This window comes from Chanos chanos, chromosome 8, assembly GCF_902362185.1.
Source record: "Chanos chanos chromosome 8, fChaCha1.1, whole genome shotgun sequence".
NCBI classification, from domain to species: domain Eukaryota; kingdom Metazoa; phylum Chordata; class Actinopteri; order Gonorynchiformes; family Chanidae; genus Chanos; species Chanos chanos.
In genome coordinates, this window is record NC_044502.1 from 24,858,898 (window position 1) to 24,930,986 (window position 72,089).

The 72,089-nt window shown below is 41.0% G+C and overlaps 3 protein-coding genes across 5 annotated transcripts in view; 2 read left to right on the plus strand and 1 right to left on the minus strand.

Annotated features, from left to right (window-relative positions):
• Window positions 1-26,575: 26,575 nt before the first annotated feature.
• On the plus strand, window positions 26,576-49,284 carry jam3b (junctional adhesion molecule 3b). The gene is given in 9 exon segments (XM_030782683.1): window positions 26,576-26,670; window positions 45,539-45,597; window positions 45,748-45,861; window positions 46,046-46,198; window positions 47,094-47,296; window positions 48,323-48,422; window positions 48,545-48,674; window positions 49,033-49,087; window positions 49,190-49,284. Coding segments are annotated over 9 exon segments (945 nt in total). The 3' UTR covers window positions 49,226-49,284.
• Window positions 49,285-54,656: 5,372 nt separating this feature from the next.
• Window positions 54,657-59,714, plus strand: LOC115819226 (E3 ubiquitin-protein ligase rififylin). The gene is made up of 6 exons (XM_030782789.1): window positions 54,657-54,695; window positions 55,775-55,950; window positions 58,108-58,530; window positions 58,899-59,109; window positions 59,323-59,346; window positions 59,509-59,714. Exons 2-6 carry the CDS (start codon window positions 55,783-55,785, stop codon window positions 59,691-59,693), a joined length of 1,011 nt encoding a protein of 336 aa, XP_030638649.1. The 5' UTR covers window positions 54,657-54,695; window positions 55,775-55,782; the 3' UTR covers window positions 59,694-59,714.
• A 6,852-nt stretch (window positions 59,715-66,566) lies between these two features.
• lin37 (lin-37 DREAM MuvB core complex component) overlaps window positions 66,567-72,089 on the minus strand; it is an 8,069-nt gene continuing 2,546 nt past the window's right edge. For 2 of the 3 annotated variants that reach the window (XM_030781910.1, XM_030781909.1), the window contains exons 3-10: window positions 71,816-71,891; window positions 71,037-71,087; window positions 70,458-70,487; window positions 70,043-70,128; window positions 69,485-69,645; window positions 68,105-68,236; window positions 67,498-67,571; window positions 66,567-66,958 (exon numbers count right to left, since the gene is read on the minus strand). In XM_030781910.1, coding sequence (XP_030637770.1) covers window positions 66,880-66,958; window positions 67,498-67,571; window positions 68,105-68,236; window positions 69,485-69,645; window positions 70,043-70,128; window positions 70,458-70,487; window positions 71,037-71,087; window positions 71,816-71,891 — 689 coding nt within the window. In that variant the 3' untranslated portion in view covers window positions 66,567-66,879. Of the gene's footprint in view, window positions 66,999-67,497; window positions 67,572-68,104; window positions 68,237-69,484; window positions 69,646-70,042; window positions 70,129-70,457; window positions 70,488-71,036; window positions 71,088-71,815; window positions 71,892-72,089 lie in introns of all 3 variants that reach the window. The other variant, XM_030781911.1, reaches the window with a different exon arrangement.

A 72,089-nucleotide genomic window follows, 5' to 3' on the forward strand; every position in this document is an offset into this window, starting at 1 on the left:
CTTTAAAAGCCAATTATACCTTTAATAAAAAATTTTAAAAAATGAATGCATGATAGAAAAATAAGAAAATAAAATTCCACCATGTTACAGCCGTTTGAGTTTGACTTTAATAAAATTCACCATGTTACAGCTGTCTGAGTTTGACTTTCCATTCAGTTTCCACAGTGGCATCATTTTCCATCAGAGAACGCTGAGGAAGGCTAGTAATACAGACAAGCCATGATGGCAAATGGTTTTCACATTGAACTAAAAGGGGTTCTAATGTTACAGAGGACATAATGTGCATAGTTTCCCCTCTCATTGTCCACAGATTTTAGCCAGTGGTTGGACATTGTTGCTGTGTTAGATTTTTTGGGGGGTGGATTAATAGACATTTTTATTACACCCCATCAAATACACACACACAGCTACCTGCTTACCCCCATACACACACACAAGCACACACACACACGCTGCTGCAGTGAAGAATAGCCGAGAGTTGTCATAGCCTTGAGTCTTGAGATATTAAGATCTTAAATATTTTAAAGATTAATATATTAAAGAAATATTGAAATATTAAAGATTTAGGAGAAGGGAGAGAGATAGAAGCCTGTCTGTCTACCAATACAAATAATGATGTTTCCAACAAGCTGCACTGTCCCCATCATATAGTTACATAGTCGAATATAATTTGGCGTGTGAAGTTTCAGATTAATTTACACAAATACAGAGATATGTAACTATGCTCATTGTTGGGTTACCACAAAGCAATGAGCAAAGGCATCCAAACCTCTGACCAGTTATAACCTATTGGCACTCCACAGGGATATGTAGAGGACATGGATTCTGACTTTCCCTTTTTTTTTTTTTTATCTGAATATTCATATTGTGCTATATAGTTAAAATAGACTGATTATGGTCACATACATGGATTACAGCCCCATAGAGAGATTATGGTATTATAGAGTAATTGTGATGTCATAGAGTAATTGTGGTGCCATAGAGTAATTTTGATGTCTTAGAGCAATTGTGATGTCATACAGGGGATTATTACATCACAGAGGGATTATGGTAATCTCGCTGAACATTTGTAAACATTTGTGCATGATGTACAGATAAGCCCAAAGTTATTCATAACTATGCCAAATTTGGATTTATAGTAAATTTTTATTTTATAGTGAATATTTTATTTGATTTTTATTTGGTTTCATCTGGCTGGAAATGACACAAACAAGTCACAAAAGATGGTAAGACATTGTGTCAGAGATGTTAGTGATAAATTTTAACTATTTCTATGTTGTTGTTTTTTTGTTTTTTTTTACAGTTTTTACTAAAAATGTTGTGTCCAAATTTATTCATAATTCTTGAAATTGCCGTAGATTTTTGAGAAAATGCAAGCTTCTGTACCAATTATAATGGTCCTGGTCATTTTTACCATGTTCTAGAGCATTCTAATCAACTACAAATTGAGAACAGTTGATGCAGTTGTTCTCTAGTCAGTTACTAGTCAATTCTAATACACTAGGAGAGTCATGGCTGAAACCAAAGAGCTTAGTGAGGACCTGTGGTTGCACATTGTGGCTGCTCACAAGATGGGGAAAGACTATAAAGCCATATCCAAGTGTTTCAAGTGCCAGTGGCCTCAGTGCAAAGCATAATCTATAAGTACAAGGAGTTCCACACTGTGAAAAATCTCAAAGCATGGTGGTAGGAAGCCAAAAGTGACCCCTACGATGGCAAGAATGGCAATGGGAGAGGCCAAGAAGAATCCAAGAATCACCACCGAGGCCATTCTGCTGAATCTGAGCAATTCTGGTACCAACATCTCAAGGCAGACACTCCTGTGGACACTGCACAAGGCTGGTCTCCATGCACGCCGACCAAGGAGGACTCCACTTCTCTAAGACAGGCACACAAAAGCTCGCCTAGCCTTTGCAAAAGCTCACCTTGACAAAGAAGAAAGCTTTTGGTCATCCGACCACAGGATTGATTACCAAAAGCTTTCTTCTTTTCTGTCTTGAAGAAGTGGAGTCTTCCTGTTGTAACAAACCACTGAAAACTATTACACATGAACATGTAAACTAATGTATAGCACTATATATATATATATATATATATATATATATATATATATATTTTTTTTTTTTTTTTTTTTTTTTTTTAAATTTAAGAAAAGTTTGTTTTCTCCTTCACAGAGTGCCTGCCTTATCCTTAGTAAATATGTATTTATGTGTGTAGCTTTGAGGTCAGTGATAACCCTGATGATTATGTTGTTGTTAGAGAATGTACACTTATGCATCCTGGGAGGGGGTAGACATGACTCACCCTATGACTGTACAAATCTGTCCACACCATCCCACATGACCCATGACCCTCAGTGGGGGGTACACTCACGCACAATGACAATGCAGCATGTAGCACCAGCCCCCAACACACAGAGAGACACAAACACACAGACACACACACAGGCACGCACACACACAAACACACACACACGCGCGCGCACACACACACACACACACACACACACACACAAATACACACACTCTAACTTTTGGAAAACAATGTTTTAAAAAGACAAGATGAGTTTTGTTGCTTATCAACTAGCAGAGATTTTAAAAAGATTATTGAGTCTTTATTTTTTGACATAATTTTTGATATAGCTGGAATCTCTTGTAGGCTAACCTTCATCCTAATTCATTTTTTTTATTCTGGCCTTCAAATGATTACAGTGTGAGAAAAATCAAATACTGCTTTAAGACACCATCACAGCCATGTCATTTCTGTTCTAGCACAGTCTCATAAAGAATATCAACTCAGACCTACCTCATAGGATTCTACAGAAATTTCCTTTGTCACAAAGCTGTTGATGATTCAGAAAAACATCACCTAAAACTAACGTCAGTTTCTTTAAATAAGACATATATATACATCACTCATCATACATATTCAAAGAAATGTGTACCATGTTGTTTGTTAGTTTTTACATCACTGGAGACAACACACAGGGTAGCACTTCTCACAGTGGAGCATTACTCATCTTTAACGATAAATTTAGACAGCATATATGAGTGGTAACGTATTCTGGTCCAGAGTGTTTAGCATAATGCTGTTAACGGTTGTCTTTAGCATGCTATCCCCACAAACTGCAGCCATTTCACTCTCAGACAACACTCTCCCCATAACATCAGGGGAAAGAAAAATGGTTTAAAACTAAAAAAGAAAAACACTTTAACCGAGGGTGCACTGAAGCCTTTGTCAGATAATCCATCCACATTAGACTCCTCTCTCTCTTTTTCCCTCCATTTGAGTTTATTGTTACTCTTCTGTGCCTGGCCTCATTGTTCATTTTTCATGAGCGATTTCCACTCAAATTTCAAGGAGTCTTTGCTAAGAAAGCTTGCATTGATGTAAGAATGTCAAAACACACATGCTGTGTGTTCCTAATCTAACTAACAGTAATGCAACTGGATAAGTGGCAGAATTGGCATTAAATTTGTAGGTTTTTATGTTCAAATGTGAGGAAATACATTTAACAAACATTACATTTTATCTTACACTATAAAATTTAAAACATATATTAATTTGCCCATATTTGATGTGATTAATACCAAATAGAATCTGGGAGATTAGCGGTTTTCTCACCATGGTTAAAGTTTTTGGATGCTCAGGCGGAATGAGGTGAATTTTCTGGGCTAGTGAAAAGGCTTACAGGATACAGTTTGCCCTGTGTTGTGAAGGAGATCTGAACACGGTTAAAGGATGATATCAGAGCTGACCTTTTCAGTTTGACTGTATTGTCAGCGTTCAGAGGGAACAGTGTGCTCCTCACAATGTTGACAGCGTGTTATGTCTGTGCGTGTGAGCCTCCCACCTGCAGCCCACACCTGACGCCCCACGCAGATGGCTCATTCCCCAGAGCTCGCGCTCACAAACAGCACTCCTCCAGCCCAAACGGGCCGTCCTTGGCTCTTTCATAAATGAGTGCCACTTAACGTCTCTATGCATGAGTCATAGTGGACACGCCGCAGGGAACAACTCTTCTGTTATATGAGAATGAAGAATGATTAAGAAAGAGGAGTGTGTGTGTGTGTGTGTGTGTGTGTGTGTGTGTGTGTGTGTGTATGTGTGGGTGTGCATGTGCGAGTGTGCATTCTTGTTTGTGGGTGTGATGTGAGTGTGTGCGTGTGGGTGTGTGTGTAAGCCTATACCTCTCACAACCTTCACTCTCTCTCACTCTCTCTCTGTCTCTTTCTCTCTCTCTCCATGTCTAGTGTGAGTCATCACTACGAGACCCTCCCCCATGGTGCTCAGGAGGAGGTGTCAGAGTAGGAGAGCTTCATTCAGATCAGTGGTCGTGAATCATTCTGGTGAATCAGATGGCTTAAGCTTCACCAGCAGCGCAGTGGCGGTAAGACCATTGTTGCTGCACAGATAAACAACGCCGAATGCTTGTCCCCCGCCGTTACCTCACATCACAGCAGCATGTGTAAGCCGTAGGCTGACTGCATGCCCGCAAGGAGTAGTGAGGAGTAGGCAGGAGATCTGAGGGGGAATCCTTGGCCGAGAGTGGCCTTTTCAGCACAACCATAGCGAATAGATCTTGTTTTATTAGCGCTCAGTGAACAGAACATCTGAGGCAACAAAAGCTGGACATCAACATACAGACCTGAATGAATATCACTGTACATCGATATACAGACCTGACATCAATACACAGACCTGAATGAATATCACTGTACATCGATATACAGACCTGACATCAATACACAGACCTGAATGAATATTACTGTACATCGATATACAGACCTGACATCAATACAAAGACCTGAATGAATATCACTGTACATCAATATACAGACCTGACATCAATACAAAGACCTGGGGGCAATTTAGTGCCTCCAACTCACCTAAACTGCATGACTTTGGACTGTAGGAGGAAACCAGAGCTCCCGGAGGAAAGGACCCTGACACAGAAAGGACCCTGGCCCAGCTGGGAATTGAACCCAAGACTTTTTTGCCGTGAGGCGACAGCGCTACTCACCGCACCACCGTGCTACCCCTGAATGAATGTCACTGTACATCAATATACAGACCTGAATGAATATCACTGGCCATCAATATACAGACTTGAATGAATGTCACTGTACATCAATATACAGACCTGAATGAATATCACTGGCCATCAATATACAGACTTGAATGAATATCACTGCACATCAATGCACAGACCTGAATGAATATCACTGCACATCAGTACACAGACCTGAATGAATATCACTAGACATCAATATACAGACCTGAATGATTATCACTGGACATCAATACACAGACCTGAATGAATATCACTGGACATCAATATACAGACCTGAATGAATATCCTTGGACATCAATACACAGACCTGAATGAATATCACTGGACATCAATACACAGACCTGAATGATTATCACTTCACATCAATACACAGACCTGAATGATTATCACTGGACATCAATGCACAGACTTGAATGAATATCACTGGACATCAGTACATAGACCTGAATGAATATCACTTGGCCATCCATGAGTGGAAGATGAGTGGAGAGACATGAGTGGAATATGTCATACAGTCATGTTCATCAATATCATATTGTTTTTCTGAGAAAGTCCATTTCAGTTTTGTTGACACTTTCAATAACATCTCATACATCTCAAACCTTAATTACCAGCTGTGGGGAAAAATGCAGTATCTGACAAACACTCATCTGATGACACACACGTACCTGATGACAAACAAGTACCTGATGACAAACACGTACCTGATGACACACACGTACCAGATGACAAACACGTACCTGATGTATTTTGTGCTTATTGACAGTGACTGAGGAGAACTGAGCAGTGAAATGAGAAGGGTTCACTTACGTATTCTTTACATTTCCTCTCACTGCTATTTAACTTAAAGTGTCTTGAGCTGTTGCCTGTCTCAGTTCAGACAGTTATCAAAACTGAGAGCATGCTGTGGCAGCTTACTGAACGATTACTAGTAAGTGCTATGCTATCAAAATAATGTTGTTCAGTTTAAACTTATACAGCCACAATGACTGTTTGTCTTCTATGACTATTCATCTTCCGTGTGTTTATTAGCATGTTTCCTCAAACCAGGTCAGAGTTTACATGACATTTTGTACAAAAGATGTGATATTCATGACAGAGTTACTGTAAAGTGTTTCAGTCCAGTGCTCAGGTAACTGTACGGTCTATATGGTTCTTATTTATGATATGTACATACATACATACATACATACATACTTACGTACGTATGTGTGTGTGTGTGTGTGTGTGTGTGTGTGTGTGTGTGTGTGTGTACATATGTATGTACAGTATATATATGTATGTATGTATGTGTGTATGTATGTATATATTGATATGCATATATGTATATATGTATGTATTAGAGCTGGGGAAAATAATCATTTTTACGATGCATCGCAATACAAAAGTGAAAGATTCTGCCTCAATGCAGAAAAAGAAAATAATCGATTTTTAAAGATCGTAATTAAATAACATATATGCCAGCATACTGTTGTTATTGTGAATAAAGTAGGCTAAGTAATTAAAAAGTACACCCCCTCTTCCCGGATACTACGTTTATCACTTGTGCCTGGTGTGACTGGAAACATGGCAGAGGGAGACCTACATATCCAGCAGCCAGAGATTAAAAACACACCCAATATCTTAAAAGCAGATGTTTGGGCACGTTTCAGTTTTTATGAAAATATAGGCAAAAACAAGCCTGACAAAACATATGCTGTGTGTAAGACTTGTTCAGCCAAGATTACTACAATACCTCAAATATGAGGAATCACATCAGTATTTAATTATAGTTTTTTACAATTGCTAACCAGTGTTTACCCATACTTTTTCTAAACTTTTAACACAGCAACACACATACATCACACAATTTGTTCACTAAATATTAATTCTATATTTCAAAATGTAAAAAAACTTTATATACACTGAATCTATCAAAACACGGCAAACCTGACTCAATATCAAATCATTCTTTCAAAACACTAGCACGTGTTTTCTATCCAAGAGGAACATTTGGTCAGTCATAGTACAATGACTTTCAAAATAGTAACAGTTGATGGCATTAGAAAAACTGCATTACTTTTCATGTTTCAGTTCTACAGGTACCTGCATACAATAGACAATATGAAATTTACTGTTTTTTGTAATTCATTTTCCTTTTACTGTAAACCACTCTGCATTTTTGGTTTAGTGTCAAATATGTGCATTTTTGGTAACATATTATCTAAAAGTGAATGAGTCATCTTTACTTCATAGAACGCACAGTAGAAAAAAATAATAGGTGACAGAACTGCTTCAGTAAAAGCTAGCAACATGAAATTGCTGCCAGTGACCAACAAAATATCGAAACACACATGGCCTTTGGTTCCAAACGTGTAAAAATCAAATACACAAACACAGTAAAAAAAAAAAAAACCATAGCTACTCCTCTGCCTGGTCCTCTTCCTCTCCCTCGTTCAACTATTCCTCTCCCTTGTCCCTTGTCCCTTGTCCAGACATTATTTTTTCTCTCTCTGCTCCTCCGTGTTGTTCTATATCCACACTGAACAAAATCAATCCAAAAAGTCCTCTTTTTACTGTGTATGTACATGTAATTGAAAGAACTTCAACACCTGGCAATGTCTCCGCTTGAGATTGGAACCAGCTGTGGTTGGTCTATTTTACACCACTTACAGTAAATCAGCTATTTCTCAATGTTTCAATGATCTGCTCATTCAACAATGTTTTTCAGCTGTTTCAATATAGCGTTTGAGCTGCTGTTGTTGCAGGATTACAGGCTTTATATTACATTTAAGGTTTTGAACATTAGGTTTTCATTTCTGGCATGTTGTGTGCAAGCATTTGTAAATAAGACAAGATTCATAATTCTGGTATTGGGTAAGCTTGTATGTAAAGAACATTTAAGCATTTTAGAAACATATTAATTGACGTAATTAATTCAATTAATTGTGTATTCTGTGAAAACAACATGAATTGTGTTAATGGTATGGTGCACAACAGACGGATGTTGTGCTAATTGCATTTCGAGTTTTGAATCTGTGACTACAGATTGGACAAAAGATGCTAGTGATTGTAAAAAACTGTAAATAAAACATGGAGGATAAGATGCATTGTGACGCATCGAGATTTGTAATCAAATCGAATCGTGAGACCAGTGAAGATTCACACCTCTAGTATGTATGTATGTATGCATATGTGTATACGTGTGTATGTTTGTATGGACACTCAATGGGCAGGAAAAGTCCAGTGAATCAGTTCTGATGTGCAGGTCATTTGTGTTTTAGTTAATCGTCATGATAAGAGGTTTGTTAGAGTGTCAGGGTATGGTCTTTCATGAATGGAAGATAATGGAAACTCCCCTAACCCTAAAAAGGAAAAACAATAGTAACAAACAAACACACACACACACACACACACTCATTCTTAACGCATCTGTGCTAACCTGACACTAACAGTGGCGGTTAAGAGATTTCTGTCTCCAGAGAGACGGCTGAAAAGTGCTTATTTATAGGAGTGAGCCAGGAGGGACAGCAGTGCCTGGTAACATGGGCAGGCTATGGCAACATTGACTTATGATCTGTCTCAGAACTGCAGCACTACTGGGTACCATAACACCCTCTGACAAATAGGGTGACATAGGATGGAATACCAGCCACAATTTTACTATGAACTTGTGTGTGTGTGTGTGTGTGTGTGTGTCTGTCTGTCTGTACTGTAAGGCCCTCTGATAAACAGGGTGATGGAAAATGGAGTGGCAAGCACAACTCTGATATGAACTGGGGAATTGTATATTGACATGGTGTTTGTGTGTGTATATCCAGAGCAGAGTTATACTAAACCACCTGCATTTAAGCTGTGCCATAAAGTTCATCACTGGCTGAGGACACCTCTACACAGCTGAATAAGAACTGTCTTGGATATAGTGCAACTGAATTTATGTTAATATGAAGATAGCATTGAACATGTTCAATGTGTCATATTGTCAAAAAATAGTTTAAAATGTACTGTTTGTATTTATAGCACGTGGAATGTTTTACAAACCCTGATCATCCTGTTACAGTCAAAGATGTCAGTTGCCTTAAATGCAAGGCAATGTAGTCACACGCACATGCACGCATACACACACACACGTACACGCACATACCACATCACCACAAGCCATGATGTCACACAACAGCCTGAGCCCTGTTTTCACACGTCTGAATTATTCTTGGAAATCATCAAAATTCAATGAGATTCAATGTGCCATCGACACCCAACATCATTATCACTCAAGTATTTTTACCACACAGCGCCATTAATGTAATAGGAGCATACTCACATCCTGAGAGAAGGTGTGTTTTAAGATTAGTGTGTCTGAAAAGATTCAGACTCCTCCAGTCTCCCCAGACTTTCTGAAAGAAGACAAACTTACGTCATTGCCTCTGCTTTGAGTCAGTAGTACAAACTCAAGGGACAGTTCTATCCTGTAAACCGTAAAGGCAGTGTAAAGGGGGCTGGAAAAGAAAGTTTCTAATTGGCCTTTTGAATTGTCATGAGAGATTTTGGCTCAGTTTTTAAGTACCTACGGGGCCAGAAGCTGCACTGTAGTACACTGCCCACTGTAATGAGAGATGGTTAAAATATTACTGGAACAGTAGGGTTTGCTCAGATGCTGTTACAATAGATGTGGCGAGCAAAGGTCAAAAAGTGCCCTTTAAAGTATGTGAGAAGAGGTGATGTCTACCACCGCACAGTTTCCTGGTCTTATTTAGGTGTAGGAAAACCCTCTGTGGAAAGGCTTACTGAGACCAGGCCTGCGTCATTAGCACTGGACATTGGCACCAAAGCAAATTCCAACAGGCTTATATAAGGAATTCCTGCCCCTGCTCCAGTCTGCCCATTTCACCATGAATGTCAGGTGATTCATGGTAAAATGAGAAAAGATGTGAAAATGTATTTTTAGAGTCAAATGAGCAGATGATATCTATTTAACTGAAGGTCACAATGTAAAGAACACAGGTGTGTGTCCAGTACATCAACCCCAGGTTAAAGTAACTTTACACGTCTTTTAAATAAATGAAACAGACCACCTGACATTTCCCTCTCTCTATCATCCTTATGACAGCAGATGTGCAAAGACAGGCCCTGTCTGTTCTGAATGAAGTCAAAAGAGCAAAGAGAAGAGTGGAAGAGTCCTGGGACAGAGGTAGGCATGGAAATACTTCAGAAACACACACAGCTCAAAGATGATGTATGTTAATTGTTCAGACAGGTTTGATGAGGTCTACAAGCCAAACTCAAATCAGCATTTCTGCAGAAGACTCTCACTTGGAGAAAGTGGAGCTGTGTAGCAGGTGTGCATATATTAGTAACCACTAGGGGGAAGTAAAGGATCAGCATTAGTCTGAGTGTGAGCGAAGTAGACCTGTTACCTGTTTTTCTCTGCTGTGTTGACTTTTTGGATGTCTCTACCACTGGCTTGCGTGGAAAAAAATTATAATAAGTTGATTATATATTATTTATTCCAACTCTAAACATGTAAGATCAACTGCACATCACCAAATAAAACAATTAAATATTTCCTAAAATTACATTTTAAATTTAATGTCTTGATCCTCACTAAAAATATCAAATTAAAATGATCAGCCATTATGATTATCGTGCGTATAAACAATTGACACCAAAATCAATATGATTAAAAGAAAGGACAAAAAAGGAGAAAAAGTAAGATGTAGCAATTTCTGATGTAATATGTGAAAAACAGTATGTATGGAGCAATAAAATACTGTAGGCAAAGACAGTCACAGCAGAAAAAACTACTGTGGATGGTGGAGTGTACATCCATACAGAAATGCCAAAGGCAGGCTGTTGGCAGAGTACAGCTTTTTTCCCCCCTTCATACTCTACTACTGTCAGACCAATTTGTTCTCAGCATGCCCATTGGCAGTTTGGAAGCAGTGCCTCGACTGAAGAGTGACTTTAAGTGACTTTGCTGTGGGCAGGTGTGTGTGTGTGTGTGTGTGTGTGTCTGTGTGTGTTTTTAACAGGTACACCATGAGTTTCCCAGGGTCTGACAAGGCATTTGAATCAGTTTACAGTGTTCCAAAACCCCAGGCGTACCTGTCGCTGAAGTGTTTAGCAACTGGTTCGAGAAAACCAGACATAAACTGTGATGTTTAGATTCCGAGTACCATTCAATGTAATGCAAAACAGCTGAGAATTTAAACCTCGATGTTTCAAATCTTTTCTAAAGAGAGGCACAGTGACTCTGAGGTTGGACACTCTGTGCTGTCAGTGGGAACACTGAAAAGGCAGTGTAAACCGGATGTGCCTGTAAAGCCGGTGATGAAGAGGAGGTTCTGACCAGTGACTGGACAAACTGTGAAGGCTTTTCTGTGTTTTTGTTTATCAGACGATTTCAGACCATTACCATTAGTACTCAGATGTGATTTTGATTATTTTAATTAGTAATTATGCCCCGTCACTTTCTATTGATCCCACTCTTGGAATAATATACACTGTTTGACATGTTGGTTTGTGAGTATGTGTGTGTGTGAGTGCATATAAGAGAGAAAGTGTGTGTGTGTGTGTGTGTGTGTGTGTGTGTGTGTGTTTGGGGGTGGGGGTGGGGGGGGGCAGAGGATGTCTTCAATCCCTGGTCACGATACAGAAAGAAAAAAATTTACTCACCCAGGTAACACACGTTTGGAACATTTCAGATGGCGTGTTGTTGGTTCTTTGTTTTATTTCAGGGTTTGAAGCATGACTGTTACATTAATATTCAAAAAGACCAGAGGAGTTTACTTCTCCTGAGTGTAGCAGAGTGTGTCATTACGATAAGACATCTCTTTAAAGTGTCATAGATGTGGTTTTTAAATGAAAAAACGGAGCTGAGTCTTTCCTCACAGGGCTGCCATCATGTGTACACAGGCATGTCTGTAAAGTCAACGATGCTTCACTTAGACACTGTTTAAAATGTCATTTGTCTCACTGTAGAAAACTGAAACTACTGACCCTTTTCATTGTACTTAAACAGAGAGAAAGTCCAAAATAACATTAGATACAAGGTGAAGGCCAGGACAATCCAAAGACTGAAGGATTCTGTAAAGGACTTCCTTGAAAAGTCAGCGTGTTAAACTGTGAGAATAAGAAGAGATAGTTGCCCTCTCTCCGGACGCTTTATCTCTTTTTTTTTTTTTTTACAGTGCTGAGGGGTTTCCTGAGCGCAGGCAGCAGGGCCGCACCATAAGAGCTTGGCTCTCTTATCTGTCATCATTTCCTCTCTCCAACGATGACTGATTCCCACACACACCGATGGCAACAGCGTCCTCCTCTTTTCATTCTGAATTTAAGAAATCAGTCGTTACTCTGACAGCAGCTGACAAGCCTCTGTCTTTGGTTGACGAATCATCCGACTGATGCTGCCGTGGCGATGGAGAGTGCTCTGCCTCTCTCTGACCTCACAGGGTTTTTTCTCCTTTTTTTTTCTTTCAGAATGTGTCAGCGCAGAGATATTAAATGAGTGGAATTAATCCAAACTGGCTTTAGAAACTCACAGTTCCTCAGTATTCATTATCTCATTCACTTACACACACACACACACACACACACACACACAGCACCGCCAGTCTACTGTCTAAAACTGTACATTACAAAGGAACAGATGGTCTGTTCCTATGCTCCTGGGTTAATATCTTTATCAGAGAGAGCAAGGCATTCAACTTTTTCACGAGTAATTAAGATATTAACTGTGAAAATGTCATTTGATTGTCTTAAAATTGTTAATCATGGTACTTTAGGGTACAGCAGACATTCTAGCCTGATTTAATCTAATTAACAACTGGCAATGATTAATTTCATTAATGTCTAAAACTTGTCATCTTTGTGTGGGTTTCTGTAAGCCCATGATACTAATCAGTGACAGAGTAGAGCTGTTCAAGCCAGACTACATCATTAAATGTGATGTTATCAAATGTCATATATCAACCAACCACGTATCATGCATACAATTTTTATCCAGTCATTAAAAATAAAGTCATTAACAAGCCAAAATTTCTCTCTCTCTCTCTCTCTCTCGCGCTCTCTGTCTTTTGACATGTAAGCTTTAGGCTGTCTGATAGAAAAATTCCTTGTACATTCATTGTGGCAGCTAATGAAGCATTTTAGAGCTACACATTTGATTATACATGAGAAAATTACATTAGGTAAAATTTAATATTTCATGTTACCACATGACTGTGAGAAAAAGATTTTCAGTTAAAGCAAAACCGGCAGCACTAGTTAGCAGACCAGTTATCAAATGTCTGATCTCACTCTGAGAATGACTGTCCCAGATACAGTGGCATGGCTTATGTTCTCATTTTCCCTTGAGTGAATGTGTGTGTGTGTGTGTGTGTGTGAGTGTGGGTATCTACTAACATGTCTACTATCAGGAATTAGAGGGAAGACAACTTTTCCTCATTAGAAATGAAGATGCTTCATTATTCAAAAGCCTGATCCATAAAACATTGGTTTCCCTGGCAACATCACACCATAACATATGCATGTATGTAATGATGAGAAAAAAACAGAAAATATATCTTACATTTACATATTGCTTACTGGAGTTTTTTTTAACCCCTTGACATTTTTAACTGACAGCATACACATGTTTCAACAACATGTCTGTAGGTTGGTGTGCATTTCAAAGCTAATGATATCCAAAACTAAAACTGCATCAGCATGAATGACAATTAGACAGAGACAGAGACAATTTTAGACAGATGTAAAGACAGGCACACACACATCACTGATAGACAGACAGGCACACACACATCACTGATAGACAGACAGGCACACACACATCACTGATAGACAGTCAGGCACACACGCATCACGGATAGACAGACAGGCACACACACATCACTGATAGACAGACAGGCACACACGCATCACGGATAGACAGACAGGCACACACGCATCACTGATAGACAGATGTAAAGACAGGCACATACACATCACTAATAGACAGATGAGTGTTTCTGATGAACTGATTGATTATAAATATGAATGCATGTATGTTCCATGTCAATCCCAGTTTATGTTTTTACATATAGATTTACAGACTGCCCAGTGTCTTCCACAACCTGAACACACATACACATATATAGTCCACACACACACACACACACACACACACACACACACAAACACACACACATAAATAGTCCACACACACACATAAACAGTCTACATACACACACACGCACGCACACACACATGCATGCATGCACTTATACACACACACACATAAACAGTCCACACACACACACACACACACACACACACACACACACACACACATAAACAGTCTACATACACACACACATGCACACACACATAAATGGTTCACACAGTGTGTCTTCATATGTGATCTTCTTCTTCTTCTTTCATCATCATCGTCATCATTGCCATTGTCGTCATCATCATCATCATCATCATCATCATCATCCTCTTGGAGATTCAGGATCTTATGAAGGATGTATCCACTTCCAAACAGTGCTGCTTTGATAAGGGCTGTTGCCCTGTGTGTTGCGGACAGGCATCTCTGGTATTTGTTCAGTCTCGGGGAATGGCTGCCCAAGGATCAGGTCACGACTGGGATGTCATGGGCCTTAACATTCCACATCTTTGACACCTACTGTCACAGGTCCTGGTATCTGTTGACTGTCTCCTGCTTCTTGGTTGAGATGTTCCTTCAATCTTGTTATCTGCAGCTTGATCTTATGTAACCTGTGAGTGATTCCATGATCCAGGAGTATGGCAGACCATCACAGGCCTTTTGTTAGTCACTCCACACCTTGTCTGTTATGTAAGAGTGTGTTAATGCTGTGGATATGAAATATCAGACGCCTGCTTGAAAGGCAGTCTGAGGGGGTAGAGGTGAATGTTTCTAACATTCTTCATATAACTCAATATTACTGGTTTAGGCAGGTCCTAATAAAATAGAAGTTATCTGTTACTTTAACCAATCACAGTGTTTCTTAAAAAAATAAACAGAAACGAAAGCCTCAGACACTCTGTAGACTTTAAAGAATCACCTTGGTTGGCCTGCAGGGCTGTGATTGCGTGGTTGGGACACAGGCAGACTAAATCTGACAGATAGGAGAAATACAGGTGTCATCAGTGGACCATCTGGACTCCAGGTTTTGAGAATTTCATTTTGCTAAGGGTTTACAGATTGGCACTGAGCTGTAGTGCGCTGTCCGTCCAGTAATGGACCGGACAAACGGGCAGCAACACTGATGGCACCTGAAGCTCTCTCGAAAAACACTTTCCGTTTGGTGGGCATCTTAGTCAACTGTCCCAAGTCTACCTTCCCGACCCCCTGTCCCCAGCTGACACATTGCTATGGTGACAAGGGCAAATATGCATTGCATCCACTTTATTGTTTCAATGTTCAGAGGACTACAACAGATGACCGTTCTTACTGTGGTCTAATCATGAATGACTGGTTAATGCATATATATATATATATATATATATATATATATATATATATATATATATATGTGTGTGTGTGTGTGTGTGTGTGTGTGTGTGTATATACAGATATATGTAAATGACCTTGAAATGAAAGAGAAACATGTCAGTGTGTTCCAGCAGTGGGTTGAATTAGCGGTGGGTTGAATTAGCGGTGGGTTGAGTGGGTTTTCAGTGGTGTCACAGTTTGGCTCAACTGTGCGGACAAAGGATCTGCTACAGAACCCAGGACTGCTCTATGAAGCATCTGCAGCCATGGCAGTAATCCAGGTCTCATCCTCTCTCTCTCTCTCTCTGTCTCTCTCTCTCTCTGTTTCTCTCCTCCCTCCCCCATCTCTCTCTCTGTCTCTCTCTCTCTCTCTCTCTTTCTCTCTGTTTCTCTCCTCCCTCCCCCATCTCTCTCGATGTCTCTCTCTCTCTCTGTCTCTCTCTCTCCTTTTCTATCTCTTTCTCTCTGTCATGTTGTTCACTGCAGATGTTCATTCACACATCATGATAAGTAGTGCCCAAAGTCTGGCTTTGTGCCCCTGCATGCCACCCCCCATGACCCTCCATGCCAGAGCCTCACCCTCCTCGACTCCTCTGACTAGATGGATGCCTGGGATGCCGGGGGGTCCTGGCCCAGCTGTGGTCTGCTGGGGAGGACTGAACGGACAGTCCCTGGATTTTGGCAGGCCAGCATAAACAGGTGGGTAAAGACTCATTCAAGCAGACGCGCCCAGTGTTTGTGTGTACATGTTTATCTGTATGTGTATGTGTATGTGTTTGTGTGTGTTTCTGTGCATGCGTGCGCGTGCGTGTGTGTATGTGTGTGTGTGTGTCTGTATACATATGTGTATATGTCTGTCTCTCTGTATGCCTGTGTGTGTGTGCATGTGTGTTGGGTGCAGAGGCACGTGGCGGAGTGTGCATACTTGTGTCACGTGGAGGAAATCCCTGGCATCAATGCTAACGCTACCTGATAATCCATTTGTGACTAATACTGAGAGGCAAACAGTAGGCCAGGAAGAGTCATTTCTACCAGATGAGGGATTTCTCAAACAGAGATCTGCTTATTTTTACATGATACTGTCTGGAATTTTTTGGTTTATCATCAACATCATCATCATCATCATTATAATTGGAAGAAGACTGTTTAAATCTAATCTGTGACACAAGTCATTTGAAAAACATTGAAATTAATGATACATATTGTCAATCTTCAGCTATGGACCGAAAACATACTCATTCAGTCAAGTTTAAAGGTGAATTAACTTAAACTGGACATTTGTGCCCAGTTAACCTCATATGAAAAGAGGTGGAGATGGAAAGTGCCAGTGATGTAGTGTCTTCTGGTGAATTAGCTATCAGTGCTGTCTTCCTGTCACCTGCTGTGACTGGAGGTTGTTGACTGCGTGTTGGTAAAGTGCTTTAAAAATGTTTGACAGGAGCATAAAGGAGATGCCAGACTCTTCTCCAGACTTGTTAATGCCACACAGCACCCACTGGCTCTCTGACATTCTCTGTCTGTATCTGACACACCCACACACACACAGACACACACACGCATGCACACACACACGCACACATACACACAGAGAGAGACAGACAGACAGACACACACACACACACCCCCACACACACAGAGACACAGAGAGAGACAGACAGGCAGACAGACAGACAGACAGACACGCACACACACACACACAGATACACACAGATACACACACACACACACACACACGCACACAGAGATAGACACACACACAGAGACAGCTTCAGTACGCTCTGCATCATTACAAAATGTGTAGTGATGAGCAAATAAATGATTAAAGACTTTCTATAATCTCCTGTCTTGTCTTTTCTGCCTCTACTGTCCCTTACATCCACATTCTGCATTGACAGTGAGACATGTTCACAACTTTGAGCCCACAGATAAGTCTTTGTCACTCCACACAGTTTCCATGGGGCAGTTTCTGACTGCAGTGTGGCTCCACTCATTCTGAGGTCTGATGGGTCACTGCACAAGCACAGAGCTGGGCAGAAACCAATACAGGTCATTGGTAACATTAATATTTTCTCAAGTAAAAGGAATTATCTTCAAACTTGTGGGCCATTTGTGTGAATAATGTGAGACATGACTGTGGATATGTAGGTGTAAATATATGACTGTAGCCTCTGGAGAGCCTTAGCCTGCTTCAGTATCAGTGTTACAGCTGACCTGTGTTAGCTCCAGCCCGTGTTAGCTCTGACCTGTGTTAGCTCTGGCCGAGGGTTGCCACATTTTCTGTGGAGAAATAAGGGACCCCCCCCAGCTCAGGTTTTGCTTAACAGTGTGACAGTGTGATATACATGTGTAAACTCTGCAGCTCTTACCTGTAGAGGAGGAGTCATTAATCGGACTGAAAATGTGTATGGATTAAGCTGTTAAACACAAAAGGATACTGTGATCCTTTTTTTTCCTAAGTTAGAAAAGAAAACAATTTTTAAAAGTGTATCAAGTTTATGGCTTATGCAGGATAGACTGATAGGGTTATTTATTTAGATGTTTTAAATTGTACATTGTCATATTTATATAATGTATAATATTTATGAATTATAAAATAAATAACTATCTTAACCTTCAGCCCAAAATCTAAGAGAATGGATGGAATATCAGGATGATACTTGCACTGATTACTGCCTAGCCAATTGTATTGGTTACTGTGTATTCTAGGTTAACATAATGTAGGCTACAATTGGCAATGTACAATTAATTAGACAATACACCATGTCCGCCTCAGGGGAGGTCTGAGGTATAAGGGATCGAGTGATTCCACTCTGTGTAGTCTGCTCTGCTTGGACATGGGTAGCACCTGCAGTGTGCTGTTTAAGTTCAGACACCCCTCCATGGGCGACCAAAAAAGCTTGATGGCAAACTTTTCAGTTTGCTTTGTGTTCATCGCCAGGGAAAGGGCTGACCCACTGACCATTCAGCCTAATACCTCGATAGCCTCTTACGTTTCACCGGGGAACTTGAGACATCATTAAAATAATAAGGAAGAGAAAAATACAGCGACTGATGGTGTTATTTTTAATTGTAAGCTACAAGGCAACCACTGAGTTACACCGAATCAAAACGGTGCCTCTGACATACAATTTACAATTTGGCATTTCGCAGACGCTTTTAACCAAAGCGACATACAATAAGTGTATAGATCAGATCACATTGCCCCATAAGCAAACATCACAAGGTCAGGATGTGCGATCTAACACAGCATGCAGAGCTTGTTGGTCTGTAACTCACCACTGAAATTAAATTTCCCCACTCTGCTTGTATAACTGGTTTGATTTTACTTGATATATGTTATTCTCAGCACTTTGAAGACCTAGTGTATATATGAAATGATGTGTAAGTAAATACAGGACAAATCGCGTCCCTTATTGATTCAATACGGGATGCAGCATTTTATTTTCCAATACATGATGATCCCGTATTATAAGGGACAGGTGGCAACCCTACCCTGGCCTGAGCCACTGCTGACCTGTGTTACTGCTTACCTGTGTTAGCTCTAACCTGTGTTAGCTCTGACCTGTGTTAGCTCTGACCTGTGTTAGTGCTGACCTGTGTTAGCTCCAGCCTGTGTTAGCTCTGACCTGTGATAGCTCCAGCCTGTGTTAGCTCCAGCCTGTGTTAGCTCTGACCTGTGTTACTGCTTACCTGTGTTAGCTCTGACCTGTGTTAGTGCTGACCTGTGTTAGCTCTGACCTGTGTTAGTGCTGACCTGTGTTAGCTCCAGCCTTTGTTAGCTCTGACCTGTGTTAGCTCCAGCCTTTGTTAGTCCTGACCTGTGTTAGCTCCAGACTTTGTTAGCTCCAGCCTGTGTTAGCTCTGACCTGTGTTACTGCTTACCTGTGTTAGCTCTGTCCTGTGTTAGATCTGGCCTGTGTTAGTTCTGACCTGTGTTAGCTCCAGCCTGTGTTAGCTCTGACCTGTGTTAGCGCTGACCTGTGTTAGCTCCAGCCTGTGTTAGCTCTGACCTGTGTTACTGCTTACCTGTGTTAGCTCTGTCCTGTGTTAGATCTGGCCTGTGTTAGTTCTGACCTGCGTTACAGCTGACCGGCATTAGCTCTGACTGGTGTTAGCTCTGGTCCCACACTGCCCTCACCTTAGAAGGTCCTCCAGCAGCATTTTCAATGTAAAATTATCAGACCAACAATTCTCCATATCTCCCAATGGCACACATTTCAGCTCAATATATCTGTGAAGCAAGATGAGATAAACAGCAGTTTGCACCCGAATAGAACATTCCAGCAGGTTTGGAGAAGATAAAGAAAGCAGTTTATGGTTCTGTTGCAAACTGACATACTTGGGCATTTGATAATGATTAATGATCTTCTATTACATTTCTAAAACAACACTATGCAGGCATAAATATTTTGTGACCGTGAAGGAAGAAAAGTAAACTAGCCATTATGGGACATTTAACATTTTAAATACAAAATCAACAGCACTGTCAACTCAGCAGTGCTGATGTTTAATATCTCTCTCTCCTTCTCTTCCCAATGCCTCACAGACTCAGCTCTTTACCAAGATTCTGCCAGCTCTGCTCTGCTCCAGTGTACCAATATCTTAGCCTGTCTACCACTCAGCCTGTCTGCAGCTCTGTCTCCTTGTAATGTCTATCTGCCTCGTGCCCATCTTCATCCTTTACTCATCACCTCCTGATCTGTCCCAGTAAGACCCAAACATTCACTGACTTTACACCTGCATAATTAATGTGTTGACCTTATAATTCATAGATCTTTCTGACCTAGAGTTGCCTAAAATAGTGCATTATACAGTAACAACGAACCACTCTAACCTTATTCAGCTCAACTATCTTGCATCAGCCAGATGAGAAGTGGCTTTCCATCATTTTTTGTTTCTCCTAAAGTTTGTTCCTCATATACAGCCCGAGAGAGTTTTTCCTCGTTACCATGGATAAAGGGATGCTGACTGGTAGAAGGGATGTTTAGTGCTTTGCTACCAAAAATTAAGAAAAGCACCATACTAATGTAACTGGCCTTAAATGAATAGAAGTGTAATGTACACAATGACATATAAATAAATGACAATTCTTTCAGGGTAAGAAATGAAAGATTTAGGACAAGACAAGTTTTAAATCATGCAAATACACACAGATAACCCAAACTATGATTTTACTTCACTCTTTTACTTTCTCCCCCCTCCTTTCTCCCTCTCTCCTTCGCTTTCTGCAAAGATAAACTGTACAGAGATTGTTCTCCTTTTTATTTCAGGAACAAATCCAAAGGCAATCCACCTTCTCATTAAGAGCTCAGAAGGAAAGGTGTAAGAGGCTTACACATTTAATTCCTTTTAGAAGGCTCCTCTTATGATCCGGAATACTACTACCATAAGGCTTCTGCAAGCAATACCGAGCTTACATTGAACATAACTGGCCGTTGGTAATCTTAATCTCATTTAAGTGTGTAACTATCATAAGAGCTTTACTGTACCTGAGACCTCTTCACCCTAAATGAATGAGGGACCTGGCTGCTGTTTGCGGTGTGTGCTGCCGTTCTGGAGGAGGTTGCCTATAGACATAACACTCTAGCACTAATGCACTGTTCAACCCTCTGAGCAGTAGATCGACACTGAAGACACAAACTGTCAATCTTTCGCCCATATTCATTTTCAATTTTGTCACATCTCCACGACTGCCCAGAGGGATTGCAAGATGTGGGATGTTCTCTCGCTCCCTCTCTTTCTCTCTCTCTCTCTCTCTCTCTCTCTCTCACTGGGGCTTTGGGTAGAGGCACTGTCAGCTCCCATTACCTAATTGGAATTGAGATGCAGCTGGACTGAGCTTTGGCTTTCACTGCATTGCACTTTCCTCCTGGTTGCAAACAGCCTGACTTTCCACACAGATGCTATTCGTCAGAGCAACACCACACACGCATGCACACACGCACACACACACACACACACACGCACAAACACACACTGCAGCATTTTAAATCCACGGACTTCTCCCTGCTATAGGTCCCAGACTGAGACTTGGTCTCACAAAACAGATGTCAGTAAAATGTCAACATTTGGCTTTTTTTTAAACATGTTTTTTTTTTTTTTTAATTCTGTACTCCTTCCATTGTGGGCCTCTATGTTTCCTCTCTGAACGTTCTGTCTTGTTTTCAACATAATCTCACAGGTGTCAATAAACAGAAAGAGAGAAATAGAGAGAAAAATTATTTTTATGAACAAACTGGTTCAGGTAAAGGTGAAGATTTGGGTTTTGGGTTTGACTGGGGATCTTTGTACCTTCTCGTTTAATTATTTTAGTGATGTTTATTACAATTACAAAACTAACATGCTACGGCTGAGGGGCTGGATATTGACATTAGTTCCAGATGCTTCTCATGTGATCAGGTTAACCACCGATGCTTAATTTTAAAATGCAAGTCAAAGCCAAGGTTTGTGCGCATTCCTGTGCATCAAACATCCGTGAGAGAAAACTGTGCAAAACTGCGCCTGGTTTTGGAGATGACTTGGAATGTGATATTTCATAACAAATCTCTAAGCCATCATCAGTTGCATCATTTTGAAATGAAATAAAAATCATATTCTCACAGATGTCAAATTAACAGTGCTGTACTTACATACGGCAACACCAGTTGGTCTCTCACTCAGTAAACTGTATATAAGAGACTGTATGGCATAGAAGGACAGCAGATGTGAAGTGAGAGTAGTTGCCTTGGTTGCTAACAGCAGACTGTGTCCTGAATTGCGATGTAATGAAATATCATATCATGACCAAATGTTACAAACAGTTTGGATGGTTCACAGTTTACCTACTGATCAGAAACAGACCTTCCCCACTGCCTTTCTCTCCCTCTCTTTCTGTCACTTTTCCTCTCTCTCGTTCTCTGGCAGGAAGAGGAGGGTATGATGGTATCCTATGCTACCTGAATATTGAGGGATTTGCAGAGAGTGCTGTGGATGGCACTCTGACTGACATGTGTGAGAGTGACTCAGGGCCCATCTCTAGTGGGCATGTAGTCATCCCGGCCTGCTGGCTTTTCCCAGCAATGATAAAAAAAAAAGTCTAACAGCTCTCAAACCAAATGTACGTTCCAACAATATTTTACTCCACATTTTTCTTGCAAAAGGGTAAAGAGAAGAAAATATTCATTTGTGGGACACAACAAGATAAACAAAAGCTTGGCAGTACAAACACAGTATCATCTGAGACCAGACCGCACAGTAAAAATATGAACCACAGGCTTGGCACAGACTTCTGTAATGTGTTACTGTACTTAAGACTGTAAATCAGAAGAGCTTTAGTCCTGTGTTTACTTTTGTAGCTCCCACATTTGCTTCCTGAAATCTGCCCTTTCCCCTCTCTTCCCTGCTTTGACCTGGTGAAAAAGGAAGACATAAATCAGTCTAAATGGCAAGCAGTGAAGGTCTGGTGTGTTAGGGTTCCAGACCGGAGGAACCAAACAAAAAACAAACTAACTTTGTCACACACACACTAAGCAGTGAGGAGTGAAATGGAGCCTCTGCATTTAACCCATCCCAACACCAGTGAGCACATACACACACTATGAGCTAGGAGCAGTGGACAGCCACCGTCGCCGGGTGCCCAGGGACCAACTCCGGGTATTTCTGCCAGTGCCTTGGTCAAGGTCACTGACAGGAGTCTTACAGAGGGAGAATATGGAGATCAGGACTTGAAACACTGGAAGACAGAAGATCTAACGGCTCTGCTTTTCTTCTGGCTGCAACAGGTGTGTCTCTGTGTCAAGCCTAGTCACCAGCACTTAGGAGTACACCTAGGACCTGGCCCACCAGACCTCTGACCCAGCATGGTGACCTTAAAACAAAGGAAGTGAGCTTAATTTCTCCTGTATAGTTAAGTAAACCATTCAATACATTAAATTATTTTTCTTAATGACATGGATAAGCATGCTACTACGAGACAGTGCATATGTGGCATTGTTTTGAATGAAGGAAGTCCTAGCCATAATTCATGCCAGCAGGGGAAAACCTCCATGAGTCTGCTAACTCCTCAGAATAGCAGGAAGTGCATGGGAGAGACGGAGTCCAATAAAAAAAAAAAGGAGAGAGAGAGAGAGATGTTCTCTCCTGCCCAATAAACCCTGAGACCAAAACAACATTAGGAGCCACAAACTAAGAGTCTGACTAGAGAAATAAATGAATGTTGGCTCTGGTGAGTGACAGGATTAATGCATTTGTCGTCCTTCATACTTATGCAGCTCTGATTCAGTTCTGAATAAACATGCCCTCTAACGCCATGAGTGTTTATGGAATATGAACTCCACCACCACCCCAGGACATTAAAGCACCAGATCAATATACCACATCAAAATACAACTGAAATATGGTCAAATGTAGCAATGAAAGAAACAGGGGAAATAGTCAGAACTTTGGTTATGATGAAACTAAGAGGAAAATCCATGTCAAGAAATTTTGGAAATGCTTTGAAGAAACTAAAGAAATAAGGTCCCACAAAAAAAACTGAGGAACTGTATTAATTTTTTTACACCAGTGCATACTCATCTCAAATAGGCTTACCATAACAAATTGAATTAACGTACTTCAAACTGGTGCTAGCGAGGTAATCTTGCCCACCACGCGTGACTATCTTCCCCCCATCATCACATGGCTGCGTAAAACAACATACAGTTGCCAAACAGACTCTTAAAGAATCTGTCACAAGTCATTTTTATATTTGTGAAATAGTGTAGATTTCACACTGTTGATTTGTGGTAGTTGTATGAGGGATTCAGAAGGGAAATGACTGATGCTACAGTGACAAGACTCTTCTCCATAAACCAGAGCTTAAATGTGTGTGCAATCTGTAACATCCTTATTGAGTGTGACACACAGTGAGTAACTGACACGGCAAAGGAAATCAGTAAAGAGATGAGGCACCGAGAGGCGGAATCACCTAAAGATTTTATCTGCTTCAAAAATTTTCTTGTCTTTTTATTTTTGTTCTTGCCCCAGGAGTGTGGCTTTGAGCGCACCCTGGTCTTATAAAATACTCTATTAAAAAAGAGATTGTTTGGGAAGTGTAAAAACTGCCAGCTGGCTGAGGGGGATTTTGAATACTTGGAAATCACACAGTGAATTTGCACAGTGGGAGAGGGAGGCAGGTCAGACTTTCCAGAATTACCCTCCTTTTGAAAGAAAAATTTGTCATTTTACAAAGAAAGCATGACTCACTGACAAAGAAATGTTGTCAAGGTCTGAAACTTCTAAAACCAAATGTACATTCCAACAATATTTTATTCTTCAGTATGTTAAAAAGGGTCAAGACAGTACTCACGTGTTATTACAAACAAGACAAAGGAAGGTTTGGCAGTATAACCGTATTATTTGAGATCAGACTAAAGAGAGCCAAAGAGGTGTGGGCTTGGTCTCACTGGGTAAAAGTTCAGACCAAAATGTAATCCAGAGATTACACGCCACAGATACTGACTGCACCCACATTTACTCTCCCTGCTTTCTTTCTTTCTTTTCTTTCATTTTTTCCTAACAGAACTTTTCACAAAGACACTCTTTCCTGACTTGTACAAACAAATTGGGTCTTTTATGAACTTTTATGAAGTTATCCTTGTTTAAAAGATGAACGATGGAATGGAAAAAACGTGTGTAAGCAAGGATCATCCTGCCCACTGCCTTCCTGCCTGTCACATTTCCTTCCTAGTCTCAAATTTTACCTCTGAAACCAGCTCACAGAGTGAAGAACTGGGGGCTTATTTTCATTTTTTCATTATTATTTTTTATAATGCTTTACACACCAGACAAACAAGTAAATAATAAAAGCTAATGATCACGGGCTGGTTGTCTAAATTCACCCACTGTGCTGGCACCCCTGATAGACAGTAGCTGGTCATCCCTGTCATATAACTTGTGGGAACAAACATTAAAATCGGACCAATGACATCAGAGATCAGTCCTCTGTATATTTAAAGGATGACATGGTTGAAAAACAGAAAATATCCTTGTGTGATATCCTCGTCATTAGCTCTTCACTAACCAGCCATTTGTCCTGAGAGATTTGTCTGGAGTGGCAGATGTCCAGGCTCCTAATGACACACTCCCTATGCCTATGTAAAGACAGTAATCTGTCCAGTGAACTGGAAGAGGCTGTAAGGATCCCTCTATCAGTGTCCTTGGAGCTGATAAGATCCTGCTTAAAATACTATCCTGTGGGAACAAAAGTGAGGGCCATTGAGTAATGACTTTGTTTTTTACCACTGTCTAAAGCCGCAGTGATGGTTATATATACCAGTCTGTTAAATCCTTAGCACTGGAATGCCTCAGTAACCAGTGAAGTTTCCAGGTACAAAAAAAGACACCATAAAAACAACACACAAGTTTTACAGCTTGGTCTGTGCTAAAATGATTTTCTGAAAAAGCAATGTGATGAAATACAGTGTTCTGCAGTACTTTACAATGCATGTATAATTCCACATGTGTTCAAACTATATTCACTTTACAAGGCCTTGTTGTCCACATAATGTTTTTCTTGAACATAATACTGAAGAATATTTATGTATCTATCTATCTATCTATCTAGATAGATAGATAAATACATAGATTCACAAGTGTATGTGAAGGTGTGCACAGCTTAAATGACGGTAAGTCCATAAATAAATAAGAATGGTCGCAATCACAAAACCTTATAAATCCTGCTAAAAACTCCATCGCTACGTCCTGAACAAAACAATATGTAAAATACAAAAACAAGTGTCGCGCAGACGAGTAGATGATGCTCAGAAAACATCTAAACAACACAGTGATGGAAAATGAATTTGTTTACAGATTACTCCTATTCAGAACTATGACTGTAGCTGTTTGTAATCGTGACGGAAATTCACACGTCCCTCCCCAAAACTGGGCAGGCTGAATATTAAAGTAGGTGATGCTCACTGTAGCTATGGGAACCCCGCACAATAGCTATATTCGCATCTCTTTCTCTTTCCTCGGCTAGTCTTTCCATCCTCCCAAAGCGATTTACTTTGCGCATGTACGACTAAACAGACCATTGCATCGACTCCAAGATGGCGTTAACACGTCTGGCTTGTGTTCTGGTCCTCCTATCCATACATTGTAAGTACACGTTTAGATTTTTTTCTCCTTTTTTCTGGCAGAAATGAAAAGAGAAAAGCTTCAAAAAAGTTCTGTTGTTATTTGTTTGAATTCTTTTGAAGTTCTCGCTTGGATCGCAGCGACATCTATGCTCCGTTATCAAATAGAATACTGAAGTGATACTCGAAGTGCCCCTTGTGCCAACTGAACTCTTTCAGCTAACCAGCTAGCTCGGTATTGAAATTGCCAGCTTTATTATACCGTTACTCGTAAGTTGGAGGAGAATTAGTGGTTCTTGTACAGGTAGGAATTTTTACACTAGTAATGGCGACGACTGATCAGTTGATACATTTTAAACAGCTTATATCTTGTTGACGCACTCTTCAGCTATATTGATTCGCTTTGGAGCGTGTTATATCGTTCGCTGGACACAGTCTGTATATCTCTAACCGGCTCTTTCGTTGTTTATCTAACAGTACGGACACACATCACACCAATCCTTTCTCGCGCAGCATAGTTACAGACAGAAGTCGCGAGAAACAAGTTTAAAATTGTCACTTTATTATTCCCTAATATGGTTGTTCGAAACATTAGTGTGTTTAACGCCAAAGAGTTTCGGTAAAATGTCGATTGGGGTTCCACATCACGAGAGTGCGTGATTCATCTCAGACCTGAGACCCTTTGTGAAGTCGAGCGTTGAAAAGTTTGCTTTATTGTATGTAACCAAACTTCCGAAATCGTTAATCTAAAATAACGTAAACTGTAACTGTTTAAAAGTTACTGTTTACTGGGTTATTTGCTTGGCTATTTACATCGTTTCGAAAGATAGAAAACTTGCATCTGTGCGAGGTTGCATTTTTTGGGTTTCCTATGACTACATAGACGATCCGCGGGAGGAGCCGAGCAGTGGCCAGACAGCATGCATTCCCGGGGCGCCGAGAACTAGCGCAGTCAGTGATTTTAAACTGTAGTTAATATAGGCTAATCTTTACCCAAGATTAACATTTTAAGATTTTGAAATGAGTTGACCACATGAGCGAATATTTATTTTATTTATTTATTTTCGTTGGCAGGAATTTGTTTTGACAAATGTGTTGCGGGCTTTCTGCCGACAGACCCTAATTAAATACAAGAGTCAGCCCAGTCTTATCCGATTTGTGTTGAGTTGGCCATACGTTCCTTAATACTAGCCCGAAGTAATGTTATTGGATTACGTTATATGAGTGAGAAACTCTTTAAATATGTTAATAAAGAGTTATGCAAATGTAATGCACCTTTAATTTGATCCGAATGTCCGTTAAACAGTAGGCTACTTTAAATTCACTCAATGTGATTCAAATTCGGCACGGTTCGCTTGCCTTATAGATTTTAAAAACCAAAAGTATTTTCTCTCCCCTCTTTTTTTAATTCAGTGGTTCTGACGGAATGGAAGTTTTGATGTGGACGTAACTCTCGCACGGAAAAAGTGAGGGCCGTAAGCGTACAACAGCGACTGTCCGCTTTCTTTCCTGTCCCTCTAGAATGAAGATAGGTTTTTAATGCGCGCGGCCCCAGCCTAATTAATGACTGCTTTGCTTTTCATGTTAAATTTGCTAAGACTCTTTTTTTTTTCATTTGCAGAATGGAAACATTTTATTAGCCCTTTCATGAGTATTCCTGATCATATATAACGATAGATCAGCGAATATGATGCTGTCGACCTGTACTACTTTTAATATTACTAATACTACTACGTAGTAAAGTTGTGTTTTAGAGTAACTCCAGTTCCTTTTTCGCTTGCTGTGTGGGGGGCTCTCAGTGACTGATATTGGGGACATGGACTGTCTTTACTGAAGCTCTTCAGAGAGTCAGCTGATGGCAGCGGGCATCTGTTTTTGCCGTAAATGTTTGATATGTTTGAAAGCCATGTTTCTAGGAAGAGCTAGAGTAGTCTGGAAACTCTGCTATCTTGTGCCAAAAGCTCTGAGAGTGCCAAAATATGTTGGCGTTGGACAGTGCTCAAGGTGGAACAGAACAAGCATAATATAAACTTTGAGATTACTCTCCACAGTTTTATATGAAGCATCTAGACAAATGAGATCGTCTCCTCCATGTTATATTCTTGTCCACTGTGTCATATCTTCCATTTAATGCTCGTTTGATTGCCTCTGCTCTGAGCCTTCTCCATGCCAGCAAAACTGTCCCATGATTTAGGAGAAAGGGAAAGATTACAACTTTTTAAAATGTATTTAAGTTCCCAGACCACACTCCTAAGGAAGTTGTTTAGAAAAAGAGGAAGTGTTTCGAGATGAAACCTTTCATAGTTCTCCATTCACATCTTAAAAACAAAAGATAGGCCAGGCTTTCTCAGCCAGGCAGTGAGATGGAGATTGATAGGGTTTTTTTCTACACTGCCGAGAGTAACCGATTTACTCACCGGGCAAACTGAACTCTTTTTTCATACAAGAAAAATTATGAGATGGTTATGTGTTGAAAGGAAGTTGACATCAAGTTTAGAAGGTTGGTTTACCAAAGGAGCAGAATTAGACCTTTGCAGGAGAACGGAGCAGAAGTTAGGATGTGATTATCTGGACTTTATATGGGAGAACCAAGTGAGGATGCCCAGCCGCGGCAACTCACCTAGATGGCATCAGAGTCAAGTGGTATATGGTATAAGGTTTTGAGCGACTGGGGGACAGGACACATGTCCAGTGGCGGATGGAGAGTAATGGTCAGAAACAGCTGAGAGGTGGAAGGAGGACAGCTTGCACATGGAGGCAGCAGAAATATCTATGCTGATGGCTGACTCCACAGGTCCACTTCTCATGGGAAGAAGTGTGGAATGTTGTCCCACCAAAAGATAATGAACTGATGTTAGAGTGTATGCCCAGGATCTTGAAAACCCACCCTGTTCCATGTGTCCTTCTACATGATAAAAAGAATTGTGGAGAACCTACGAATCATGAAAATAGTTTAGAGTCTAAACTTTTTTAGCGAAGGGAATTTGAAAGAGATCTGTCTTGTGGTGATCTTTCATAAAGTGGAAATCCATGCTAACCCCACACTGAAATGTGAAGTGTGTTTTTTATTCAGTCCTATCCTACTTTTATTAATTTTTTTTTTTTGGTAAGCAGTGACAGATGCTAGGAGGGGAAGCTTAGAAATAACACATACGTGGTCCAGGAATCCCAGGCATGTGCATGCTCCATATGTCAAAAAGACTGCCATGTGTACGATGGACAATGATCGAAATAGTGTCTGAGTGCCTGCCCAAAACCACGACCACACCCCTCCCCCACAACAAATCAGCGCTGGCTTCCTACTTCGGACTAATTTCATTTATTTTCACCTACAGTTGTTGTTTCACCTTCTTCATAGGAGTTTTCAAGCATAATGACATTTTGAACATGGTTGTAAGTCAATTGCCCCGTTCACTTAGCCATCTAGTGGATATTTACATAGACTATAATGATCCGCATAAACAGCAATGATATGTTTGTGTTATGTTTAGTCTGTGTTAAAGCAATATTCTTTGAAGTAGCTTATCGTGCTTTAAGTTAATGACAGTGTCCAGTTTCCTCTTTGTGGTCATTATCTGTGGTCATTTAGCCTTATGGGAGGAAGTGCCACACTAAAGCACCGGTGGGTTTTAGAGATCACTGCGTCATCTTTCAGACTCAGAGCTATGTCTCAGTTAGAAATTAGCTGATGCCGGACGAGCATGGAGTCTAAGTCATTTTCCTTTCTTAATTGGCTTGATTCATACTCGTAGTCAGATAATATCATATGATTCTATCCATGTTTGCAGCTTGGACACACAAGGCAATTATTTGTTGCGTTTCTTAAAATAGAAATGGCCTGTTTGTCCAATCATCGGACAGCCCCTGGGGGAAAGTAGAAAAACAAATAAACAGAAATACATGGCATTAGACATCACATGTAAATACAGCTGCTGATATTTGAGAGTTAACAAAATTAATAATATCTGATGTGTTTAGAAATGTCAAGAACTACACAGTTGTGTCCACTCTGTTTTGTTTTGTGGGTTTGTCTTCCAACAACGCTGAGCAGTTTATACATGGACAAATGGATCTTCAGCACCTCTGCTATGAATAAATATTCAGGGACCAAAACTTGTTAATATCAACGGCGTCATCGCTGATGTTTCCCTGCCCCTGAGAGGCATGTGGCATTTTCAGCGCCCCCCCCCCAACGCGAGCCTATCATTGCTATGAAGGCTCAGTCACAACAGTCTTCTCCTCACAAGAACTGTTTATGTGACGATGGTTTCCAAACCCCCCATTCTCTCAAAGTGACCTTAGTCAGTGGCAGATAGAGCGTATCAAAACTGTCCATGCAGTGGGAGATGTGTGGGCATCTGCTTTATTCGTTTTATTAAAAGAAGTTGGAGTTCCTTTAAGATGAGTGTTTTTCATTAATCTATGAAGCTTGGAAACAATGCTTGGAAGACATTTGTTGTGCATAAAAAAGAGGCCCTGTCTCTCAGAGGGGATTGTGAATTTATAGAGCGATGGGGTAGATTTGGGTGTGAGCCTTGGTTATGGCTGTTGTTGTGAAAGAAGCTGAAAGCATGCGTAAGTTTGAGCAGTTTCAGATGCTTAAATGCACTCTCGCATGCCGAGAACTTCAGTCCTTAATCAGAGCAGGGAAATCAAGAGTGATTTATCATCAACAAGAGACTCACCATCAAATTATCCTTCATCATTTTTATGGCTCTCCCATGTGTCGTAAACAATAAATCATTTATAGTATCGATCTGCTTGCCGAGAAAAATGATTTTCTCTTTAATTTCTTAGTGGTTTCAATCTGGAGAGAGCAAATGGCATTATTTTTAATAGTTTTTCATGGACATAGTTCCACCCATCTATTTCCTATTTATGTAGTTTAAAAGCTCATGTTTTCAGGGAGGGTATAGTTGTTCAGGGAGGTTACCCTTCTTAAAACAGTGTTGTTCTACCCTAGAATGTATTGTGGACAGGGAGAGATTAGTGAGTGATAAGGAAACAGAAATGGAGCAGCCAGAGAGATGCTTGTTTTCCTCCTTGGGGTAATGAGGGAATCCACTCTGGGTTGAAATCCACCATTAGCACCAGATTTGTGTCGTGTTGATTGGTCAGATTGTGGACAGACCATCTGGCGTACCCTGTGTTAAAGCCTGGTCCTAAGCTAACAGTTCCCACACTTAGACACAAGGCAGACGAGTTTAGAAACAACATAATCTCTCAAAATTACAGCAAATCCTCACAGGAGAATTTATTTCATGTAAATAAAAAAGAAAACCATTTAACTGTATTTTTAGTTAAATAAGCTGCTTGCCCACTCGTCACATTTTTTTGTTACTTGTCCGCCCTGTTAAGGGCTCCTCTCACATGAAAATATTTTGATATTTAAAAAAAGTTGCATTCATGGTTTTGTACAGGAAATCGGTAGGTCGATTAAGTGGTAAGAATCAGTGCAAATAATTAAATACATGAATCAGTCAAGCTGTTAATCAGTTAATTAGTCCTAATCAGTCTGTTTTTGGAAAAATGGTTTAGTTTTCCTGAGATATAATCGGGGTATATTGGGGTATATTCCTCTTTTGACATTTTCTTGATTGAATATTTTAATTGATTGAATATTTCAAGGCAGTTTCTATTATAAAGTCTCATTTTGTGACTCTGTTTTGAGAAGAAGTCTAAATTGGCTGTTTAACATGATTTAGAGTGTTTTCAGAAGGATGTCCCTGAATGACTATGTAATCTCAGTGTTTTCCCGACACTAGACTTGGCTGCCTGTTTATCAAACTCTTATCGGGGCTTATGATTCTCTCCTCAATGACCTTAAAAGGAGTCTGCGAAATTAAACAGCATGAGACATTTCCTGGTGTCCTGTAGGAAACTAGGCTATATCAGACAGCAGCATTTAAGAGGATTTAGCAAGACTTACGAGATTCTTGTAATGCAATGATGTGTCAGCTACGCTAGAGTTCTGCGTGTAATTAAAATGTCTGTCAACCCAAAGCAAGACACAAATGTGGCTTTCTAAGATTTACATGAGGTCTCACAAACCAATTATTTTGACTATTAATGACCTGAAGGCAGAGGGAGCATAATGATTTAGAGGAACGAGATTAAACCAGTGTTGTTTCCAGGACAAGCAAAGTCAGGGTTTTAGTAGATGGTCATAGAAAATAGCTTGCTGACCTTAAACCTCAGATGATAAGAGTAGACCTGCACTGCTCTGCATGTCCAAGATCAGTCATGTGTTTGTCATTTGATGTAAACGGGAAAATATTAGTCTACAGCAGCTATGATGGTAACATTCCACTGTTTGTCTGTAAGGACTGTAGTAGTGCATTCATAGTCTGGGACCTGGCAGTTTGAATAAGGCTCTGAGTGGATTTATGCTGCGGGAGTGACCGGCCTCCACCATATTTTACAACTTCATATTATCATAGCCTGGTAGTGCTGGAGGTTTTTAGTGGTGTTTAATAGAATTCACACCAGTAAAAAGTCCTAGATGAGCAAGTAAGTTTTTGTTTTCTGGTGCCAGGTTCTTTTTCTTTCAAAGTCAGCTCTCATGAAGTGCATTGAGATGAATGGGTGAAATTCAGAAGCAAGCAGTAGAGATCAGATGTAGGGGGTGGGGGGATCAGAGGGCTGGAGAAGTGCTGTCATGCAGCACAAATCGAGGATTTGCTAGAGAAGTGACCTGCTCCAGCCTGGCGAGGCCATGCCACGGAGGCCGGAGTTCTCCCCACACATATGAAATGGAATGGATCACAGACCCATACAGTTCTGTGACTCTCTGAACAAAGCCAACCTGACTGTGTGCTTCTTTAAATATTCAAAGCATAAAGCATCAGAGAAAGAGAAGAGTCAACAAATAATTCATGGGGAAAATCAGGAGGAACGGTGGACTACATACAAACAATGCCTTTTAGTCAGAACATAAAGAAGGATAGATAGGGTCCCACGAGGGCACACACAGTATTTCATCCTTTGGAAGCAAGCTCTCCCCTCACCTCAACCCTCCCAACCCAAAGTTGAGCCCAGCTTTTTGAGTTTTCTTTTGTTTTTGTTTTTTTCTCCATCCAGTTCTGGTTTGAACTGGAACAGTAATCTCACGTATATCTGCATATTCATGGAAATTCCTCTGTCTCTCCTGGAGTTGGTATGTTTGAGCAGAATGCTGGGGCCTGTTGGAACCTCTGCACTCCTGATCCTCTGTGTGGTGCATTCTCAGCTGTGAAGTCATTCTAATGGAACTGACCAACCATGCTGTTTAATTCCATATCACCACCACTCAGGATCAGAGTCACACCCCCCCCCCCCCCCCCCCCCCCCCCGACCCCCATCCTCAACCCCATGTGTCTGTGGGCAATATCCCATTATTTAAGGGAGCATGTTTGCACTGTTCACAGCCAGTGTGCTCACTGGGAGAGATATGCCTGTGATGATGATGATGATGATGATGATGATTATGATGATGATGCTACACTGTCATCAGCCTAAGCACCAGATGTGTTGGAAAGATGCTAGTTCAATGTAGGTTAAACCACTGATGCTTGCTTTGACTGGTTCATCTTGCCTGCAGTTTGAAAGCAGATATATTTCCACTGTATTATGAATGATGGGAGACATTGCTTTGGTGGCACTTACGTTCTTGGGGCTGGGATGATTAATTATGTGTTATGAGCTAAGATTGTATCCACGGTTGGGAATTCCTCATTAGCCAGTTTGGCTTCGGTAGACGGAAGCTATTTCCCTCACGTCAAGGGAACAGGGTTTCCTCCAATTATCTACTATAGAGTTGTTGTTACTGCAGCACTATCACTAAACAATGCAAGGACACAGTCCTCGGCAATGTTTAGACCAACCTAGATTGTTTCCGGTTTGTTTATGTGCTGATTTCAAATCCACCGTGCAGAGGGAAATGTGGCCACGTGGTTCTGGTCCATTCACAGAAAGGCAGTGAACAGAAATGTCTTGACTCAGAACATCTAAGACATAAACAGCCGTCTTCTTCTTTCCTTTGGATGTGACCTTTCATGGCGTAGACCCAAAGCTGACAAATAACAGACGAGGATTCATCTGAAAGGTCTCCATGCTTTTAGAATTTTCTTTCAGGATCAAGCTCCAGATGTTCACGTTTCTTTTCTGTGGAGTTTTTCTTTTTCTGTTTTCCTCTGATCATAGAAGCATCAGATGTGTCTGTAATCTGTTCAGATTAGTCTAAGCTCCAGGTTTGACACTGGTACCCAGGTAATATTGAAACGTTTCTATGAGGAAATCAGGGAAGGAACTACGGAGAGTATTGGAATAGGGATTTTTAATGCTGTTGTGTTTAGCAGTAATATTTCTGCTGTTAAATGCAAAGTACAGTGGTGGGAAGCTCAGTGGTAGTTTCTCACTGCGCCCTTTTAAAACAAGATGCGTCACAACGAGAGCTTGCTTCTTTTCTTGGCTGACTGGAATGTCCGCATTTGTTGTAGATGCCCACAAAACGGGTAGCATTGAGTGCTCCAAATTTTAGCCGATGGAGGGAGTGCAAAGCATACCCCCGTAATGATGGGGTGAGGGGGTGATTCTCATCGGCAGGTGACAGAAGGGATTCTGTGAGCTCGGTCAGTAGTGGCATGAGGCTCAGGCGATCTCTCACTATCCAACACCTCTCTCTCTCTCTTTCTCTCTCTCTCTCTCTCTCTTTCTCTCTCTCTCTCTCTCTCTCTCTCTCTTTCTCTCTCTCTCTCTCTCTCTCTCTCCCACCTGTTCCCCTCCTCCATGGCCTCTCAGACAGCTTGTGATAACTATTTGAGTCTGGGGGTATGCCTTTGAGAACATTTGCTTTTGCTATCTTATCCGCATGGGAATGACTCACTTAAAATTCTTAAAATGCCATTTGAAATTCGCTTAAGATATACTTTTTTGTCAGGTAAAGTACAGCTGTGCTTAGGCAGAATGTGGGTGAAAATGCTCATGTTTTGACTGCTCGCCTTTTTCTTTGAGGTAGACTGCTCGAGACTGACATTTCAGTCATTGCTTTGGTTCCTCCACTTAGCTGTTATTTGTATATTTTACTCTAATGAAACAAAGTGGAATTTGCAGGGGTTTATTTTAAGGCTGAACACACATCAGCTGACCTGCAAGTCCTTTGTACAAATGCATTGAGTTGAACCAACAGCTCTGGAAAAGCTGTGAACAGGGAAAGTTACGACAGTTGCAGGAAGTTTATCTTGCCCTGCAGCCTCACTGGCACATCTGTCAAAACACTCAGTCACCTGTTGCCCGCTGCCTTTACGCTCACACAGGAGCGATGGCCTTCAATCCAACCCAAAACTCATTCTCAAGGCCTCTGCAAATCTTTACTGAAATCTGAAAAAAAACAAAACAAAACGAGAAGAACAGTAACTGTGGACCTCTGTTATAGGTTGCAGTCCTGTAACTTATAATGCTAGAACAGTGGAAACGCTTCTCAGAGTATTCAGCCATATGACAGTTCGGACTAGAGAGTGGAGTGAGGAGTGATGAACTGTGGTGTGTAGTTGGACTGATGGATGGTGATCCTGATTGAAAATGCTAATACATGCTAATTAACCAATCAGAGGACCTGTTTTTCAGTACACTGCTACAGAACACAGCTATAGAAACCATAAGAGAGAACTTGAGTGCGGACTGAGCATCTTTGTAGTAGACAGATAATAGTTTTTGTGGAGAAATAGTGATCTGCTTTGTTTTAATTGCCCATATATGGTATATTCTAAGACTCAGTGCATGTGTTAGAATTTAACTGATTGATGTTGTTTCCTTTTTTGATAAAGAACTTACTGAATATGAGATGAGGGGCCAAAAATAACTGACTGTTTGTAAAGATCAGTTGTAACATTGGGTTCAGCTTTTACGTTGACCACAGATAGTTTAGAGGAGTATTTAGTGACTGACAGTGACTGGAGACTCTAGCCTGGTTACAGGGACAAGTTTACTGGTATTGTTCAACTGGTACAGCAGCCAAGGCATTTGGAGTCACGCCACATGACTGCTTTTGTTCAGGAGCACAAACAAAAGGCAGTTAATAGGAGTTGGGCCGGGGGCACACAGACAATGAGAGGACGGGGATTTGTGCTTAGGCTGATCTATATCTGAATGAGTGTCCTGTGAGCCGGCGTCAGCCCTGTTACGCCCAGTTTATGAGCTTCCCTCTGCTGGCTCAGTGTCTGGTCACTGAACACCACAATTGTGTGGCGGTAGAGACTCTGTGTGTTGTGGTGTTCAGGCCTAGATATCTGGTCTCCCAAACAGACTGTCTCTCTTTTATAGACTAAAGGGAAAGTCTTTTGATTGGAGCACTTCCTTTTGGACTGATATGAACAAACGCTTTCAGGGATATACTACAAAAATGATTTAAAAAGGTCCACACAGCTTTTCAGATCACAGCTCTCCTTGTAATGCAGAACCTTGCCCCATTGCATTGTGGGCAGGCCTTATGGACAGGAAGTGAGCAGGATTATGGGTTTGCCGTTGCTAAATCAACAGGTCTCCCCCCAGCCGTGTGCTGGCATTATTCTGCTGTCAGTGGTGCTTTAGAACGAACAGTCATCTGACACACTGGCCGTGCTGTCCACAATGGACATGCATTGTCCACGGTTGCAGAGTGGGAGCGTTTCCGGGCTACAGCCAGAAAAGGCATTATTCTCTGAACGCTGCCGTCTGAGTGATGCAATTTGGCTGCAGTCAGTGATCTCCAGAGTATTGTCATCCGTTTGTACACATCAGGAATTATCATGGATTTGTGCTTCGCTGAAGGATAGCATTATGGAGGAGTTAATATCATTGCTATAGCTACTCTGTGTGTGTGTGTGTGTGTGTGTGTGTGTGTGTGAGAGAGAGAGAGAGAGAGACAGGGAGTGTGAGTGGGTGTGTAGAGGGGGGTCGGGCACAGAGTTAATGTCTATAAGGCTTCAGATCATTCTCTGAACCCTTCTCAGGGATTTAGCCCCAGTGCTGCTGTTGTATTATCACTGTACATCAACCCAGTGTTGAACCCACTGCGTCAAAGCACAGGTCCAACGGGCTTTCCTCTTCTCGCTGTTCTGTTTTTGCCTTAAAACTGCACCTTTATAATCGGCAGGCTTTCACATCAGATTTTGAACCTGAATAGATTAGCTTCCACTGAGAATGTGTGAGACAGAAAAAGCACTTCCTTTCTTGCAGTCTTTAATCCAAATCTAAATACTTCAGGCAGCCTGCAGTGGAAGCTAAAACAATGTTTTAGCGTTTTAGTGTTTAAGGTAAAAAAAAAAAAAAAAAAAAAAGGAAGAAAAGAAAAATTAGTGGCGGAGACCTTTATATTCGTGGTATTTGGGTGAGGCTCTGCTTGAAATTACATTCCTAATTAGGATTAAGGAAGAGGTCACTCTGCTTGGACTAGAATGTGAGGCATTTGCTGCGAGCAGAGCCAATGCCATCTGTGCTGAGTAGAGCGAGTGGCTAATTCTGGCACAGAGTGGAACACGATTTACAGATTTTCCTTAGAGCAGCTTTGTGAGAATGCAGGATTCTCCTCTCAAAAAAAAAATCCTCTGTGAATTGGGTCTGCTGAATGTGACAAGCTCAAACGGATGAGATATTCCCTTTATTCCATAGATGAGACAGTCTGTATATTCCATGGATGGCATATTTCCCTAGCTTAACTGCATCAGATGTCAAATGTGTTTCAAAACTCCCTTTTCAAAAACACATTTTCTTACACACTTTGACTCCTCTTTAAGAATGGATATTTTAGTGTTTTATCTCCTGCCCAGTGAGACTTAGCTGAAAACAATGAATGGCTGTTCTAAAGAGAGTGAGGGCCAGTACTGGTCTTTGCCAGTGAGGAAGACACAGCAGGAGATGTATCACCCTGGCTTACCTGAAAACGCAACCAATTAGCAGGCAGAGTCGCCCAGGGCCTGTGCTGACAGCCACTATAAATAGCCGCGGTTTCTCCAGCGCTAACCTGTTCTCACGGCGGTGAAGAATCACTCACTGACCTGCCAGCGCTCATTGTCCATCAAGTCAATGCTAACTTTCACTGACACTGGGCTTCCATTTCAATAAGGACTCCAAAACTAGCTATGCAGACCGACACAAATAAAGAGAAAAAGCACACACACACACACACACACACACACACACACACACACACGCAGCATTTGTGTTTGGGTGCATTTACTCATGAGTGATCACTGTAGAATATTTACAGAAAAGGAAAAAATAAACCCACCCACATTTTCTCTGCACACTGTCTGATTATCTTTTGGCATTTCAATGACACTCTTTTTTATTACAGTTGAAATAAACCAGTTATACACCAGGCTGTCTGTAGATGTTGGATAGATGGTCCTTGTGGCAGTGCAGGGAGGTGATTTGGCTGGAATGCAGTATTTTTATGACCCTGTTGTCAAGTTTTAATATCCTTTGTCCTCTGTGTTACGAAGGGCAGGTCAGAAATCTTGGACTCTCCAGCATCTTTCAGGTGCAGAATGCAGTTTTTCTCTTTGCTTTTGTGAAATAATCCAATTAAATGAATTAAATATCAGAAAAAATGAGAGTGATGTGTAGAAAGGATGTGCATATCTCTAATGATTGGTTTTCATTATACCTTTGTTTTTAATATGATACCAGTTGAGGAGTTGGGCGATTATACCTTTGTTTTTAATATGATACCAGTTAAGGAGGTGGGCGATTTGTTAGTGTTTCTGTCCTGTTGCTCAAATGTGGAATTCCATTATTTTGACACAATGGGGCTCTGCCATTGTTCTGTTTAATGACCGCTCATTCACTCCCACAGCCTGAAACTGTGTCAGAAAAACAAAGCTATCCATTGGTGTTCATGAAGGCTTCGGCCATGCGAGAGACAGAGAGATTGACACCAAACAAGGGGCCTTTTTTAAAATAGAAGATTAAAAAGAAAAAGAATCAGATCTTTTCATGTCCAGAGATTTCACGTGACTACAGCGTGAACAGACACTCTCCTCTTCTCCGGCAGTCCACGGCAGAACGATTTTCTGATTTGTTTTCCTGCTTATTCCACTCCCTCTTTTTTTTTTGTACTTTATTTTTATAGAAAATCACAAACAAGTGAAGTTTCAAGTTTCACTTCAAAAAAAAAAAAAAAAGAAATGTAAGATACAGAGAAGACATCTCCAGACCTCTTTATCTGCTGCCTCAGTCAGTCAGAGCTGGACGACTGGAGCTGGCCGTAACCAAAGGCCCTGGTGCTGCCAATGATGCGGCACGTGGGAAAAGCAGAGGTGACTGAGTTGGCCTTGGAGCAAAGACACAGGGGCAGCTGAGGTGGGCACGGAGACTTACACACTCTTTCCAGTGGTGTGCGTGGTCAGGGTAGGCCGCAGGGCGGAGGAAAGCTGGCCTGACGGTCGCTGACGCTGACATGAAATGACATGTTCTCAGGCGCACCGTGACACCGTGGGCCCTTCTGAGCCCGCCCAACCGGAGCAAAGTCTTTGACCTGTGTGGATGATAACAGGGTGGACTCACCCTCACATCCGGCCAGTGACCTAACCCTGAAATACCCAGAGCCAACAGGAGCTGGCCAAATCCAGCCGCGTGCTGTCTCTGAATACCAATGAATGCTAAAGGAGAGAGCCCCAGGGTAAAGATGAACCGTGGAGAATAGGAGCGGGAGGAAAAGGAATGAATATGGCTCGTGTTTGTGGTTCAGCGCCATTGTAATGTGATCTTACAGAAGCACCTGGAATAAGTATTTCTTTTAGCACATATCCTATTGTCTTAGGGGCATGCTACTCCTAACTAAGAGACACACTCTTCAAAGCGCAACCCTGTCACATTTGTCTGGCAGCTGACAGAATATCCGAGGTTTTTTCTCTTTGAAGAGATGGTGCTATTTTTAGCCTTAAAGGAATGAGCGACACCTACAAAGCTGTGTTATCCACCTCCAAATATGGCTTTCATTTTTCTCTAACCTACAACACGGCTGGGCCCATTGTTGATCAGAGAAGGCTTAGGTTGAATGTGATAGTCTATGGCCAAATATGATTTATTTTCATTGCTGTTATTGAGGGTCGTCGGATTACTACAGATGAATTTGATTCAAATATGTGAATGTCAGACAGTGGAGTTTTTTTCCCAGTGCTCTACATAAAGGAGTGTTAAACCCACAAAGCATCTTCAGTAAAGGTCTTGGTGTTTCTATGGTGATAATGTGCAGTATAAATGAAGAGAAATGTCCAGTGAGCCTTCACTATCCTGCTCCTTATAAAGATAAGAGATAGAGCAGACACAAAGGACTTTGTTCCAAATATGAATGCTAGCGCATCAGGGCAGCAGTCTGGACACACTCAAGGTGAAAACTCAGAGAGAACATCCCCATCGTCCTCAGCTCTTACACTAAAACTTCAGTTCACTCAGTCACAGAGTTCAACTGTAGACAAGACGTGACTTCTGTTTTTCTTTCTTTTTTTTCACTGTTTACCTAAGAGGACAGCAGCACCACTTTCCCCTCTCATAGAGAGCAGGTGGACCTGGTAAAACCCCCCGATTATTTGTGAAGGGGCTCACTGGGGTTTTCACACAGCTGTGTCAACTACCAGAGGGACTGGAGCTGCACAGTCTCTCCTGATCCCGCACGAGAAGGAATTCAGATCTACAAAATATTTCACCTTTTCTTTTTTCACTTTTCCACAGTACTTTGATTACCTTCGCAGGAAAGAGAGACAGCCTGTGATAAAATACATTGGTATTAGATAAATATTTTTATTTGGAATAAAGGGACAGGTTTTTCTTGGCCTGGGAACTATCCTCCTTTACTGAATGTAAACAGCCCTGTGTTTTAACACTGCAGTATGTCTTTATTAGCCCCTAACTTAGCTCACAGTTGTCACGCTGTTCACATAGTGTACCTACTCAAGTCGTGGCTAAACATAAAACTACTCTGCAGCACGTCTGAGATGAAATACAAATCGAAAACATCTCCTGTCCTTTCTGGTTGCCTGGAATTGCTGTGAGATGTGGAGCGTTTACCCTCTTCAAATGAGAACAAGTGTTCCTCTTGGCCCTGAGAAAGGCAGCACAATAGCGAGGCCCTGCCGGCGGCAGGCACAGGGAGGGTATTGGACTACATTTACCCAAGTGTCAGTAGAGAATTTGTGACCTCTCCTGCCTGGCTAGATTGTTCAGAGTTACAGCCACGTCAGATCCTTGCAGAGCGGTGGGGGAAGAGTTTGAGTCTGAGGGCGTCTCTCAGCATGAGATTTCTCCCAGGCCTGAGTCACAGTCTCGTTTGACACAATCAGCATATTGGGAGCTGTGGAATCCATCCAGTCCAATCGGAGTGACACTGATGGAGGTTTATAATGACTTGTTCTACGGGCACCAGTTTTTCATGCCTCCTCTCCAGTGGAATCAAATCAATGCGGTGGTTTAAAAATAACGAGGCATATTATCTGGTGTGTGTGCGTGCATGCCGACTGAAGTGGCTATGCTGAGTGCAGTTCCTGGAGCCGTGTAGGAACAGATTCTGCTCCTCTGTGCTTTCTCTGTCCATCACTACTGTCATCATGATGAGAATGAAGAATACGGATGCACATTTTAAATGTTCCTTTCAATCTTAATGATCAAATCATCGATCGTCCAAAAGGTAAATTCCATCGTATAGCTTGTCAATAAACATGTAAGTGATGGAAGATGCAGTACTCCTCCTGTCTCCAGGCTTGGTCTAAAGTGTTTTTTCTTTCATAACACGGTAGACCAAAGGATCTACCATATTGTAAACTCAAGACAATATGTGTCTAGATGTTTAAATTTAGAGGAATCTGCATTGTATCCATTATGAATTTGCAAGCAACACAAAGACATTCGTGTGCCATCAGCGAAGACATTCTCTGATGTGACTAGTCATGCAGGCAAAATATCTGTTCTCCAAAACAGGGTTGTAAGGTTAGGTCACCCAAAGTAAAATGAACTGGTTCAGTCAAACTTTGTGGTGTGCAGTGATTTTTTTTTTTCCCCAAATGGAAACTTTTCATACAGCCAAATTCCTTTCTTTTTGTAGCATGATGGCTGTCCCAGGACGTGATGTGTGTTATAGTTGAAACGGCGTCACACATGGAAATGAAGTGAAAGAGAGCCCCGCCCTGTGTGTAATGTCTTGTATTATTCAGGCCTGTAAAGCTCAGGGTTTTATCATGGCATTATGCTAAGATTATAGAGGAGAAGCTGCCGCACTCCTCTGAAGGAAGAGGTAGAAGATTAAAACTTAGCACAGATTTGTCTCATCTCCCACAGCTGTTTCCGCCCCCCGCCCCCCCCCCCCCCCCCCACCAGTGGGAAGGAAAGTCTGGTGATGAAGGCTTACAGAACAGGGAACACCTGCTTGATCTGAGGGTTTCTCATTATTCCAAAGATGCTGTAAGGAGCTCGGCGAGTGTATGCAGCAGAGTGAACCAGGCCCCGTCTAAAGTAGGCCACGTGTGTTTTCATGTTCTGTCAATCAGAGCTTCCCCAGCTGTGCCCCAGGCTTGCTACTACAGTATAGTCACTATAGTCACAGGTCTTGACTCCCCTACAACACTCCCCAGGGTAGGAGCAGCCAGGATGACAGAGAAATCGCAGGATGTGTCAGAAAGAGAGTGAGGAAGGAGAGAGGAGACACCTGGCTGACGCACACACACACACACACACACACAAACACACGGTCATCATTTCCTACTCACTGACTTAAATACCATCATACATTCTGCAGTTTCCCTCTGCTGACATACAAACACAGAATGACCAGGATGTCATCGCAAAGAGGATGCGTGTGTGTGTGTGTGTGTGTGTGTGTGTGTGTTTTCAGATAGATCTGTATCCTTTTTTGCAACTGAGCTGGTGAATATGGGGCGTTCTTTTCCTGCAGCCTTTGGCGGTTATTTGCTAGTTCATGACAAAAGACAATTGGACAGTTTATCCAGCTTCCCTGAGTTTTCTCTCGGTCACTAACGGAATTAGGGTCAGTTCTGAATTGAACTGATGGTTCATTCCTGCTCAGTTCATGGAGTTCAGTTCAGAGTCCAAGCGTTTAGCTTGACATTGGTATCAGAATTCACTTTGAATTTTAGGAAAGTCTGCAGTCAAGAATGATGTTATCTATGTTTAACAAACACACAGTTCATATAATTAACACACTATTGAATGGAACATTCAGTAGATCAGAGACTGCAGAAAACACATTGTTTTGCAAATGAATTCAGTTCATCGTCCTGTAATTACAATTTAGATTTCTCAGTGGATTTAGCAATTCTAATTCACACTGATGAATTCATTCAGAAATTTGAGTGCAGTGTGTGCCAGTCTATAAAGGTTATCTTTGTGATCGATGTCATGTGGGAACAGCAGTAAAGATGTGCATTGTTCTCCCTGCTGTTTGATGAAGTGTTAGCGTTGACTGTGTGAGGGAATGCTTGTTTCTGAATGGTGTGCAGAGTGGTTTTCTGTCAGACTAGAGTAGAGTCTGGGAGAGAAAGACATCAGAGAAGATGATTTGGTCTGCCTCATCTGGGTCTCCACAGCTTAGTGTGTTATTCACTTCTCTGGCCAAAAAAAGTTCAGTTTTTCCTCAGTTTTGGTGTCATGGTGGTGTTTTGTTTTTTGTTGTTTTTTTTTAAAATCTCTGCACAAAAAATTGAGGACTGTATCAGATATTGTTGAGTTGGGTTTGCTTTTCCAATGTTGTGTGAGGCCTGAGTTGAATGAATTGTATCTGCATAGCTCAGCCATAAAATGCAAGTAGCAACAATTCATAGAAATAATCCTAAGGTTAGTAATGGGGAGGGCCTAATGTTTCAGTGGCCTCTGTCTCTGCCCCTCCCCTTAAAAAAAACATCTTGGAGTAGATTTGCTTTTCAGTATTTTATTGTGATTTAAGATTACCATGGATAGTGGCAGATGATGGATGGAAGGTAGCCTGTAAGCTGTGACGGGCTCAATGTCATCCCTTAGTGACCTGGAGCACTTCAGTATCAGCAAAATCAACAGGTTGGTGTGTGACCAGATGTTGGCAGATGTGTGTAATCTAGCCCTGAATCACGAGCCTCTGGTTAACCTTTAGATTTTGATATTGCTGAGACAATCTGGCAGCTTAACTATGGCACACTCTGACAGTAAAATGCTTTAATCTTACCCATCACTTTTTAATGGCATTCTTGCACAAGATTTTGATGCACACACACATGGCTGAGTTCACTCTTTTCTGTGAGGTGAAGAAGGGATTCAGCTAGGCTCTTGTTTAATCTCCTTTACCACACAATCAGAAGCATGTCTGAGATTCAGTTTTAAGGTCATTTAAGGACCATGAATCATTTGAAACAGAAAGGCTTCCCACATACAAATTAGAGAGTGGTTGCTTCAGGTGATGTAGCTTAATATCACTTCATCTGCTTGGAAGCAAAACTCTATACACAGCAAGTCTCTTTGACTGTGGGGCTATCTGAAGGCACTGGCCGACTGTAGAGACAGTTCTGCCTTTCTGCATTGGAGAACTTTGACCAAAAGGCTGCGCGGCTCTCTGCACGATTATTACCCAGCTGTAAGAGCAGGCTGTTATGTAAAGCCTGTTTGTTCTCAGAGCCACACTAAAAATGGATGGTAACAGATCCTGTTAGCAGTATGCTGGGATGTAAAGAATGTGTTTGGGTGGCGTCGCGTCCCGAGCTTTGGAGTAAATGAAGTTTCGAGAGTTTATTTCTTTGGACCAGCTCATCGGTACAAACATCAGAGAGTATTGCTTCAGAGAAATGAACGAAGGTGTAAATGATCTAGATCTCTTCCTGTCTCTGTCCAGTGACAGTGTTACAGAGTGTAAATGTCATCTCTCTCTCTCTTTCTCTCTCTCATTTTTTTCATTCCAGATTACACCAGGATCGTGGCAGTGACGCTAACCACAACAAATAACAATCCATGGGCCAATGAATTTGAATGTAAGAGCAAGTGAAAAATAAACCCCTCAGTCAACAGTGTGTGACACACAGTACCACACTGCTACTGTAAACCTGTTCAACTTTTCATACAAGAGCGCATGAGGAAAAAGTCTGTTATTAATCGGACCTCTTTGCCTTGTCTTGTTTCAGCGATTGAGCTGTCTTGCCTCATAACATCCATCACGACTCAGGACCCACGAATAGAATGGAAAAAGATCAAGGATGGCGAACCAAGTTACGTCTACTTTAGAAACCAAGTAAAAGGTAATATCTTCATACAGTGTGATTCCATTAGAGATGGTCGGTAAGTGCTGAACACTCTAGCTAGTCGGTTTGGGTCATTATTAGTTCATTTTTTTGTCTTTCTTTCGCGCTGCAGATTTTATGGGGAAAAGTGCATTTGCAGCCTGATCTCTTGTGTTATGGGTTCAATGTTTTTCTACTTTAGGAGACTTGGAGAACAGGGCAAAACTTCGAGAACCTGCCAGTTTAGTGATCTTGAATGCAACACGATCAGACACTGCGCAATACCGCTGTGAAGTCACCGCTCCGAACGACTCGAAATCCGTCGATGAAATATTGATCAACCTGATTGTGAGAGGTGAATAGTAATACTTCCCCACTATGTTACTGCATTAAATCCTCCCAGTATGAAAATCTGTCCTTCATTTGTGTCTCTGAGAACATCACAGTGTTTGTGAGGTGTTTGTGAAGACCAGTGTTTTTCAGATGCAGTGATGAGTGGTGAGACTTGGCTAAAATCCCTCATGTATCTGATGAATGGTGTGTTGTTCACAGAGAGGTCCTGTCAGTGATGGGTTAAACCACCAAATTTATGTACAGCGGCTCCCTAGGGCTGGATTTGAAAAACACTGACATAGACCATCATTCCCTATTGGTTCAACCCTGGTTCATAATAAAAAACACAGAAGTGCCTCACAGTGGCAGAGAATGGAACTGCATGTCTCTGTAGTTTTGACAGGTTCATTGCCATTTCACCTTGGTATTTCAGTCCCTGGTATTATACAGAAGTATGTGAGTAAGTCTTCAGGCCTTTAGCAAAGACCACTTTAAAAACAGTCAACAATACTCTGTCATTGTAACAAATTAAAATTAAACAAATTAAACAAAGTAAGTTGCAGCAGTTTACTGATTGCAATACTGTAAGCTGATACCTGAGTGGCATATCACGGCTGCTCTTTGCCCTTGGCGCGTATTTGAGGATGCTTTCTGTCCTGCCACAGCCTCGGGCGTGGCCCCGGGCTATATGCGGAAAGCTCTGAAACTGCAGCTGAGTCTAATCAAGAGAGCTAAAAGGGGAAAGTGCGGCATGTTCAAGCGCCCCGTGCGCTCTCGGGCAGGTCTGTGTGCATGGCCGTTGTAGGTCACTGACTCTTCTCTATGGGGATGCTGTGCAGGGTGGGAAGGGCTGAAGCAGGACTTGTGTGGACCTCTCACTTCCTCTCTAATGGCCTTTGCTCTGATGTGCCCCACAGTGAAGCCAGTGGTTCCCAAGTGCATCGTGCCCAAGTCGGTACCCGTGGGCAAGTCTGCAGAGCTCCACTGCCTGGAGGAAGAAGGCTACCCCAAACCACAGTACCAGTGGTTCCGCAACAAAGAGGAGATCCCTGTCGACCCCAAGAGCAGCCCCAAGTTCTTCAATTCCTCCTACACCCTGACCACCAGTACGGGAACTCTGGTGAGTGGAGGCGCACGTGGATGTGGCGGAGCGTATGGAGGGCCTGGTGGGCAGTGGGGTGGGAGTGAAGATATTTTAGGGAGCTGGGTTGATGTGTGACTGCCGAGAGTCACGAGGAGAATCTGCTGTCCTCATTTGCACATTCCAAAGCTTCGTGCTCTTCGCCAGTCTCCCCTCAATGGCCTGCCTGTCAACTCGCCCCTCGGTCTGGCTTCTGAAAGGCTTCACTGCCTGTCACTGACTTCCAGGCTGCACCCCAAAGAGGCTTCTCCATGTCTGGTTTACAGTTCACTCGCAGATCCCTCTTCTCCATCTTGTATCCCTGTTGATTAAGGACCATTCCACCAATGCTTTGGTTTGAGCTCTTAATTTTCCACATAGGGAAAGAAAAAGAAGTTTCAGTATTTCAGTCATTTTTGGTTTGTGCTTCTCATGACAACCTTAGACAGCTCTCTCTGGTGTCAAACTCACAGACAACCCATACTAAGCACACTCAGAGTTCATGAAACGCTATACACAGATCTCTCTATAAGCCTTCATATCCCTTCATAAAACTTTACGTCTGATAGTCTGAAGTGGCGTAAGTGAAGTTTTTACTCATTTGTACATGCAAACTTGTTTTTACATACAGTATCCCCACCCCCACCCCCACGCTCTTGGTTTTTACACACACACACACACACACAGGCCGTTGGTTTTTACATACACACACACACACACCGTTGGTTTGTTTTTACATGCACACACACCGTTGGTTTGTTTTTACATGCACACACACGCCGTTGGTTTTTACATACACACACACACTGTTGGTTTTTACATAAACACACACGTGCCCGTTTTTACATACAGATACAGAGACGGAGACACACACATGCCGTTGGTTCTAACGTACACATTCCCATGCCGTTGGTTTTTACATTCATACTTATTTTTACACACACACACACACACTGTTGATTTTTACATACACACACACATGGCTGTGGGTAAGAGTTTTATCATGTTTGCTTTATGTTTATGTAGAAATTTAGTGCTGTCAGGAAGGAAGATGCAGGAGAGTATTACTGCAGAGCCAAGAATGATGCAGGCCAGACAGTATGTGGTCCACAGATGATGGAAGTCTGTAAGTTTTTCTCTCTCTCTTCCTCCCGCTCTCTTTCTTTCATTAACAATCCACTCATGATCCATGATGTGTAGCCTGATGACACAGTGGGGATGACACCTGTTGGTTTCCTCTGTCTCCAGATGACCTTAATGTGATAGTGATCATAGTGGCTGTACTGGTGGTGGTGGGGGTTCTGCTGTGTATAACGGCTGGTATTTGCTGCGCCTATAAACGAGGCTACTTCACTAGTCAGAAGCAGACAGGAAACAAGTAAGTGAAACAGTAATAAAGAAAAGTCATTATTGTTCTCTCAGCACAGTTCATGTTCTCTTAAGCTGGCACTTCTCTCCTCTCTCTGACTCACCTGTTTACAGTCTTATTTCAGCCCATGGGATGACAGTTTTTTTTTTGTTTCTTTGTTTTTTTTCTCAAGCAGTTTAATTTACAGTTGCCACCATATCCACATATTCAGTATTGTGTTAAGTGATTTGTTGTTTTGTTAGTTGTATAGATTGAACAAGCTCAGCAGAAAACTCTAACATTAAAATGAATGATTCTTGATGGCACTCATTGTCTTAAGGGTGTACTGCATGTAAAGGAAATAATATGGTCTGTTTTCCTCTGTTAGTTACAAACCCTCAGCGAAAGGAGATGGAGTGGACTATGTCAGAACTGAGGATGAGGTAAGCCCCCCCTTCAGACGTTCATTTACTGACACAATCTCTCCCCGAATGGCAGCTAAAGCTTCGGACAGCTCTGCTTCATTGACTTTTCCTCTTTTTCAGGGTGATTTCCGACACAAATCCTCATTTGTCATATGAATGATGGAAGGAAATGGAAAGTGAAGGAAGTGTAAACCTTGTGGACAAAATTCTCCCCTCCTCCCCTCAGCTGCCACAGCCTGTGCCTGCCTTATGGGCACGTCCACAACCGCAACACAACTCAAGTTTGCCAAAGGTGACGAGCTCCATGACCCGCGTCTCATGTCGAACGTTTTCTTACTGTTTAACACATCAGATATTTCTCCCCAAATCTCCTTCCTTGCCATTGTTTCCACTAGTATACTGTGGATTTTTTTCCCTTTACAGTAGCAGTCTCTATTTATCTGAGCCTGTCAAAGTTTTTTGTTGTTGTTGGGTTTTTTTTGTTTGTTTGTTTGTTTGTTTTTTGACAAACTGAATATGATACATTTCTAAGTTAAAAAAAAAAAAAATTGCTTCCAGTTTCTCATTTGTATAACTTTCATTTTTGTTTGTTTTGTACCAGCAAAATTTGTCAGACTATTTTTGATGGAATATATTTTAAAATCCTTAGAGAAGAAAAATGTTTACTTTTTTAAATATTTGTAAAATTAACACAGATGCCGGTCTTCTTGTTCTTTCTCCTTTTCAATGATTTGGTTGTGAGGGAAATGAATAACAATCTGAACTGGTATCTACTGTATCTGTCAACATGAACCACTCAAAATCATGAAACAGCACACTCAACATTTGGAATATCTTTTTCCCATTTATTTTTGCAGATGAATTTTTTTGGCATATCCAGTTAAATCCCATTTGGTCTTACATAATCATGACACTGCTGAGATTTAAATGTTAATAGTGTAAACAAGTTCCAGGTTTTTTGTTTGTAGATAGTCTTAGACAGTAAGAATTTCTGAGTCACACCAGCAGAGGGCTGGGAAAACCTGTACAAGACCAGTGCTGTGTAGCCATTCATTTAAGTGTCCTTCTATGCTTGCAGTTTATCTTGTATATAGTGAATATACTGTCCAGAATGGTGTGGGGTTTTTTTTTTCCTTAAGTGAAGAATATATTCAGTGTTATGTTTTGATTTAGCGAAGGATTTTATGTGATCAAATAAGCATTTTACTGGCTGTATTCAGAAAGGGAAGCAGTTTGATTTACAATAAACAGTCAGTGATCTCAATCAAATGTAAAATTAACAGTAAACAGTAAGTAATCTCAATCAAATATAAAAACACCCTTCAACAGCCAGTATGGCACTCTATCCATGTCCAAAAAAACAAGACGACTGAAATAAAACCTTGGTGATGACTGAGGGAGTCTGTCTTTGAGATGGCTTCCCATGATTTCAGCTCAACTGTGGCCAGCCTAGGATCAGTCTTCGGTTTATAGGGATAATACTTTGAAAAGCAGCCTGTAAAAGTAACATGTAATGAACTTGAAAAGCAGCCTGTAAAGGTAACATGTAATGAATTTTGACAGCAGAGAGCTGTCAGAGATCAGCCAGGAGAATGAAAGAACAGACAGATCAAACATTGTCAGCGTGTTTTAAACATAACACTCCCTACTGTTGACATAAAGCCAACTGTCATAAGTAGATATGACATGTTTTTATTGTAACTGGGTTACAGTGTTCCACAAAGTTTCTGAAGCTCTTTTGATGCCATTTCATTTAAGTGGAGAGACTATCCCAGCCAAATTCAGAAAGCCAAAAACACTCAGCTGTGTTTTTCAAATCTGTCAAGAGAAATCTGCAGCTTTGGAGGTATGTGAGAAATAATAGAAATGAGAAAATTTGGTGGAGCATCTCTTTTTTGTTACTGTTGCTTGATAATTTTCAAGAGCAACTCAAACAGTTTTAAATTCCACCAAATAGTATTTATAGAACAATCACAGTGCAAAACCTCTTGTATCACAAAAGAGATTTACACATTCTCATGCATACAGTGCTGGAACTAATGACATCACCAATGGAAACAAAGAACACTAGCCAAATATGGTAACGCAGGTCTTCTTAAGTGCCTTCCATTGTAGCCTGCTGTAGTGTTGATAATAAGACTGATCCTTGTGTTTGTATTTTATGTTGTGATTTGGATGGACACTGTACAATCAGATGGGTTTTTTTTCCTGTGATTCTTGTAAACCAGATGGACAACTGTAAAAGAGTATGTGTTTGAGAAGAATAATAAAATGTTCATTTCAGCTGCACTCTTAAACAGAAAATTATGCCAATGAGTGGGGTTTGGTTGTTTTCTCCCCTTCCCAGAATACATGAACATACTGTGTTTTTTTCCCTTTTTGCCTCCTTTATTTGTTTGTTGTAAATAGATTTTGATCTCTTTGTGCATTGTTTTTAAGGGTAACATTTTTGTCATTGATAGAGATATAGAGATTATATTGATGTATTAGTGCCTAAATGTAGAGGAAATACATTGTTTAAGAGCTAATTAACAGATCCACAATGCAGAGTCAGCACCCGGTGGTTTGACTACACACACGCGACTAACTCAGATAAGGAGCGCCACACGCACACACTCACTAGTTTGGAAAAGAGAAACCATAATGTAAAGGTGAAGAGAGAAGTGATCCCTTTTCCCCTACATTACTATTATGACCAGAATACAGATATGAGGGGAGAATGGAAGTAGTTAAAAATATTGTCTTTGTATGCAGTGTTTTGAGAGCTTTACCAAATACCAACTGCCAAAATGAACATGACTTCTCAGTTGCTGTCCAGCAGCCTTCCTGTTCTGGGTTGTTTTTTTGTTTTTATTGGTATATAATTAACACTGGTATGTAGTTCTATGGAAATTCATTTACATTTGCTTAATGTCTTTTACTTTCTTCGGGTTAACTGTTTTTGAGACAGCTGGAATTCAGAGAACTACTTCCTTTCACTGAATTAGTGTAAGGTCCCATTACCTGGGACCAGGTACAAATCTTACAGTTTGTCAACTCTGGAACTGTACGTTTGTGATTAATAAAACTCACTTTGTAAGCTCAGTTCAGTTTCACTTTCATTCGCCGAACGGTAATTATTTAAAAATTAATTATTAAGAATATAAGAAAATCATACGGTACACAAATCTATAATTCCGGGATCATGAACCAACGGCTTTCAACCCATATCTGATCTTTCAGGACCCTACATGGCTGTAAAAGTTAACAGAATGCCGAGTAGATGCTACAATACATGTGTAAGATTAGTGGGAAGTGTTTCCTTGACTGTCTTGCACGCGACCAAATCGCAACAGTCTGACATGACTGAAAGCGATGTTTGATTAATAAAAGCTCAGTCTACCTTAGAAAGTTTAAAGCGGAGTTACAATCGCATGAAGTGGCTTGTCTTATGGTTAGGGGAGCTGGATTTGACACCTCTACTGTTTTAATAATAACGATTCACGAATACGGTGCCTGAAAGGGAAAATTTAGTCCGACCACGCAGATTAAAAAGGCTTTCCGGAAAATTCAGAAATCACAGTATTTCCCATTTGCAATGAAAGTATGCTCTCTTCAAAGAACATCGGTTACATGGGCTTTTAAAAGCGCTATAGCCCATTACCGCATTAAAAGACCCAAATGATAAATGTGTGATAAACGATTAATCGTAAGTGCAAGAAAGGTCCAAAACAAATGTAATCAGTTGTTTCTTTCTGTGTCTGTTTTTGTTTTTCCAATTTTTGTGACGTGACTTTTTAAAAATTGGGATTACTCAACGATTTACGAGAGGCACGTTAAAATGAAATGACACTAATTTAAAAATTAATCAAAAAATACTTAAAATACGGACAAAAATAGCCATATTGTCATGCAACAACCAGTATTACTACCCGCAAAAGGCTTGCTGTTGTTGTTATTACATTAAAATTGTTTGAGTGTAAAGTTTACACTGGGTGGATGAATAAATAAATAAATCACTATTTAACCGCTATTGAAGACGACCTAAATTTATTTTCCAGTTGTTAAGCTGCATATCTAAATCAGCTGCTTGGACTCCGAGACACATTTATACTTTTATCCGCTGCTGTATTTAATCCAAAATATCAAGAGTTGTATTTCATTACACAACAAGCAGCACCCCCCCCCCCCCCCCCCCCCCCCACACACACACACACACACACTTTTTTTTTTTTTTTTTAAGGAAAACGCTTCGTAACTTCAACTTCGATGACCTACTGGTCGCCTGAATTTGCGTAAAGTTAAGGTTAATCTAAAAGCTAAATTCCTCCACACGTCCTTTCATCGTTAATAATTAGCTAGCTGAAACGGCGTAAGCCTATCTCAGTCGATTCCGAGTAGGACCTACACGTTGATCAGAGATTAGTAAACGCCTGCATTAAGCCTGCATCCCACTGACTTGCAGCTGATTCCCCTGGGTAACTACAACAATTGACGACCGACAGTTCTGCTTCCGCTAAAAACGATTAATGGTAATGGGATGGACGTGAAATGGATGTTTGACGAATACTGGGGACTACTACAGAAGCTCTTTGACAATAATAGTGTATATAAAGCAATAGCCTACATATGAAATATCTGATAAGAACGGATGGCACAATGATGAACCTGATGGGTTTGTCGATGAAGATGAACTCCTTGTCCTTTAAAAGTTTTACTCCAGCTCTGTTGATTGATTGCTCTTTGGTTTAACGCTGTCTTCTTTTCAACCCAGCTTTGTAGTGTGCTAACCCACCAACTAGACACAAGTCAGAGCATCACATCCCACGCCAGTCTTAAACAGGCTTTGCTTTTCGGGTGATTCGATTTACCTGGTTGGTTCAGTGTCCGTGTTTTACAGACGGTCTTCAGTTCTGGCCTTGCTCCCAGTTTCCTTTCTAAAATGTCAAAATGTCGACCATCAGCCTTGCTCGAACAGAATACTCTTTGGTCCCAAGATTATGAGGATCTGGTTACCGAAATTAGTCTGGAGGTTTTAGTTACACGTCTGACAGCGCCCTCTGCTGGATTTTACAGCACAAAGTTTACACCTGAAACCTGCGGGGACAAACTTTACTGATCTCGTATATTGTTTTCAATGGATATAACAGCACACTTAGGTGACATTGACGGATGATGTACGTACACCTATCAACTAACATATAGTGTTGAATGCGTTAAGTATATGCTAAAGCCTGACTATTGCTGATGTTCAGGATTAGAGTACATCCACAAAGTCGAAAGAATCAATTATAATGTCAGTATGGACGCGGAATTGCAGGAAATGTCAAAAAACCGTCTACAGACACATTTGATCACTAAAGATAAGGGTTAATGCTTTATCATTTACGTTTTAAAATGACTGCGGTATTCTGTGGTGCACCCGTCAGCCCAGTGCGAGGCGTTATGGATATTTGTAAGACGCATCACATCTGTATCGCGAGAACACCAGGCCGACTGTTATGGCTGTTCGTTCAGCTCTTTCAAACGCACAGACCCACAAACATCGCCAATAAGATCGCCCAGTCTGTGTCTTATAATTTACGGAAGACTCATTGTATGATTGAGCGATGGAGGATACCAAAACAATGTGCCCCGGGTCCCTAAGGTAAGACTGCTTTTCTTGCAGTGACCAAACAGAATAAATGCTACTATAGCTAGCTAGCCGGTGCTTGTGACGTTGAAAGTGAATTGTAGTTTGTCTGTCATTCACTTCTCTGATGTATGACATACGACGCATGATGTACAGTCTTTTTACTTTTCCGTGTCATTGTTAGGCATGCCATTCGTGTGTGGAACGATGCGATGCGACAGTGCATGGTTGAGGCTCGTTTAGCTGCTGAATCTTAAACATCGCGTTACAGATTTTCATTTGATGCTGTTTCGATGCCCTCTTCGGTCAGTTTATTAGCTGCTGCTTTTCACTGAGAGCCACCCAGATAGCCAACCCACAGGTAGCTGCTCTCACCTCATTAATTATAGAGGCATGAAATAACGGCAACTGGCTTTGCATCAGGTAACGGTCACCCGCTCATCAATGTGGTAATCGTTTTCATTTGGATGTCCGGCAGCCAGATGTGGCATCACATGATATCACGCTGTAGACTACAGAATTATATTCCGAATTTACAGTTTGCTACGTTGTCAATGAATTTACTCTTCGACTAAAATGTGAATGATGCGAAAAGTAGTGAGTGGTTATGGTGCGTGTTGTAGAGGCAGTAGGATGCAGTACATTCTGTCAGGACGTTATGTTCAGTTATGTTGCATCGTATTGGCTGTCCAGGGGGACACATACCTAAAGCCATTATACAGTGCGGAATACAACTTATTTAAATACAAAATCTGCAAACAATTCGACTCCCCACCTCTCACCATCTCTTCAGAACAGTGGGTTATGTACCTAATAGCACACTGCACTGCTCAATATGCTTGTAGAAAAGCTTTGCAGCTTGATTGTAACAAATTAATGCTGCTAAAATTTAACCAAGTTCATCTTGCTATGACTCGATATCACAGTGGACTCTAGATTATTTGCGTCAGAACACACAGGAGCCTTCTCTGCTCTTCAGGTCTCCATGGAGATCCATACAGAGGTTGTAGTACACCCACTCTAGAGACAACAGGGTTGATTACCAAACAGTTTTTTTTTTTTTCCTATAAAGTCTCATAATTTGTGTTGCGTAGGGAGGAGCATGTTGCCTTCCTGTTGTAGCTGGCACTGTGTGGACCCCACCGCCACCGTGGAAGAAAGCAGGAGCTCATGGCAGCAGGCCTACACCCACTCGGGCTACAGCACCTCCCCACCCTCCCCCGCCCACCTGTGCAAGGCCTGCGGGGGCCAGTTTGACAGTATGAGGAGGGTAAGGCTGATAATCGACACAGTCTGTGAACTCAACCTTGTTAAAACTCATTCACTATGTTGGTAAATCACATGGTTGTTAAGTTTCCTGATATTGTCAGGATGGTGTCTGGTCATTGAAACTTTGCCAACTGAGTTCACTGAGGATGCTGACTGGGGTAATATTCACCATAACAATATGAAAGTGAATTTTTATGTTCTTTATTTGAACATCACACAACACATTTCCCATTTTTGAAAAATGTATTTATTTGCTTCCTTAAACCAAAATACATGACCAGATTTACATAAAAATTCAAACATAGTATTGTTCCTAGATTCTCACATATTTGAGAGAACCATCATCATGCAGTCAGTGAGAATAAACATAGAGAGATAGATATGATTTTCATTCATCCCACTTTCAATGAAACTCATCAACAGGAAAGCAGCGATAGCACTTCACATGCGAGTTAATGGCCTGGTACACACACACAGCCTGGTACACACACACAGCCTGGTACACACACACGACCTGGTACACACACACGACCTGGTACACACACACGGCCTGGTACACGCACAGTTACATCTGAAGACAACTCCCAGACAGAGAAACAGTTAGGACTGAGTGAAAAAGAAATAGGGCACTGATGCAGTTGAGACTGACTCTTAGTTACCGTGATATGAACTCTTAACTGATATTGGTCACTGCTGATATTCACACTACTTTTTCTGAAGTGTTCATCTGTAAAGTCAAAATATGACAAGACTCTACGCTTACTTTTTTTTCAGGGAGCACTTGTGCGCCCAAGTTAAAAAAAATTTAGGAGCACAGACAAAAATTTGGGCGCAGTCAGTTCTGTTTTTAAGAACTTAAACATAATGCATCACTCTTATGCAATTAAACAGTGCACACATTGGAAAGTTTAAGAATGACTGACAAAAAATTTACAGGAAACAGGATTTCAAAGAATATTACTTTATTTTCAGTTCATTGTATTTTCATGCTGATATTTTATATACTACATATAAAAGTCGTTAGAAGTAGGGCTGGGCGATATAGCTGAAAAATTTGTTAAAATAAAATGTTTCATTTTAGTCGATATCGATCATTATTGATTATTTGAAATGATAAAGATTGTACTATTATCAGGAGAAAAAAGGTTGAATTTAACCACTTGTGCCGCATTTTGTACGACGGAGTATTAATACCACGTGGAAGGAAAAAAAATGTAATGAGAATAAAATCATAATATTTCAAGAAAAAAGTTGTAATATTAAGAGAATAAAGCCGTAATTTTACGAGGAAAAACCATAATATTACGAGAATAAAATCGTAACAAAAGAGGCCATTTCCTCCAAGTCCGTGTGGTTCTTTCTTCGGAATAGACGCAATCTTTCTAGCACAATCTTTTCAAATTCCTGATAGTTATGATAATGTGGTGCTGATGTGCTACCAACAGGTTTAAGTATTTCGTTTGGCTATTTCTGAAAACTATACTAAAGTATAACTTCACAAGATGCTTCACGTTCCTCATTTTAACGCAGGCGGCAGGCTGCTCTTCAGATATTGCCCCTCTAAAATAAAAAATAACAGGTAGCCTAAAATTACGACCTTATTCTCGAAATCTCAGACCCAACCCCCCCCGAACGGGGCCGTACTCTGTCGTAATTTTGAATTTAACCACCCTAATTTTATCAACAGTTTCTTCACTGTGGGCGCTCATTATTTTCCCACTCCACCTGTTGTTGTTGTTGTGTCACATGTCGATGGTGCAACCGAACCATACACGTGTTAAATGATCGGCTGTTTGCGTGTCATTCGCAGCATGCTCCATTATCAAGGGATATGATAAGACGAATCATAAATTCCTATGTAGATTTAAGAAGTGCTACAGCAAAATGCAATGTAATATGTGATCAGTGGAGGCTGATTAAATTTTTATCGTTGACAAAAGAATGAACAGAGACACTGAATGAAAGGTCACTTTCCTCTTTGGTCCAATTGAAATAAATATGATTTAGTTCCATCCTACACATCTTAACAATTTGGTACGGCAGCTCTAAGGAACAGAAAACTGAATTTGGTGCATTTTTGGGCAGGCAGGCTTGTTTTTGACAGGCATTAGTTTCTCTTAAAGCCTGATGGTTCTGCTCATGTCTCTGGTCCCTGTAGCATGTCTGTGTGGACTGTAAGAAGTCGTTCTGTGGCCGCTGCTCCGTGCAGCTAGAGCTGGTGCCACGCCTGTGTCTCACCTGCCAGCGTTTCCACCGCACCCTGTTTGACCGCGCCACACTGATGAGGCTGAAGGTCAAGGAGCTGCGGGACTACCTGCACCTGCATGAGGTTCCCACGCAGACATGCCGAGAGAAAGAGGAGCTAGTGGAGCTGGTCCTGGGCCAACAGACGCCCAGCAGGAGCAGCAGTGATACTGTCTCCCAACCCACTGCACCAGAGCTTTCTGAAGCTCCCACACCACTTCCTCCTCCACTGGCAGAGTCCGAGCAACTCACTGAGGAGGAAGAGGAAGAGGAAGGGGAGGAGGAAGAAGAGGAAGGGGAGGAGGAAGAAGAGGAAGGGGAGGAGGAAGAAGAGGAGGTATGTGTTAATGTAGATACCTTCAGATTGACTCATATCCATGGCACCTGTCAATCAACATGTGAATGAAAATGTGGAACATGGAAATGAATAGCAGGGAGTACAAATATTAAGTGTTTTCTCTCTGTGGCGTGAGCCTTAATTTTGATGGAACTGAACAGAATGTTTGTATTCAATTGTTCGTATCAGTCTTAGGTGAAATGTTTGGATAATTCAGTTTAAAAAAAAAAACCAAAACTGTTTTGTTGTCTATGGAGTAAAAATACCCCCAAATACAAACATTACCCTAATTTTTCAAACACAAACTGCATTCTAGAATTTCTAGAGTTGGTCACAGCTGTAACTCTTCCTCTGTGTGTGTGACTCAGTCCTCCGACAGCGATGAGAGTGTGGTACCGGGCCGCAGGGCGTCTCTCTCAGACTTGAGCAGCGTAGAGGACATCGAGGGCCTGAGCGTGCGACAGCTCAAAGAGATCCTGTCTCGCAATTTTGTCAACTACAAGGGATGCTGTGAGAAGTGGGAGCTGATGGAGAGAGTTACACGTCTCTATAACGATCAGAAAGACCTGCAGAATTTTGGTGAGTTAAGACGGCCAATATCACAGGGCCTGCTGCGAAACTGTCTGGACGTCCATCATAGTTCTGTCATTTGTTTCAGGTCTTGGTCTAGATCTCTCTCACTTAGTGAAGAAGTTGTTCATTTGATTGTCATTGATTCTTTTTTTTTTTTTTTTTTTTAAGTAATTACGCTAGTTGTTCATTAACCTCGAAAAACTCTGTCTTGCTTTGCAGTTTCAAGTACGAAGAAAGAAGCAGGTAAGTGATGTGATGTTTCTGTAGAGAAAAGAGAACAATCAGCAATATCTAAAATTTCAGAGATCTCTTAAAGTCTGTGTTTCTCATGAGTAGTAGGTCTAATCGTGTCCTGTGTGAAAGTCATGTTCTGAGTTGAGGGAGTGTTGTCTGTTTTGTGTCCAGCAGAGCCAGCTGAGCCCAGCGGCCCAGAGGAAAACCTCTGTAAGATTTGTATGGACTCTCCCATCGACTGTGTGTTACTGGAGTGTGGACACATGGTGACGTGCAGTAAATGCGGGAAACGCATGAGCGAGTGCCCCATCTGTAGACAGTATGTGGTTCGAGCCGTCCATGTCTTCAGATCCTGATACCTGGGACAGGCAGTCATCTAGAGATGGTTCACTGAATGCACACACACAAACACACACATACATGCATATACACACGCACACACATATATGCATACACACACACACACACAAACACAGGGTCTGAGACCAAAGAGCCTGACTGGAACATGACCAGGAATAAGAAAAGAGTGTATGATTTAATGCAGTGTTCCTACAGTATGCCAGGGAGACTAGGTGTTTGTAACAGGATCACTGATGAAGTAAGGAAGCATAAATACATACTTTATGTGACAAATCTGAAAAAAAAAAAAAATCATATGTTTGGCAGGTGGATTTCTTTGATCTTGGCCTGTGAATCATAAAGATGACTCTAGATGTTACACACATCCACACCTGGACTCACACACACGCATTCACACACACACACACACACACACACACACACACACACTCTTCCATGTTGTTCTAGACTCTGGCCTCTATTTCCTGGCATTCCTAATTGATGCTTGCTCCCTATAAGTTATTTTTTTCATTTATTAACTCCATTTAATTCCTGCATAAAGCTTTTGACTTGTTAGTACAGATCACTTTATAGTTTCAGATTTGAGTTTGCTGTGACAAAAACAGTTCTGTTTTCCGCTGTGCGGGTGTTGCACTCTGCTGTGACGTGTGTATGTGTGTGTTTGTCTGTGAGTACGTGTGTACGTTTGTGTGTGTGTTACATTTCTTGCTGCTGCTTGCCCTTTAATGACACTGCTCACACACACACACACACACACACAGAGTTGGGCTTAGCTTTGAAAAGGTTTCAGATACAGGGTATAAAACACTCGAGCACTGTACACACACACACACACACACACACACACCATCTTTCAGTCCCTGTAACATGTTCTGTGGCCTGCGAGCAGATTAGCGTTCCTCAGAGGGAACAGTTTCTCAACACAGTTGTTCTCACTGGAATCTGTTACAGTATTTATAACAAAACTCTACTTGTGCATTATGGTGACCCTCACTGTAAACCAACATCAGGTGTGCAGCTACCCTAACACTGGACTGGTGTGTTTAGTCATTTCAGTGAATAGGTGCTATCTTCAGACTTCTGTGCTCTTCCAGATCACATCACATCAGCCTTACCTCTCTTCTGATCAAGGTCGGACACAAACTAAGGAGCGCTTTCAGATGGGGTTTTCTGTTCAAATGTTCATCTGTAGAGAAACTAAAGAGCGCTTTCCGATGGAGTTTTCCATTCAGATGTTCATCTGCAGAGAACTAGGTGCCTCATCGGTTCTTTATGTGTATATAGGGGAGTTTTGAGGAGGAAAGAACAAATTTTGGCAAAGTTCACTGGGCTGATGAAGAGAGTTCAGACTTAAATGGTGATGATACAGTAGGTGTGGTTACTGTTAGCTGACATGGTGCTCCTGTCCATACCCATAGTGTGAGTGCCAAAAAAGAGTCATTATACATCACTGTATCTGCTCAGTGGAATCCCACTACGACTGGTCGACCCAAAATGTACACTTTTCAAGTGATGCAGCAAATTCTTAAAATTACAGAGGTGAGCTTGTCTTAAGCAATGCCGAGTTTTCGCGAAGGAAATGCGAATTCATCTGAAGTGATGCTGTATGTTCTAGAACTTACGTGAAGTGAATCTGTCTCAACTGACACAGTGTATTCTAGAACGAAGCTTGTGAAAACATAAGCATCATGTACATAATTTGTGAGTCATAACTTGTGATATCATTGGAAGTGAACGTCAGTTCTGGTACATGAAAGACTGATCCAGGAGTACTACTGTTAAGTTCACACAATAATGGAGAAATACAAACATTTGTTTTTGTTTGATTGTTTTATTGTAGACATTTTAAACAGATATGAATGTATCATGAATTGTGAATTTGTGACAATGTTCTGATTTGTATCTGCCTGTCTATGTTCTGGAATGCTCCGTCACTAGGATAGATTCAGCCGCTCTCACGTCTATAATCTACTAATGTTAGACATAACTTAGACGATTCTTACATGCTCCGTAACACAAAGTTTATTCAGTTGATTTGTAGTGGTTTTGATTTGTAAAAACTGACAGCGCACTAAAAACGTATGTCATCTAAATGTCTGACAGATTCTGTTATCAAACATATATGCACCAATATACATTTAATGCAAATGTAGATAAATGGAATATCATGATATATTGCAGTGTCTTTATGTCACAAAAATGATTTATTCATCCATTCTTGTCTCTGACAACTCGTCAGATGGTTGAGTAGCAGTGGTAGTCAGGCCAATCAGCAGACACATGCTCTACAGAGACATGCTCCTCACCTGCATTCAGCCTGGGGTGGAATCAGGTGAATGGAAGAAGTCTGAATGGTTTGGACAGCTTTTTTTTGTTGTTTATTGATTTACATTTAAATGTATTTATTATGTTTAGTCGGTCAGATATATGAGTGTGTCTTTTCAAACAGTCAGCCAACTAACTCAGTGTTTACAGTTTGGTCTTTGGAGAAAGAGTGCTCTTTTGCCAAAATGTATTTCCTCTACATGCTTGTCTTGACTAAATTTCTTGAGGAACGGTGCCCGTACTCGCCTACAGAAAGGTGACCAGTCTTACATGATCCGTGTCTGCCTACAGAAAAGTGGTTGGTCTTATGTGATCCGTGTCTGCTGTGTTTGTGCGCCTGGGCTCATGGCAGTGCATGTCAGATGTAAACGAGCGTGTGATACTATGAGGACTCGCCCAAACTGAAACCAGTGTTATGTTATGGAGCTGAACATTATGAATGTGTCTGTGTAAATGGATAGAGATGCCCCTTGCCAAGCCTTTGTGCCAAGCTGAGTAGTGTACCTCTTTAAGACTGTGATAATAACCTCTTAAATCTGCGGACCTAGACATCAATGTGGCGTTTCTATTTGAATAAGTGTAATTATTATTGAAATTATATTAAAATCAACTTTCAGTATTTTAAATGTCATTAGTATTTTGAAAAACTTAAAGTACACTAAGAATATTCAGAAAAAAGTCCTCAGTGTGGTTAGTAAAACATTTAAGTGGAATGCTGTTATACAAAATTGTGACAAAAAGTTTACTTTAAAGTAATGTAATTACACAGTGTGTATTCATATACTACTAATGGAAATGTGAAGCTCTGCAGTGTGTGAGAGTAGAGATAAAGGCCTGCATGTGTTCGCTGGAACTAGGGACACAAACAGTAGTTATTTTGAACAAGCACTCGGAAATTTCTCCTTTGAATATGTATCTGGTACGTTTAAAACATAAGATATTGGATTCTGTTTCTTGAGTGTGTATGTGTGTGTGCTTTGTTTACCTCAATACGCTATGATTTGTCATATGAGCTATGATATAATGAAAATAATCACAGTAACACTTCTCTGCAATGTATTCTGCAATGTGAACGTACATTTTTATCATATTACTCGCATGTCGTTCTGTAGCCGTCATAAAGGTTTTCATACAGGTAGCGTGATGTACGAAATGCTGACTATTCCAAGACTACGCCTAAACTACATGCATTTGTAACTAAGGAGGAAAGTAAAATATATATTTTTAAACTTTTATTACTATAAACAGCTGTTCTCTTGTGTAGATATTTGGTTTGATGGTTTTGTATTCATTAAAAAGACCTTGCAACACTCGCTTTACTGTTTTACCAATGTGTCATTGAATCGACCATAACCTGAGCGGCACAACGGAAATTTTCCCCAAGTTTTCTGTTTGTAGATACTTTGCATTGGAAGAGTTGCTACATAAGGAATGAGAATTAGGATTCGGTAAACTTGTTCAGAGCCACTGTTTGTATTACGCATTCATGGTTTTAGCGTATAAACTGGAGGCTTACATCGGAGGCAATAGATTGGGGGGAACAGTGAAAGTAATTTAATTAATTTAAAGCATGTAGCACCAGGCTGAAAAAACTGTATTTGCCTGACAATGACTCATTTGGGCACTGGCTGCATTGCCTTTTTTATGTGGTCCAATGTCCTGTTTATGATCATCACGGAGCATGAGGAAGGAATAAGTCATGTGGAGATGACAGAATCATCACGGGTTGTTGCTCATGTAATACGAGAGGATCAGTGACACAGTCTGTAGGTTGTCTGGGATCTCTTAAACATTCCAAAACATTTTAATGACAACTTTGAGCCCCTCTTCAAGCTCTAAGCGTGGCAGGACCTCTTAGCGAATCACATGACCTGTCCCATTCCCGCTTTTCCCGTTAAACTGTGATCATTTAAAGGGTACACAGAGGGCAAAACACATTACAGAACGAGAAGTATTTGATTTTATGCATTACCATTTGAGTATTTGACTTATGTAAAAGGCTTGTTTGTTACATTGTAGAATCAGTGTTTTGTGAATGAAGAATTTGATCAGAATACTCTGAATAAAGACACTCAATGTGGAAGTTTTCATTCAGCGAATTTAAACATGCAGCGAAACCCGCTGAAATAATTGATGTACATGATTTTCTACGTGCTGTGTGCTCCGTTTATTTGTGACACTAGCAGGGACGATGTGCTTCAACTAATATCGTCCTTAGACTCCACTGACTCTGAAATCATGAAGAACGTAGAGGTTTCCACAGACTGGACAGGGGGGAGCAGAGCCCAGGCACGCGGGTGTACACAGCACCTTTTCCCTGTAGGATAAACCAGAGCGGTAGAGGGAACATCTCTTTCAACGGTTCTGGGATAAACCTAATAGCGTAAGATTGAACTGACCAATAGCATCAGCCTGTGTGGGAGCACACTTGCTTGTATGTTCATTCTCGCGTCCTAAAATTACATCACAAATTACTTCTCTGTGAAGGTAAAGTGTAGTGGGAGAAACAAACTGGTCTTAATAAAAAAAAAAAAGGCAAACGTAATATGCTGCGAAAGTGGAGTTAGAGACTGATTAGAATAACAGAAAAAAATGTATGTGGTGTTAACACGTGTATATTCCTTTGTGTGGTAAAGATTGTACCTCATCAGCAATTTATGTCATTGTCAGTCAGAAAATGTTCTGCTTCAGGATTTCAACTGTGACGTCTCCGCATTAAACAAACTTTACCCTAATTTTCACCTAGCTAACAGGCTAACCAATTAACCCTTTTGCCGTGACAGAAAAAAATGCTCTTGTGTCCTCCAGATGGTGCTCATGTGCGAAAATGTTAGCTATGTGTAAATTTAACTGCGTAAACCACTTTAAACATGAGAATCTGTTCCTACAAACCACATGAAACATCATATATAATTAAGAAACTAAGCATCCAGGATACCAGAATTAAATCAAAATATAGATTATAACTAACTACTGATATTCTGAAAACAGCAAATGTTTAAAATATTTAAAATGGGAAAAAATTTAAATGTAACAGTACATACATAAATACCTCAGGGAATATCAGAAAAAAATATTATGGATTAACATTTTAGAAACATTGAAAATGAATATGTCACATTTGGCTCAGTGTTTCCTCTGGAACTGTTTTGTTGCTGCTGTGGTAAGGGGTGAGGGATAGAATAAATCTGTTTATTTACCGTTTATCAGTATTCAGTATTATTAGCCAAATATTTTTGTTAACTCAAGGAGCAGCCGTTGACAACTACTCCCAGGCAGTTAAGAGAGATTTAGCAATGTAGCTGAATCAATGAAATTTGAACTTTAATTCAGTGAAGGTGAATACATGGTAAGATATGGTAAATCTCCATCAACAATCAGATCCTGATTTTAGTAGTAAATGACTACCTGTCAGTTAAAGACTTATGACAGTGATTCATAACAGAGCACTGGGACTAAATCTTCATGTATTTGTCATTAAAAACTATGTTTATCATGTACATGATTCGTGTATACATATGACAGTAATGGTGTGTCTTATGCTGTCTGAGTAGCTGTTTAGCCTAGGAGGCTACTGAGAAAAACAAGCATTGCATGACAGCATTGTTTTGAGAATATGCATAAACAGGAATTTTTAAAATCATTTAAACTTTTATTTTACTTTAATTATATTATTTGTTTATATTATTATTATGTTTAGCCATGGTAGCAAAGTTTGTTCTGAGGCCAAACATGTAATCAAAATAATAAGGCATGATAAACTATGACTTTGTCCCCCTAACACATCCTACTGGGGAAATATACAAAAGCAATGACAAATAGACCAAACTACTCCTTGGATTCTCCAAGATTTGCCATTGCTGGTGTGATATTTGAGAATTGGTTCTGCATGGACATAACATGGAAAATATTCACATTCTACTACCGCATCACCTACTACTAACCCATTCTCATGACCAAAACTGGGCATGAGACTTCTGGAGAGCTAGTCTGAGCTGTCAGTCAAATCTGTCCTTTCTAATCAATGACAAACTCATTAATGATTTTAAATGTGTGACAGCCCAGGGCAACTCTGCATATGATCAAACTGTGACATTTTATGAACTTTTCCAGAATGTTGAACTGTTCTGACCAAGTTTAACTTCCAAATTTTCAGATATCTGCTACCTAATATTTTCAGATAACATATCCCAAGTTATGACATTTAAAAGTCAAAGTTTATTTCTTTCTCACTACCCTCATAGCTCAGAAATGGTTTAAGGCTTGGCTTCATTTTTAGTTTGTCAGAAAAGAATCCAAATACCTCATTTACTTGTGTTTTCTTTCCTCAGTGAAGTCTTAATCCTGAAGACTTATTAATCATGCACCCCTAAGTCATCATCATCATCATCATCATCATCAAACTGACAACCTATGTCACACAGCACCTTCAATGTTTTTTTTCATGTTTAAACAAACAAACAAACAAACAAACAAACAAACCACGTTTATAAATCTTACAATCATGAAAACATGTTTATTTAAAATGCCTGCTAGGCAAAGATTAATTCTATACATATATTCATATCTATATAAAGATCATACAGAGAGGAAATAAACAGTGAAGTACAAAACCCAACATACAGAAAACCAAAGTGTTATGTTAAAGGCTGGCTCAGTCATCAGGTGGACATAAGACTCATTGGTTTGTGTGTGTGTGTGTGTTTGTGTGTATAGAAACCAGAACATGAGGGGGAAAAGGGAAGGAATGGGACAAAAGAAATATACAGGCATACATAAGCAAACCTCTACTGATCTGTCACTCAGTGATGATGTTCTCCTGTAATCCAAAACAGATCTGCCCTAACAAACGCCTCCCTATCGCTCATACATCTCTTTCAAAATCTTAATGCTCTCACTGTACCGCAGCTGGTTCTTATTAGACGCCTCCTTCCATCTGCAACAAACACAAACCAAGTAGTTCTCAGTGTCTTTCCCTTTTGTGCACATGAATATAAAAGAAACAGATGCAATTAGTCTTTATGCAAAATTACTCAGTTTTTAAAACAGCAGTGGCTTGGATGGAACTTTCAAAAAAGACATAAAGACAGAGGACAAAACTACATTAATTTCTATACAATAAACCACATGCAATATCAGCAGTTTAACCCAAATAGCTATATTTTACAACTCAGACATGTGGAAAATATTTTCTCTTCACAGGAAGAAGTTGTTGACACATGTTCATCATTGAAATGACTGATTAACGACTAAGTCAGAACTGAATTTAAATTCAAAATCTTATAAATAATGTCAATATCACAGAGCTTACACACATCACCTGTCTATTTCTCTAATAACTACATCCTAATAAATGGAAACTCACACACACAAACAGACACTCATACACAGCATTAACAACCAGCTTAACGTGTGTGTTTCATAGACATGACCGGGCAACTATACTTCATATAAAGCAAGAGAAGTGGATCTTACTTTTGTCTAATCTTCTTCCAGCGTTTCATGTGGTTGACTATCAGAGGAGTGTTCGCAGAGTCACCATCTGTGGTCTGGAGACACAGGCAAACTGAATTATGACCAAAGACCCATCCTCAGACAGCCGAGGTCATTTACATATATTTGGCTTGTTTCAAATGATGGCGCATATTATGAAAATACAGAATCTGGGGCAGTAAAACTGGTTATATAAAGGCCTCTATATTCCTGGTGTATCACATAGCAAATCAAAATACCAAAATAATAACCGGATTTAGCTTCACTAAATGCATTCTTTGGCAAACTACAAGTGAACCTACCTTTTATCACTGGATGATTGTGAATCTAATGTCTGTAACTTTACTGGACTACCCATCAGTCTCTTTACTCTCTGCACTCATGCTGCTCTACAGACCAGACATCTAACTATGTCCATTACAGCTGTACACACCACTCAGTCATGCAAACTCAGCTACACCACAAGGGAATGTTCAGTCATTTTACTCTTTACCCCTCATATTTACTGCTACTGTCTCCCTCACTCCACTAACAGACAGCATGATTCTGGCTGTATGAAGTGTCAGTCAAATCCCAGAGCCTTACACACCTGAGTGGCACTGGGCTTCTCAGTGGGCGGGATCCTCAAAATGACTGGCTCTCCTGAGGAGTTGAGTGGACAGGAAACAGGTGGAGGAAGTCTGTACACATTCTGACTCTTACCATTGGGCATGTCTGTGACCTGAGAAAATGAGTCAGATGGTGAATATGGCAGATTCTCATCTGTTACAATGTGTTAGTGGTTATGATTTATTTGGGACAGAAGTTGTATAGTTGATCTGTGATGGCAGACAGACAGACAGACTCACACACAAATGTGTCTTGTTCACACATCTGGCTCCCTCAGCCTGAATCTGTGGTGTGACATGAAACACACAAAAGCCCACATATGTCTACACTCGCATGTTCTGTACCCGTGCTCTGTACTCTGTATCTGCTCTTTGCGACTGTGACTGTGTCTGTGCTCTGTACTCTGTGTCTGCTCTTTGCGACTGTGACTGTGTCTGTGCTCTGTACTCTGTGTCTGCTCTTTGCGACTGTGACTGTGTCCGTGCTCTGTACTCTGTGTCTGTTCTTTGTGACTGTGACTGTGTCTGCGCTCTGTACTCTGTGTCTGCTCTTTGCGACTGTGACTGTGTCCGTGCTCTGTACTCTGTGTCTGCTCTTTGTGACTGTGACTGTGTCTGCGCTCTGTACTCTGTGTCTGCTCTTTGCGACTGTGACTGTGTCCGTGCTCTGTACTCTGTGTCTGCTCTTTGTGACTGTGACTGTGTCTGTGCTCTGTACTCTGTACTCTGTGTCTGCTCTTTGTGACTGTGACTGTGTCTGCGCTCTGTACTCTGTGTCTGCTCTTTGCGACTGTGACTGTGTCTGCGCTCTGTACTCTGTGTCTGCTCTTTGCGACTGTGACTGTGTCTGTGCTCTGTACTCTGTGTCTGCTCTTTGCGACTGTGACTGTGTCCGTGCTCTGTACTCTGTGTCTGCTCTTTGTGACTGTGACTGTGTCTGCGCTCTGTGTCTGCTCTTTGCGACTGTGACTGTGTCCGTGCTCTGTACTCTGTGTATGTTCTTTGTGACTGTGACTGTGTCTGCGCTCTGTACTCTGTGTCTGCTCTTTGTGACTGTGACAGTGTGTGCGCTCTGTACTCTGTGTCTGCTCTTTGTGACTGTGACTGTGTCTGCGCTCTGTACTCTGTGTCTGCTCTTTGCGACTGTGACTGTGTCTGTGCTCTGTACTCTGTGTCTGCTCTTTGCGACTGTGTCTGTGCTCTGTACTCTGTGTCTGTTCTTTGTGACTGTGACTGTGTCTGTGCTCTGTACTCTGTGTCTGCTCTTTGCGACTGTGACTGTGTCTGTGCTCTGTACTCTGTGTCTGTTCTTTGAGACTGTGACTGTGTCCGTGCTCTGTACTCTGTGTCTGCGCTCTGACCTCTTCCTCGCCCATGCAGTGGGGAGGGCTGCTGTGAGCACTTCTTTCTCTGACTGACGGGTTGTTTCTCATCCAGGCCCTGCATATGGGGTAGAGTGGTGTACTGCTGTTAAACTGGGCCAGATCCACACTGCGGTCAAACAGCTTAATGATATAGGCATCTGAACAAGGGAGAGAAGACAAATGGAGGTAAAGAGTAAAGACAGACACAAGTCACACCTGCCAAACAGAATTTAAATTCTTCAATTCTTCAGTTTGAATCCTTAGACTTCTCTGAAAATTATTTGAGTAACAGTTCATAAAATTGTTTCAGCTCCTAAATCCTAAAATACGTTCTCTAATAAGCATACTACATCATTTGAACAATTTGTTCTGGTAGTCACATTGCCTGCTCTCTATGTAGTCTCTTTATTACTTTTTTTATTATAGACTTGTGAGAGCTTGTAATTACTTCATGGAGATATATTCATTAGGGACCCAAGCAGTGGTTACTAGATACGTTACTGAAGGGATGATCATTATTATTCTGTTTATTCTTACTTATAGTAAATATCTTACTTTGTTTGTGCTGATTGGGATCTGCCAAGCCGTCATCCATCTCTTTGCGCTTCTTCCTGCGGTGCTGTGGGAAGCGTGATGATGGCCTATGAGAGAACAGAGGCTTTTAGAGAAACAGCGATGGTGAGGTGTCATCTATCATCACTGAAGACCAGACTTCACTACATTATACAGCCACAGCTGGGCTTTAGGGCTGTTCTTTTAACCATTCTTTAGGACTTAGACCAAAAACTGACTCAAACACTTGCATTAGAAAGCAATAGGGCTTACACTCAGAAATGACAAATTAAGATGACAAATATCTTTTTTGTAACACAAGTATCCACCTGAACCCCAGCATTGTAAGTATTAAAGTGGCACCATCCTCACATGTTTCGGGGGAACAGAATCCCATTTAAGCTGTACTCATACACACCTCTTTCCAGCAGAGGAGGGTGAAAGGTCCCTATAAAGAGAATTTAAAGGCAATGATTACCCTCTGCCATTTTAACAGAATGAATATTTTTCAAGTGAAATCCATTACATGTGATTGTGAGGGAAACTTAATGAGTTACTCCGAGTCAAATGGAACACTTTAAATCTATTTTAAATCAAAACTACAGATATTCATCAAATAGAAAGCATATCTGAAAATTCCATATTTTTTGATAACTGAGTAAATTATTGGCCAATATATTAATCATGTTTCATTGTGGTTGGCCACTGCTGAACCTATCAAAAGCCACCGGTTCTGGTTCAGTGTGGATTACTCACTGCCTTAGGCTTTCAGTGCACATGTGTTATTACATTTGGTGAAGATCAGACATAGTATTCATGAGTTACAGTGGATTTAATCAGAGGCCACACCCTCAATTTCTGATTGGCCAAGAGCAACCATATTATTTCAGTTAGGTTAAAAACCCTGGAACTGCAAATAATAATGAAGATAATTGTAGGAACATTGGGTTTCCCTTTTAATACATTGCCTTAATAGTAAAATTCAAAATGTCCATACTTGCTTAAAGCGTCGGCAACAACCTTCCCAGTATCATCTTCATTCTGTTCTCTGTGTTAAAAAAAAAAGAAAAAAAAAAGACAAAAGACACACACACAGACCATGGTTAGCCGTATACACCAATGTCTCTAAACACCAGCCTCACAGGAGAACAGGTGTTTGCTCTAATCCAGCAATACAACCCCTGATTCAGTCACTTATTCAGAGTGAACCTTGTGAGTCTCAAGCTCTCCTTTAAACCACACTCACCATGAGACTCAAAGTCCTCTTAAATAATGAAAGAACTGTTCACAAATAATTTTAGTTCTGAACAGATTTAAAAGACAAAGTAAAAGGAACATGAGAAACCTAACCTGAGAATTAAATTCAAATTTGACAGACTGTGTGTAGTCACTAAAACACTTATGCACCATCTGCATCACAAAACGAGACTTCAGACGATATATGATACTAGACAGACACAAGAGTGGGCTGGACTGTGTGTCATACATTTAACTCTGGCGTACGTCTCACTCTGACCCCAGCGTGAGAGCTGACTCAGGACAGAGACTGTGTCACAGCCACACAACTGTGTTCCTGTTCCAGCATACAAGGCACTGGGTCCTGTTCTCCTACTCACAACTGTTAAAAAAAATCCCAATTTGGAGACAGAGTTACGTCTTTAAGAGCAGAAAGACCACGTTGGTTAACTTCCCCAACTCCTCTAATAAATGATTGTTTGTAGGGTGAGGTCTCTGGTCAATGCCTTGTCATGACATGTCACTGTTGAGTGGACTCACCTCTCACAGTCACTCTTCTCCATGAGACCCTGCAGAACTGCCTCCAGGCGGTTCCTCGCTCCAGCCCCCTCCAGATCTGTATGGAAACCACAATGTGCTATTTATTTATGCATCACATGAATGCCCTGCATGTACCAATACAATGTAAGCATCCAGTTTTAGTTTGAAGGCCAATTCTGAAACTGTACCATGCTGTAAACCACCATTCTGAATATGAGGGTATAAACATTGCAGCTCTTTGCACTAACACCACCTGAAAACACCCACAAGTGTC

What these genes read in the sequence shown, in the direction of transcription:
- LOC115819226 (XM_030782789.1), top strand. Translation starts at nt 55,783, where the DNA reads ATGTTGCCTTCCTGTTGTAGCTGGCACTGTGTGGACCCCACCGCCACC. An exon ending in AGTTTGACAGTATGAGGAGG is followed by an intron (nt 55,951 to 58,107) that starts GTAAGGCTGATA and finishes TGGTCCCTGTAG; the next exon opens with CATGTCTGTGTGGACTGTAA. An exon ending in GAAAGACCTGCAGAATTTTG is followed by an intron (nt 59,110 to 59,322) that starts GTGAGTTAAGAC and finishes CTTGCTTTGCAG; the next exon opens with TTTCAAGTACGAAGAAAGAA.